The sequence below is a fragment of the Dendropsophus ebraccatus genome, chromosome 1 (assembly GCF_027789765.1).
Source record: "Dendropsophus ebraccatus isolate aDenEbr1 chromosome 1, aDenEbr1.pat, whole genome shotgun sequence".
NCBI lineage: Eukaryota > Metazoa > Chordata > Amphibia > Anura > Hylidae > Dendropsophus > Dendropsophus ebraccatus.
In genome coordinates this window covers 193,811,300-193,883,388 of record NC_091454.1, presented here as the reverse complement: position 1 = coordinate 193,883,388, position 72,089 = coordinate 193,811,300, and positions in this window count along the sequence as shown.

The window sequence follows — 72,089 nt, the reverse complement described above, 5'->3', positions numbered from 1 at the left end:
TAATCATTATAGATGGCCATCATTTGCAAATATCAGATGTCTGTTTGACAGCCGTTGGAAAAGACGGCCGGAAAATCTTGTAATGTGAACTTAGCCACAGTCTGAAAATATATGATCCTATAGCTAAAAAAGGGCAGTCTGATAGAATCAAATGTATTTACTAAAGCCTGCTAACCAAGTTGGATAATTTTCTGAACTCTGTTGAAGTCCAAGTCAATACATCTTGAATGAAGCAACATAGATCCATCATGGCTTCTTAAATTTTTTTTTTTTTTTGTTCGTATCAGTGCTGAACTATACTTTAATAGTCAATACTTTGGAAACCACTGACAGCAATTCTGACAAAGACTGATCTCGCTATTTTCTGGTGTATAACATATACTAAATGCCCTGAAGTCTCCATAGTGTATCAATTTTTATAAGATGTTGCCCCAACAGTCCACCATGCCCATTCCGATTGCATGTTTAACTTCTACGATGACCATATAATGAGATGGATCCTATTCTTTTTTCACTTGATGTGTTGAAAGTACCAAATGTATCTTTAGGTCCACAAACATGTTCTCTTTCTGTGCTTATGACATTGCCACAGCCTGAAGCTTTATATGATATTGCTGAAGGACTGCTACCAATTAACCTCATGTCATTCCTTGTCACCCAGTGTTCTAAAAGCTCATGTTGACATAGTGTATAACCTCAACAGCAGGGAAGACGGGAGCCCATTGCAAATGTCAAAACTCAAAGACTCTCTCAGGATGAGCTAGAATTCTTTAAATAATTCAATGAAAACTCTGATTATGTGGACAATAACACATGAAAGATACCTGGTGACAGAAGGATTGTCTACCATATCAAACCCAGAGATGTGACGGCCAGTTCCTAAAAAACATGAAGCCTCAATTGTGTTTGTGTCAACTGTAAAAATATAAAAAAATCGCCCTTATTTCCATGGCTGAGTAATATTTCTCCCTTTACTTTAACAGTAGCATATAGATGGCAATGGTAAGAATGGATAGATAAAAAAATCGTGACAATTCCCTTGAGATACACAAACAAAAGTAGAAAACCAAAGTCCACTGTTAATTGAGCATGATGGAAACCATAGTTCAGCCATGGGAAGTTTGTCATTGCGACATTCTGTATGCAAGAGAGTCTTTTGTGTAATGGACATGATTTTCCCCCATTAAGGTCACATGGACTGCAGTAATATTCTACGCTTACAGCAACAGCTCCTCTAAATTTCCTTCTTCCATTTTCTTTATAATATTTGGTGCCACTGCCACCCTCTGGGAAGCGTGCCTGTACAGAGTGCCTATCTAGTCACATCATCAAACATTCTTAAAGGGAAAGTAACCAAGAAATAAAAATGGGAACAGAATCATTGACTGTAGTTTACAGTGATAATAAGAGAACCCATAGGGTCAGTTCACACGTACAGACTCGCAGCGTAAATCTCGCTGCGAGTCTGTCAGGTCCTGGCAATTCACTGTCACTACATACTCGCAGCTGTGTGAATGACCGCTGCCTGTATTTAATTCTGCCGGCCCCTTAACCCCTTCTGCTACCACCCGGCTCCCGCTCTATATACATTACCTCTCCTCGCTGCACAGAACAGAACAATGTATTACTCACATCATTCTGTTCAGCCATTCTTCTAATATGCAGGAGAATAGGATTTGTGCAGCAACACCCCACCCGCCCTCCGGCTGTTGATTGACAATTGACAACCTGTATAAAGCATGGATAGATAACTGCTAATCAGCAGCTGTTGGGTGGAGTTTGCTGGTACACATGAATATCCAGGACTACTGAACTCACTCACATAATAGAGAGAGTCACCATGTCATTCAGGAGGATATATCTGAATCAGCTACACAGAATAATGTAAGTTATACATCATGCTGTTCAGCTTCTCTGTCAAGATAATGGTAATTCTGTAATTCCAAAGCATAGTGTAGCATGCTCCTAATGGATTCAGTCTCTTTAATAGACCTACTGTAGACTACTCCTGGCAACATTAGTTATTTTTCCAGAATAGATACTTTCCCAATCACCCAATGAATTGATTATAGGTTTGAGAAATAGGCAGGACAATTGGCACTTCTAGGTTATATTCACACACAATTTTTGGGCCTCATTTCACCAGTTTTGTTTACTAGTTTTTTTTGCAGCATTTTTTTTATTTAGCCAAATTAAGGATCAAAATGCAGTGTGAACATACCCAAATTACTAAAGGGAATGAGGCATTGGAATGCCTATTTACCAGTATCCGATTGATACCTCAGACATAGCTCTAAATCCTGATCTGAATGAGGTCTAAGTGATAACACTAGAGTAATATAAAAAGAAATATGAAGGATAAACATTTGCCTAGACAATGATTTCCACCATGACATGTAAAAACTGTGTGAGCTGCTCTTTCTCTCTCTACAGACAGTAAAGTGCCCCCTCCCCAGCACATCACGTTTCTCACTAAGGAGCATCTGACAGAATTTCTCAGTGTCACTTGGCAAACGTGTGAAAAAGTTTCCCTTTGTTTTCCTCCCAAAGAGAAGCTGTCAGCATTCTGGACTTGTCTGTTTTAGTAAATACTTGTATTCACCTTGTAATCAAATTTGATGTCTTTCATCTCTGTGTTGTGCCGCTCCTCTGTCATTTGTCTTGGTAATGTAGGAACAAATTGACAACTGATTGTTACCTTTCCCCTTGTCAATACTACAATATGGAGTGTGTCTCATACTGTAATACTCGTCTAAGCGAATCTAGAGAGAAATGGAAAATACAGGCTGCTGGAAAAATGTCCAACAAAACTGTGGACCTGATACAGTGTTGCCAAATTGTTATATCCATAGCACCAGGTAACTGCTGATTTTCCCCCCACAATTGGGAGTCCAGTTACGTGTACATTCTGTCACAATTTGCTCCACTCCTTTCTCCTAAGTAAATTCCAAAACAAGCTTTATAGGGCACTTTTAGGACCAAAGCAATGTCTACCTGTTCTTACTTCCGTTAGATGTCAGGAAACAGATTATTTGTTGGCTGCCCTCAGGTCGAAGAATATTTAGGACCAATATGTCAGGAATGTGCAGTGAACCTGGTGTGAACTGGGCCTGTTTTTACCTTTTGTCTGACACATCCGTTTTCCCTTCAGTCTCCTGGCAATGCAGGAGTTACACTGCTCGCTGATAGCCTTGATCGCTGCAGCTGAGCAGTGTTTTTTGATTGACAGATGCCTCTGCCTGTCCGGAACCTTGAGGATCAGAGCACCGGTCCAATGGGAACCTGGACTGGGCTCTTGATCCTCATAAATGAAAGCAGAGCCAGTTATTGCTTGCTGGCTATTAGTGTATACTAGTCCCAGCTCCCCTTTTCTCTATCCCAGCATTCTCTGTCCTACCGTCCCTTGCTGTTGTTCTGCCTGTTACCTGACCTCCTGTCTGACCACCGACTATCTGTTCTCTTTCTAAATTTGTACCACGCTGTCCATTGTTGCTGACTCGGCTTGTTTAGTTCTCTTTATTGTGTTTGTTTGTCTGTCTGCGTGTTGTGTTGCACATATACAGACAAGGTACCGACCCTGTGGTTGTCGCCGGCTATTTAGGGCCATCCGTGGCAAGTAGGCAGGGACAGTGGGTCCAACTGTCTTGTACTGTCTCCTGCCTCTCAGCGTTCTGACTCAATAGATGTATTTTCAGAGTGTGACTCTTCAGCTACACCTAGCAAGAGCCTGATAGTCTATCAATGTTACCCACAGCCCACTTTGCTGTACGTGCTGAACCTGATTTTTATGGTCACTCTGTTTTGCCATTTTCTTTCAATCCAAACCTTTGACTAAGCTCCTGCAATGTATTGTCTCTTCAGTAACCCTGGTTCCCCCATGAGAAGGTTCCACCTTGTGTCTTCCCCTTGCTTCCCTCACAGAGTGCCTGACACATAGCATCCTCCACTGATCCCTTCTCCTATCTTAAAGTCATTATCACCTTGTGTCCTTCTGTTACATTGTATCTCCCCACTGCCTCTCACAGTATTCCCACATCATGTCTTTCCTTGTTCCCATATCCAAGGGGCCAGGAGTTTAATATGGTGGCCTTAGCTGAAAGTAGCAAAGATGTTGCTTTCTTTTACTTTTGATGTATACTAAAAAGGTAGGTACAGTATATGGCTGGGTTCACACTATGTATATTTGAGGCTGTATTTGGTCCTCATGTCAGGTCCTCATAGCAACCAAAACCAGGAGTGGATTGAAAACACAGAAAGGATCTGTTCACACAATGTTGAAATTGAGTGGATGACCGCCATATAACAGTAAATAACGGCCATTATTTCAATACCACAGCCGTTGTTTTAAAATAACAGCAAATATTTGCCATTAAATGATGGCCATCCACTCAATTACAACATTATGTGAACATAGCCTTTCTGTGTTTTCAATCCACTCCTGGTTTTGGTTGCTATACAGCCTCACAAATACAGCCTCAAATATACATAGTGTGAACCCAGCCTATAGCTGCATAGTATATAAGATTAAAGAAAGACAAAGGTCCATCAAATCCAACCTATGGCCCACTACGTTGATAAAAGCTGATGCCAAATGCCCTAAGCAGGGGTGAAATCTCTTTATGACTCAATTTTTTTCCCAATCAGAATACATCTCTGGATTAACATCCTTTCCCCAAGAAGTCTAATTTCCATGACATGTAATATTTTATTTTTAAGAAAGGTAAATCCAGTCCAAACATGTTCTATGAATCGACCATCACAACATTGTGGGGCAAAGGGTTCCAAAGTTTCACTGCAGTGAAGAATCCCCTCTGTGATGATGATAAAACCTTCTTTCCTCTAGACGTAGAAGGTAACCCTTTGTCTTCAATATAGTCCTAGGTATAAAAAGTTCACTACAAAGATCTCTGTACTGTCTTTTCATATATTTGTACATAGTAATATGATCGCCCCAAAGCTTGATTTTTTTCTAAATTCAATACTTCAACACAAGATGAGCAAAGTGAATTTTGCAAACATTTTATTTGATGACAAAGCAAATTTTTGCTAAATTCATTAACAAAATTTGCAAAAAACTAAAAAAGTTTATTCACCTATCCACGCTGTTCACCTGTCCAAGGTTTATTCACCTGTCCAGTGCTCAGGCAATCACTGACTGAGGAAGAGCACCATGGCCAGTAATTGGCTGAGTGGGCTGTCAGTCTCAAGACAAAAGAGTCATAGCCGCTCAGCCAATCACTGTCCGCAATACTGTCCTTCCTCAGTTAGTTCTTGGCTAAATGGACTGTCTGCTCAGCCAATCACTAACTGAGAACAGAAAGTGCCACAGCCAGTGATTGGCTGAGCAGGGTGACAGTCTTGTGTCTCGAGAATGACAACCACCTCAGCCAATCACTGGCCACAGTGTTGTCCCTCATTCATTGATTGTCTCAGCACACGGCAGAAGACAGTGAGGTAGCGTGGACACGTATGTATAGACTCGTTAAGTTTGGTTTGCGAAGTTCGCAAATTGGAGTAAAAGTTTGCGAACACTGTGAAACTAAACTTTCAATGATTTACTATCAATCTCTACTCAACACTACTTTTAGTTCCCATGATTACAAAATGACTTAAAGGGGTATTCCCCCAAAATCATTTTTGCATTAAGTTATAGTCCACCCATAGCTTTATATCTTTCTAAAATCAACTTATTATGGCTTTTGCACTGTTTTGCTGCTATATACACTGTAGCTAGATTCACATGAAATGAAATGAACTAAACCAAGTCTTGTCCGACACCCTCCCTCCTCCTGGCCCCTACCCTCTGTGTCGGGGATCACGTGTCCTCCGCCTCAGAAAGGGAGAACGCGTTATACCCCGACAGCACATTTTTTCCTCCAGAACAGGTCCCTTCACAGCCCCTGTAAGCTGACCTTCCCTCCTGGCCCCAGTCAACACCGTCTCCCTCCCTTTGCATCTGTCAGGTCTGCATTGGTGACTCCCGGCAGCTCTTATCTGACCTCAGGAGTCTGTTATCTGTACCTTCTTCTGTGTATAGTACCTGAGCAGAGCGCAGGTCAGCAGCTCCCCGGCCTCTCAGTGTCCTCCTCCGCCCCTCCCTCTCTCCCATTAACCCTTGCTCTTCCAGCGGCTGCTGCAGCATCTGATGTAGCTGTGCACACTGCAGCCCACATCCCAGTGCTGGCAGATAGTAATGAGGTTCCCAGCAGCTGACACCTGTAGTCCCACTACCACCATCCAAAGGGGAGAGGTAGAGAGGTACTGGTAGAGTAACAGACATACCCTCTGTAGTGTGTTATTTCCCTTCTGTAAATCTGCCATAATTAGTACAAATGAGGACAAAACAGCAGCAGGGAGACTGTAAAGGACCCTGATGCCCCCCCCCCCCCCCCCGCTTTGTCAGGGATTCTCTCAACTGTTTTGTGTTTACTGTGCAACTTAGTAATGACAAACAATGGGCAAGAAATAAAGCTAAGGGGGCAGGTATGCGAACAGACCAATCAGGGAGATGCACTACATGATGGGAAATTTATTTATTTTTTTGGATGGCACCATCTTGGATATAGCCGGCTTTTCGAAAAACTTCTAACTCAAGAACGGCTGCATCTAGAATGATGGGGGATGGCTCAAAATACTCATGGGGACTTGGTGAGTAAGACTAGCTAGGTATGGGAGCATTTCATTTCTTAGCTCTTGGGGGGAATACCCCTTTAATTGTTCATGTTCAGTAGTTTACAATATTCCGGAAACTCATTTTTGCTCATCAAACAGCTACTGTAAGAATAAATACATTCCCAGGTGGTATGGAGGACATAAAAGAAAGAAGCTATGACAACCATAATCAACATTTTATTGTGGGATTTTGAAGACACAAATCACATTCGCAGGTTGTTTTCTACTCCATAGTAAATTAAAGGTCCTGGTAAATTGTCTCAAGAGATTCCTGTTAAAAATGTGAACAAACTCCAAATAGTTAATTCAGCAGACTGATTGGCAGCCAAATTGTATCGCCCATCATCATCACCAAAAACTAGTAAAGAAATATAACAGCAAGAGAACCTTGCTCTCAAAGTAACGGATGGCATGGAATAATGTAAAAAGTCATAGATTTTACTTCTAATACACTGCAGAGAGTAGTTCAGAGAGCAGCAGGGAGACCGAGCTCACGTTTTCCATTACAATTACAACATTCGTAACAAAATTCTTTGCAGAAGACTTTCTATTATAGACGAACATTTGACAGAATACAATTCAGCAAGGCAGTTTCACCCGGTGCCCTGAAACAGTGTTACAAGCAAAAAAAGGCATTTTTAGATCTCCGTAACCTTGTTTTCACCATCCAAACTGCTAGAGGGCCAGACGAGGTAATCCCCAATGGGATAGATCGGCCGTATATACATATTCCGTGCCTCTCACAACTCATAATTCATTTCTTCAGATGTAATAGAAGAGATCTATCAAAAACTGGGAGCGTTTGCTGACCCAGGAAAACAGCTTTTTCCTTTCTTTCTCATTTTTTTTCCCAGGACACGCTGAGCTAATGTTTGTAACTTTTAGTTGCTAGGTTTGTGGTTTACGGATCAAGGAAGCCGGAGTTCACAAGATGATTTTTTTTTTTAACAGCTTAAGAAAATAAATCAGAGCTGGTGTATATTATGCCGCAACCCAGGAATTTCATATTATATTATATAAGCCGAATGCCTATATAATATAATATAATATGATATATATTACTATTATTCCAATATGATCATTAGAAAATTATTATTAAGAACATTTACATTTTTTTTGCAGTCTTTGGCTATGTTCACCCAAATGTTAAACAACAGCCACTATGGCTGTTGTTTTGCGTATCAAATAATGGCCATTGTTTAACAAACTATGGTGGCTGCCGTTGCAATGACGGCTGCTCTTAAAGTTTAGTTAGAATTAATGGAGCTGTGTCACAGAGGGGAGGGAGTTTTGTCACACAGGGAGCAGGCGGGCACGCCTCTAGTGCTTCAGGCTGGGCTATTGCCCGGTAAATAGACTGGGGCCGTGCGTGGGAACCAGGCCAGGGTTTAAAATAAGAACCTTGGCACCAGCATTCCCACACTAGAACCAGTCTATTGATGTAAAAATCTACCTAATGGTACATTTGCTTTAAGTAAAAGAAAAGAAAAAATAATAAGAATTACAGTATTAAAAAAGGGTATTAATATTCCCCGAAAATAGAACCACTTGGCAGATGAGGGCATATGTGGATCCTAATGCTAAGGTGAACTGCTAGAGAATGAAAATAGGCATTAAAAGTGTACATTTTATGACAGCCCACTGCTGGATCAATAGTGGGTTCCTCTGTACATCCAAAAGTTTGGGTCTCCGTGGACACCAACATGCAATGAGACCACAATTGAATCCAAATGGGGGTTCCACACGCTGCAGTCCCATTGCATGTTGGTATCCATGGAGACCTGAATGTCTGGATGAAAAGAGGAAATCACAACTGATCCAGTAGCGGGCTTTTATGACGGGTGCACCTTACTTTTTACATTTCTGGACAAATGTATAAAAAACAGGAAGGGTGGGAACATAATAATGGAGTTATACTTACCCATCCTGGTGCCACCACAGCTGTAGCACTGTCGCTCACTGTCACCCTCAGGTTTCCTGTATATTCCAGGTTCCTGTTTCATACAACCCCGGCAAGAACTACCTGCTCAGCCAGTCAGTGAAATACAAAAGACTGGGGGGTGACCGTGAGTAGTGACGATATGGTTTCAGGGATGCACAGTGTCGGACTGGAGTATCCTAGGCCCACCAGAGGAAATGATCCTGGGGGCCCACCAATGAAGAACCAGTGAGAACATGTCAGTCAGTGTTTGTTCAGGTTCTAAAGCTGGGGGCCCACAGGTCCTCTGGTAGGCCAGTCCGACACTGCCAGGATGGGTAAATATCCATGATTATATTTCCCTCACCCTCTGCCCTCCCTGATTGTTTACATTTGCCTGGAGTTCTCTCTTGAGGGCACAATCTTTGTTCCTAGGCTTTTCAACATTCACCTAAATACTGAGTTTAGTTAAAATACTGCAAACAGATATTACAGTCTATGACAAAGTACTAAAACAAATGAATGTATAAAACGTACAGTATATATAAAAGAAAAAAATGCTTGAAATAATGGTGCTGAAAAACGACTTCTTTAATTTGAAGTAGATGAGAGGTTTATTTTTTGTACCCCACAACTCCTTATTGGCACTCTTTTGCTTATTTAGCACAGCATAGACAATTATAATAGAATGTAAGGATTTTGTCTATGCTTTGTGCTTACCTGTTTTAGCCTATGACAGACATTGAGTTTCATTAGTATTGATTCCGATTTCTCCATTGAATTTTTTTTAAAGGGTACCTATCCTTTGGAGCAGGTGGCAGGATACGCCGCAAAAATCCTGCCGGCAGGCTCTCCATTTGGGTGCGTAGGAGATGGATTTCTTCTGGCTTGGCATTTGCCTGCATTATAAATGTATGCAGCCAAAAGCTGAGCCGGAATAACTCTCCTGTGCACGCCTAAACGGACAGCCTGCTGGCAGGATTTTTGCTGCGTATCATGCCACCAGCTCCAAATGATGCAGCCTCTACCGTGTCCCCCACTGACTGCAGCTCTGCCACTTCCATAGCAAACTTGTTTCAACGGGTGAGTGGGCTGTCACTCCAGAGAGTGGACACAGCATCAGGACATCGGGCGATCGTGGAGAGGTAAGCATAACATGTTTATTAGGTTCAGGGAAGAAAAAGAGTGCTGCACCTCATACCTATGGCTGATACTAGTGCCCCTAGGCTAAATAAAAAACACATCAGAATTTTGTGTATGAATTGATCAAGCCATACTGCCCCATGTACCTCGTGCCGGTATCTGATACACATGGGTCCCTACACTGAGTCCACACCGTGCCAGTCAGTGGCCACCAACCCCGCAGGCATGCACAGTCAGGGAACGGGGGCCATGGGACAGCCCTGCGACCCCCATGTCACAGGACCAGACCCAAAAACACCACACCAGACCCCGGCCAGCACCGCCGGCGGAGAAGGTCGCCCCCAAACAGCACAAGTCTGGATGAGGTGTTGCACTCACCATAGCTGCGGCAAACAGAATGGGAAAAAAACAGGAGGGATTAAAACCATGTGCACTCAGGTGTCTCCTGCTAATTGCGGTCATGTGGGTCTCACCAGGAGGAGTGCAAAACACGGAGAAAAGAGAGAAACAAAATGCGGTTCAGGGAAGAAAAAGAGTGCTGCACCTCACACCTATGGCTATAACATGTTTATTATGTTAACCAACTGCAATATATTTAAAAAAAAAATTAACGCTGGATAACCCCTTTAAGATTTTCCCAGACAACCTCTTCACTCTTCATGTTCTTAACCACTTTGAGTTCTTTATAGGTGAAAAGGGTATGCTACTGTTCAAAAGAACGCTACCTTCATCTGCTGGGGCAATATGCAAATTAGCCTTTTAAGTGGACTGAGGAGTAATGCTAAAGTATGGCAACCTGGACCATTCTCCTCTGCACCTGTAGCCGCAACTGATCTGTAAGACTGAGCCATCCCTGTGCGGTGTGAAATCAGTAGCATGCCAGGAATGGTTTACTACGTGCAAGATTTTGCAAAAAATAAAGAGGGAAAAAAATGACGGAATAGTACAAGTAAAAAAAAAAAAAAGTTCGCCAATTTCACGACTAGGTCGTATATCCTGCTGTTACTCTATAGTTCCTTAGTCTTGAGTCACAAAATCTTGAGTCACAAAATGCTTTTATTTCTTAAAAAAAAATAAATCCTGAGAATGTGAATTTACAATTATCTATCAAAGGTTCTTGGTGTGATTTTTAAACCTTATAGCGTTATTAGTTACAAACAGGTCGGCCTTGAATGCTTCTCATCATCCTTGAATTAAAGGCTTGCTTTTATTACTAATGGCTACGTCTGCTCTGCGGCACGACTGTGACTATCCTTTTAGTTGGTGTTACATGTGGGTTTTGTGTAGACAATGCCGATTGTTGCTGTTGAAACACAGATTTGACTATTTAGACAACATATTCTCTCCTGGACATCTTCCCTCACGTCTCAGACTGAAACCTAACCTTACGCGGAATAAATTGTATTTAGAATAACGGAGCGGACTAATTACACAGCTTCTCTACAATAATTGTGAGTCATTCCTGTAATAATTACAAGGCATAACAGCAATAATTATGGGTGGTTTGCAATTATCTCCCCCCTGGAACAATGCTGTTACCTTCTTCCGTTCCCTGAGAGTAGAAAATGTCTTCCTCTGTTTTCTTTCATTGTTCACTTTGTTCTTTCTCGAATATTAACCCTTCAACTAAGATGAATGGTTATAAGCAAGAAAATATAATAAGATGCAGCTGTTGCGGTAATAGTGGGCAATAGTTAGCAAACGTACTGAAGGCGTCCTCAGGGGTGGCAAAAGCTTTACAGGCGCCCAAGGTGCCTGGGGGGAGTCTTTATTTAAGACTGGTGTATGAGTACGCCAGTCTTAATTAATGTTCCCCTTAGGGTAGAAACACACACCGGATCCGAAGCGGATTTCACACGGATTGTCATCCCGCTGCGAGTATGTAAGTGACAGCCCCCTTAACTGCCCTCTGACCGGTACATACATTACCTGCTCCACACTCCGGCTTGCTTTGGGGGTTCCCAGTGTCTGGACTAGAGATGAGCGAACCAGTTCGCCCGGTGTGGGATCAGGTTTGGATTTTTGGAAATCCGCTCCGATTTTTTTTCTTTTCTTGCTTTCTAAAATGGCAGCCACTATTCTAGAAAGCAGGAAGTTTTCCGGGTGGGAAAAGTGCTTTCCCATGATGCCAGCAACACATCCAATCAGCAGGGATCTTGTACTAGCCCACCCCCTGTGTGACGTCGGTATTGCTTAAAAAGGAGCGGTCACATGACCGCACCACACAGTGTGTAGAGGGAGAGAGAGAGAGAGAGAGAGAGGAAGCAAGCTGCTGCTGTTGTGTACTACAGACTACTGAGAAGATATTGTGGGAAAGGAAAGATTAGGAAAGCGGAGAGGAGAAACATCTAGTGATTGAGAGAGAAATATAGATAGGGCGAAAGATAGATAGATTAGGCATTGGAAAAGGGTGCACGGAACCAAAACGTGCAGTACAGATGTACAAGTCCTATACTTCTGATAGTGTGTATATCACATCTGTCTTATCCTGAGAGACTAAAATACCTGGTTCAGGTGTATAGCATTGTATCTTTGAAAAAGTGCATGTTGACTAGTGTTGCTCCTGCCTGGCATCCACAGTGGCTACTGCTGATCCAGCCTGCGCTCCATGTTGACTACTGTTGCTCCTGCCTGGCCTTCATGTTGGCTACTGCTGATCCTGCCTGCCCTCCATGTTGGCTACTGTTGCTCCTGCCTGGCCTCCATGTTGGCTACTGCTGATCCTGCCTGCCCTCCATGTTGGCTACTGCTGCTCCTGAATGGTCTCCATGTTGGCTACTGCTAATCCTGCCTGGCCTCCATGTTGACTACTGTTGCTCCTGCCTGGCCTCCATGTTGGCTACTGCTGATCCTGCCTGCCCTCCATGTTGGCTACTGCTGCTCCTGAATGGTCTCCATGTTGGCTACTGGTAATCCTGCCTGGCCTCCATGTTGACTACTGCTGCTCCTGTACTGGCCTCAAACGACTATTGCTGGACCTCCACTGGCCTCCAATGACTACTGCTGCTCCTTCACTGCATTTGTGACCTTTTTCCTGCATAGACCCTGTAATGGTGAATATTAAAGTCTAGAAAAAAAAATTACTTTGAGATATCAAAAAGATAATGATGTTACTGACACGTAGAGCCCACAATTCAACCAAATACACTACCCCCGTATCATATAGATGTTTTAAACTATGAAATCCGAAGAAATCAGAAATTCAGTCGGACCGAACTCTCTGAAAAAATCCGAAAGTCTGGTCGGACCGAACTTTTGAAAAGTTTGCTCATCTCTAGTCTGGACGTCCTGCTGAGCCAATCAGTGGCTCCGGCAGGGCAGCACATTGATTGGCTATGTATGTATGTATTCTCATCGAAAATGAACGTCGAAAATCCGTTCAGAATCTGGTGTGTGTTTTTCTACCCTTAGTGTACATTTCATTCCCCATTTGGGTGCTCTAGCTGGACTTTTTCTCTTGAATGCGATCCCGGAAAACCAGATTCACACCCAACATTCACAGTTACCCTTTCTGGACCGGGCTAATTTTCGTTTTTGCATTTTTGTTTTTCCCTCCTTGTGCTTAAAAGGCCATAGCACTTGCATTTTTACACCTACAGACCCACATGAGCCCTTATTTTTTGCGTCACTAATTGTACTTTGCAATGACAGGCTGAATTTTTGCAAAAAATATGCTGCGAAACTAGAAAAAAAATATATGGGCGGTGAAATTGAAAAAAAATAAATTATTTTTCTTTGGGGGTATTCGTTTTTATGCCGTGTGTCCTATGGAAAAACTGTATGATTAAAATAATATGTAACATGTATAAGTTTTATTTTATTTGATGGCTTGTAAAAAATTCTAACCATTGTTAACAAATATATGTTCCTTAACATTGCTCCATTCCCATGCTTATAGCCCTTTTATCCTTTGGTCCATGGGGCTGTGTGAGGTGTCATTTCGCGCCATGATGTGTACTTTCTATCGGTACCTTAATTGCGCGTATGCAACTTTTTGATAGATTTTTATTACAATTTTTCTGGATTTGATGCGACCAAAAATGCGCAATGTTGCACTTTGGGATTTTTTTGCGCTTACACCGTTTGCCGTGCGAGATCAGGAATGTGATAAATTAAAATTCAGGCAATTATGCATGCGGCGATACCAAACATGTTTGTTTATTTTTTTTTATTATTTATAACATAGGAAAAGGAGGGGGATACAAACTTTTATTAGGGGAGGGGGCTTTTTCTTAATAATAACACTTTTTTTTATTTTTTAAACATATACTAGAAGCCCCCTGGGGGACTTCTAGTATATGCTCACTGATCTCTCATAGAGAATGAGATCTATGCTCTCTAGGATATACAGCATAGATCGATGAGATCAGTGTTCTATTGCTTTTGGCTGCTGCAGCCAAAAGCAATAGAATGCCTAGCCGGGATCAGCGCCATTACAGCGCCGACCCTGGCTGGCACCAGACGCGGAGATCGCTCCAGGGATTGCTCCAGGGATGAGGCTGCAGTAAGTCTTCAGATGCAGCTGTGAACTTTGACAGCTGCATCTGAAGAATTAATTAGCGGGCACGGCGATTGAACCATGCCCACTAATAGCCGCAGTCCCAGGCTACATGCCGCACCCGGGACCATGGCGGTTCAAAGGGGGGTCGCTGTGCGGCCCTGCTCTGAACTCCCCCACCCGCGCGAGGACATACAGTTACGTCCTCATGAGGGAAGGGGTTAAAAACACGCTGTTTAAGGAAACATTTCCCTCTCCTAAGGTCAACCCTTCTCCATTTGCCTATTATAAGTTTGTATTATCTCCCAGAAACCTTTGTATTAGGTAGCAGGTGTGGATCTGATATGCTCCCTAACCAACTTGACTTTGGCCCATGCCAGGGAATGGAGTCTAAATATCCTCTATGTTTTCCTTCCTTTTTCTGCTCCACGATGTGGATGCTGGACTTTTGCTGCTAGAGGGCACCAGGTTGTTCCACAAGTGTGGTTTTGTGGATCAAATGGTATTGGTGCATAACAACAGGAGGTTAGAAAATATATACTAGCCCTGATGATAACATGAAAGCTAGCATGATTTCAAGCCTTATATTTTCATCTGTCACACATAGGAAATGCCATAAATGTCTAAAATATATGGGTTGCACCTCTAAGGCTCACAATAATCTCTAGTACTAGAGGCCTACGGCTCCCTCTGGCCTGTTTGTGGTCATTTGAGGCAGTCAGGTAGGTTAAAAAAAAAGCCAGACCGGCAGTTTTTCGCTGTTTGAGGCAGATTTAACAAGACTTGTACTCTTACGCCGAGCTAAAATAAAGCCTGGTCCCCATGCAGTCCACCTGATACAGTATATCATACAGTATAACACCTGTATATAACTGTATAAAGCTGAATTCACACTGCCCTTTTGCTGTCCATTTAAATGATTAGTTTAAAGGAAAAGACAGATGAAACAACGAATGCATTTGTGTGCATCCGTTTTTCTATTGACTTCCATTATAAAGAAAAAAATGGATCAAAACGCATCCGTTTTTTAGCATAAACAAAAACATGGCTGTCCACGTATCCATTAAATGTACAGCAAAATCCAGTCTTACAGGTATATAAGGTGATGTTTTTACTGTCATTCTATAGAATTTGCAAATCTTTTGTCTGTAATGGGAGAAGGATTCTCTGTGCTGAATAATATCCTAGGTAATAAAGTACTTCTCTGGGCAGAATAATCCACATAACTTCTCTTCATAAATATCTTGGTAAGGTGCCTTAATTAAATGCTCAGCGCTGGATTGTTTTCGTTTGCTGCCTAATAAAGGAAAGTTTAGCCGTCCGCATTTCATCATTACTTGTACTTTTTATTTCATTATTTAGTATTATCCTCCCTGAAGCAATAACATTAGCTATTAAAAAGTAACATAAACCACTTGTGATATTGTGCGCATGAAAACATCACAAAAATGGATGAATGAGGCATTCATTATAAATATTTATAGGATATATTATATTCGACTGCAATACATGAACAAACGGGGCTTTATTTGGTATCTAAGCTAAACGTCACATACTGTCTATGTTGCTGTGAACATCTTTTGGGACCCTTAGGATCCTCAGAATGAAGAAGTTGCAGCCTTAGATGCTGTGTATTCAGTATAAGGACTCACTTGCCTGTATAGTGACATTCCTACCCATCTCATTGTGTTGGATAAAGCTATACGCATCCAATATATAGAAGTATTGAGAAGGCACTACCACAATTTGCCACAGCATATATATCATAGATAGGGCTCTATCCCATGTAGAGGCAACAATCAAAAAATGAATAGAATGGCACTCACCAAGTAGTATTAAACAAATGTACCAGTTCAGCTTTTTTCTTTTCCTTTCTCTACCTGATCGCCACCGGCACAGAGTTCCCGGTGACATGGAACATTTCTTAAAGCGACGCCCTAGTTCCGAGATCGGTGCCAATTTCTTCATGGGCACTTTGGCCTGCTCTTTGGCACCCCCAGTGTACCGATATCCTCTCCCCTTGATGACGCACCTCCATCAGAATCAAGTCGGCCGCGTCCCAGATGGGAGGGCATATCGGTACACTGGGGGCGGGCCAAAGCACAAATGAAGAAACTGGCACCGATCGTGGCCGTGGGGCGTTGTTTTAAAACATGTTCCAGGCCACAAGAACCTCTGCAACGTCGCCTACCAGATAGTGGGGAAAAAAACACTCCCAGCTGGTTGGCTGGATTAAGGGGCTGTTCCTTTTAAGGGGTTGTCCAGGATAATTTCTTTGTTATATATATATATTTTTTTTTTTTAGAATTTTCTTCATGCTGCTGGGGCTGCGGAGGACATGACAGTGATGAATATTTACCTGTACTTACCTTACCTGGGCCACCTGCTTTGTGCCACTGTCAGCATTTCGACTACATTTGCTGATGTGCCGTTCAGCATAGAGTCTATTCTGGCAGGCCTTTTTGCTATGGGAACATCACGTCACATGATGTTTTCAAAACGTTGACAGTATCACAGTGCCGGCAGCCCAGGACCCAGCAACTGTGGTGGATGGGGGTAGGTAAGTATACATTAATGTCATGGCTAATAAAGAAATGATCCCGGACAGCCCTTTTATCTTTCTATCAGGCTAATCTCAGTATACATAGTTGTGTCTGTGCTTGATACTGCAGTACAATCCTATTACCATCAGGCCACCATTGTGTGCTCAGCTCTAGGCAGTGTTCATTTTTGACAATGTCATACCCTTCATTCTCAGGATCCTAGGGGTTCTTGAGGTCAGACGCCACAATTATAAACTACTGACACATGCAAGAGATGCCATCACCCTTAACATATTGGAACAATAGGCTAAATTGAATAAATTTGTGATCCATTGACATAAGCCATCATAGGAAAATGCTATTCAATTTTATATTTGCACCAGATGTGTTGGGAAAATGCTGCTGTCTATACACATGTATGTGGTCCTACCTTATCTGTTGTTCTTTCATATCAAACAGAACAAGTCAGCAGTGACAAGGATTCTGAAAATGAATGTTCCCAATGAGAGCCAATGAATAAAAGCTGGATATAAATCTAATCAGAATTTGGTGTGACCGCCCTTTGCCTTTAAACAGCAACAATTCTCAGTAAATTTCACAATGTCAGGATTTTGTAGGATTATAGTCAGGTGTATGATTAAACAATTATACCAAACAGGTAATAATCATCATCTTTTTCATATGTAGGTTAAAGGGGTAGTGCGGCGTTTAAAAATTATTCACTAAATAACACACATTACAAAGTTATACAACTTTGTAATGTGTGTTATGTAAGTGAATGGCCCCCTTCCCCGTGCCCCCCCACCCCCGGAAGTGTGGTGCAGTATACTCACCAGATTACTGTCGACCCCGGCCACCATCCTGGGTTGAACAATGTCATCTTCAGCCGTCTCTCATGCCGGTCCCCCTCTGCTGCTTCATCAGTTGCTCAGCCGTGATTGGCTGAGCATAACTGTGCTCAACCAATCAGCCAGCAAACCAAACAGCAGAAAGCAGCAGCTCAGAACTGGGGGAAGGACACTGAATAGATAATAACAAGTATGGAAAGAATTGTCTCACCATGGGCAGCAACATATGAAAAGTTATGTTTAAGTGGAATACCCCTTTAATAACTAACTTCAGGGTTAAGGGTATTTTTTTCTGGATCAACACAATATCAGTTGAACTTGATGCACTATTGCCTATAATTTTGTGAATAGTATTGTGCAGTATTTTTCCACATCTGCCTATATATTTCCACAATACTGTAATTAGTCCTACATGTTCTTTACCTACAGTGACATTAAATGGCTATAACTGAATGCACTCCATTTTTCTCATAATACTTTATTCCCAGCAGGCAGTGACTGCTGCTATACATACCTATGTTCTTGCAGTGTGCCAGTAGACAAATATACATATAAATAGAGTGTGTACATATACAGTGTTATGAATAGGTTAGTAATAAACAAATGTTGCCTTATAGCCTTGGGCGCTATAATGGATCACCACTCTCTATTTGTTGTATTCACTTAAAATTAAAATATCATTTACAGACCTCTTATGTGAAATGTATAAACATTGTTGTAGCAGAACACATTTTTTTGTGCCATTTTAATCTGATCATGGATTTTCTCATTGGCCACCAAGACATCACGTTGGCTTCCTGACCCTTCTAGTATTGTGTGCACTGGGGGGTAGGATCATCAGTAAGGATGGTCCGAACCTGCCGAGGTTCGGGTTCGTATGAACCTGGACTCTCAGCAATGATTCCCACTGTCTTAAACCTCCGTGGAGAGGGTGGATACAGCGGGAGGACCGCCTGGAAAACCGGGATACAGCCACAGCCATAGGCTGTATCCCAGTTTTACAGGTGGCCTTCCCGCTTTATCCACCCTCTCCATGGAGATTTAAGACAGCAGGAATCATTGCTGAGAGTCCAGGTTCGTACGAACCCGAACCTCGGCAGGTTTGGACCATCCCTAATCATCAGTCATCATCATGTTATCAGATGGAAGCATTACAAAGCAAGGTAAAACCTCTATTATAAAGCTGGGGGGAGATAACAAAGAATCCACAATTAACAATACAGTAGGGGATAAGGGAAACTCAGCTCTTCACTCCTTTCTGTTCAGTGACCTAAGAACATGACACAAAGCATAGCCACAACATACTTCTTTATACCATAAATCAATTGTCTACATGCATTAACATGATACAACATACATCACTAGGTTATCTTACCATTACAGTGTACTTCCAGTGGTGGGGGTCAGTTCTGCAGCACTGTCATTTTTCTAATACACTTTAATTATGAATTTGGTGCCTTAAAGGAGAAGTCTGGCAAAATTTTTTATTAAAGGATTGTATTGCCCCCCAAAAGTTATACAAATCACCAATATACACTTATTATGGGAAATGCTTATAAAGTGCTTTTTTTCCCCTGCACTTACTACTGCATCAAGGCTTCACTTCCTGGATAAAATGGTGATGTCACGACCCAACTCCCAGAGCTGTGCGGGCTGTGACTACTGAAGAGGATAATGGCAGGGGGATGCTCAGTGTCCCTCCAGTGCCCTGTGTCCCTAAGTGTCCCCCCAGCAGCCACAGCCCGCACAGCTCTGGGAGTCGGGTCGTGACATCACCATTTTATCCAGGAAGTGAAGCCTTGATGCATTAGTAAGTGCAGGGAAAAAAAACACTTTATAAGCATTTCCCATAATAAGTGTATATTGGGGATTTGTATAACTTTTGGGGGGCAATTCAATACTTTAATAAAAAATTTCACCGGACTTCTCCATTAACAGATCTCAAAGCACCTGTTCTCCTTGCTCTCACTCCACTGCATTTGAATATACTGTACCACATAAGACTGAGCTTCCCTACATTACTCTGGATCTGAAACAGAACAAACGCTCCTTCTCATATAATATAGCTAGATGTTAGAATTAATGCTCAAAAACCTATTCCGGTGCCAAAATCAAAAGATCCTAGAGAGGAGAAAATTTATTTGGTATGAATCAGATTTGATTCAGATTTCATAAAAAAAAAAATATAATCTGACCAATACTTTTCAAGATTTGTTTACATAGGAAGCGATTCCTGTAAAAGCTCCTGTACAGTAAGTAGCCTGGAGGTGAATTGTGATACTGTAGACATCACTGCTTACATTCATTACATTCTCTAGACTAGGTGGTCAGCAGCCGACACAGCGAATGTTTGTTGCCTCTCAATGTGCTTAAGAGGAGCAGGGACTTCTGTCATCGATAGGTGTCCCTGCTCCTGTACATACTTTGTGAAGGCAATCACAGAAAAATCTTCTGATTCTAAATCCAAAATCAGATTTACCAAATTAGACCCAAAATAAATCTGAGGAGTCAATGATATTACAATTTAGTAATTCATGCCAATTTAGTAATTCAGGCATTATTCAGCATCATTTGCAGAAAAATTGCATAATAACTTTGTGGGCCAATGAGTAATTTTGAGTAAAACAAATCTCACATTTAATATGGCTACCTGTCAGACAATTGTCATACAAAATATTTATAAGATTTGCTTTGAGTGATTGGGAAAACTGCATATAACTAGTGATGAGCGAGCATGCTCGCACGAGCTTTGTACTCATTCGAGTATTAGGGTATTCCATCATGCAGGACAGTTAAGTCACGTGGGAACTCTACATGTCGATAGCAGGGAATGGCTGGCCAGATCAGATGACCTGGGCATATAAGAATCAGGTCCAGTGATGCTCGCTTCAGACGCAGGCTGGATGAGCTTGGGGAGAGCGCTGCTGTCTTTCAGGGAGAGTGTTAGGCAGGGAATTAGTGTGCTGTTAGGCAGGAATCCGACTCAAAGAACCCAACAGTCCTTCTAAGGGCTTAAAATTTTTAAAACAGTTTTTTTTTCTACTCTTGGACACTGGCTTGGACTTGTAGTGCAGCTGTCAGTAGTCAATTTGTCCTGTTGCTGAAATTACCTTAGCTGGCTGGGATCTGTAGTTCAGCTATACCTATTTTCACTGTGCATTGTCTTTTGCACATGCTTCCTTGCACCTAGTTGGGTGTTTTTCTAACATGTGCCAGCACATGTGCTTTGCCCATCTTGGTCTGGGTCAGCAAAATTGTATTGAGGGGAACCACCCATCTGTTGCCTATAATTAAGCATATTGTTGCGATTAGCCAGCCCCAGAGGCGTTCATGCATGACGCTCCACTGTTTCCTGTCCATTTCCGTGTTGTTTCCAGGTTTTCACGCATCCTACCTTGTGCAGAGCTTTGGTCCCCTGCAAAAATGCTTGAGTTTCCCATTGACTTTAATGGGGTTCATTACTCGAAACGAGCACTTGAGCATCGGGAAATATTTGTCTCGAGTATCGAGCACCCGAGCATTTTAGTACTCGCTCATCTCTACATATAACACATTACAAAACGACTTTAATGCCTAGTAAGAGAGAAACTCAGGTCCATCACAGTCTCAGCCCTGCTATATCAGCACAAGTACAATGGACAGCCCATTCTTTACATAGCACATTAGAGTATAGCGCTGGTCTCACTAATTTAGTCAGTAGCGGTTAAAACAATTTTAAAGACATGAGTATTGATGTGGATAATGGAAGAGCACAGCACTATCTAATAGCTGACTGACCTGGTTTGGCTTTCATCAACAGCTGCTTCACCTTCAATTCAATGTGTAATTTTTCCATGGTCTGGATTAATACATTTAGGGCAATTTCATATTTCTTATTTTTAGACCATGACATAGTACATTTAGTAAGATATTTAAAATGCAGCTCTCGTGAGCTTTGTACCATGAAGGAACAGAGTCTGTGTTACTATTGGTGACCTTTGTGCTCATTATACAGCCATTAAATGTAATTTCCTCCCAGTTGTGCTTATTTACAGGGTCTTCTCTTCCCTTCATTATTAATGACTTAGGCCCTGTTCACATTATAGCTTGCTTTTATGTATAGCTTGTTCATCAAGACCTGACATACATGCCAAATGTGTCAATGGAGGTTGACTGTCAGGTAGAGTTATCTAGCCTGCATATGTTAGTATACCACAAATGTTAAGTGTGAAATAGAACAGTACTGCTACTATATTCCATACCTTTGGGTTCCTCAAAAGACATGTCTGCTTAATGGATATCATATAAGACCATGGAAGACAATGTCAAAGTGGCTCATTTGGTACATATATTCATACCCCTTGAAGTTCCAGTGACATTACAGTCCATTCATTGACCCAATTGCTGAAGCTTCCTAATGCAGGAATGTTGGGACCTCCTTCTTCTCCTCTGTTATGAGTGGTGGTACTGCTGACAGGTGGTACTGCGGAAGTTTGTCAAAATTTGTCATCAGTACCAGTACATCTGTAGGATGCTTTGGAAGAGGAAGGGATAACTTTCTGGATTTTCGAGAAAAGCCTCAATGAAGTAACTGTTCTTATAAAGATAATTACCATATGTGGACTGGTCGTTGGAGAGCAATGAAACACACAAAAATCATCGTAGGATGATGCACTGAGAATTGGCTGACAATATGGAATAGGGAATAGACAAACAATTTGGATTCATCTATACACTCACCTACTCCTAACCTTCTCTTACTTTAGCCTAAATTTAATGCTTAACCTTTAAACCTAGACCTAGCCAAAAGTTAAAGGAGTTGTCCAGCGAAAATCTTTTTCTTTCAATTCAACTGGTGTCAGAAAGTTATATAGATTTGTAATTTACTTTTGTTAAAAAATCTTAAGTCTTCCAGTACTTATTTGCTGCAGGACATGTTTTATTTTCAGTCCGACACAGTGCTCTCTACTGACATCTCTGGCCGAGACAGAAAGTCTGTCTCAGTTTTCTATGACTCACCATAGAAAACCTCTCCTGCTCTGGACAGTTCCTGTCTCAGCCAGAGATGTCAGCAGAGAGCACTGTGTCAGACTGAAAATAAACAACACGTCCTGCATGATATACAGCAGCTAATAGGTACTGGAAGACTTGAAATTTTTAATAGAAGCAAATTACAAATCTATATAACTTTCTGACACCAGTTGATTTGAAAGAAAAAGATTTTTGCTGGACAACCCCTTTAAGGTAATGTCAATTTACCATTTATTCTGAGCCTGGCTGAAAAAAAAAAAAAAAAATGAAAAGAGGGCTAAAAACTGTGAGCAGAAAATTACTAAATTTAGGCTTAACCCCTTAACGACCGCAGGCATATATTTACGCCCTGAGGTCGTTAAGGACGGTCCCGAGTGCCGCTTGTAGCCCGGGATCGCGGGTATTAGCGGCCACGGCTCGATTGCCGTGCTTGCTAATACAGTAATCGGATGCAGCTGTCAAAGTTGACAGCTGCATCCGATTTCCGTTTGCAGCGTCATCCCTGGTGTCTAGTGGGGAGATCGCTCCTCCGGGACATTGTCCCGGAGGAGCGATCCCCGTGTCTGTGCCAGCCGGGTGTCAGCGCCGTAATGGTGCTGATCCCGGCTCGGCACTCGTTTACTTCCGGCTCCCACAGCCGGAAGTAAACGAGTGCCTATCTCATAGATCTCTGCAGCATATCTATCAGTGAGAGATCAGTGCACTTATACTAGAAGTCCCCCATGGGAGCTTCTAGTATAAGTGTAAGGGTGCGTTCACACCTACCGCATCCGCAGCTTATTTTTCCGCGGAAATCCACAGGTCTGGTGGTGCAGATTTCAACCTGCGAGAAATCCGCGTATGTGTGCGTTTTGCGTTTTTTCTGCAGCAAGTTTATCGCAACTGAAATGTCCGTTTAGAATGAGAGACATTTTAAACTGACATTTCAGTTGCGATAAACTTGATGCAGAAAAAACGCAAAACGCACACATAAGCGGATTTCTCGCAGGTTGAAATCTGCACCATCAGACCTGTGAATTTCCGCGGAAAAATAAGCTGCGGATGCGGTAGGTGTGAACGCACCTTAAAAGTTAAAAAAAAAAAGTGTTGTCAATAAAAAGCCCCCTCCCCTAATAAAAGTCTGAATCACCCCCCTTTTCCCAGGTTATTAGTAAAAGTAAGTAAATAAATAAATAAACATGTTTGCTATCGCCACGTGCGTAATCGCCCGAAATATTAATTTATTACATTCCTGATCTCGCACGGTAAACGGCGTCAGCGCAAAAAATCCCAAAGTGCAAAATTGCGCATTTTTGGTCGCATCAAATCCAGAAAAATGTTAATAAAAAGCGATCAAAAAGTCGTATTTGCGCAATCAAGGTACCGATAGAAAGTAAACATCATGGCGCAAAAAATGACACCTCACACAGCCCCATAGACCAAAGGATAAAAGCACTATAAGCATGGGAATAGGGTGATTTTAAGGAACGTATATATGTAAACAATGGTTTTAATTTTTTACAGGCCATCAGATACAAGAAAAGTTATACATGTTAAATATCGTTTTAATCGTAACGACTTGTGGAACATATATAACAAGTCAGTTTTACCCCAGGGCGAACGGCGTACAAACACATATCCACTAAATACACAAAATGTGTTTTGTTTTGTTTTTTTAATTTTACCACACATTGAATTTTTTCCTGCTTTTGAAGTGTACTTTATGCAAAAATTCAGCCTGTCATTGCAAAGTACAATTAGTGGCGTAAAAAATAAGGGCTCATGTGGGTTTCTAGGTGAAAAAATGCAAGTGCTATGGCCTTTTATGCACAAGGAGGAAATAACAAAAACGCAAAAATCAAAATTGCCCCGGTCCTTAAGGGGTTAAAAAAGGTGTGTGAACATTGCCTCACCTTACCAAAACTAACATTATTTATGATCACTAAAATAGTGTCCCCTTGGAGGCATAACACCCAAATTGCTGAAACTCAAAACCTTCCGAAATTTCAGAACAAATTTGATTTTTGCCATTTCGATTCACTCATCTCTGCTCAGTGATCAAAATTTCCAACATGTCACTATAGAACACCCTATTAGGGTATAAACCCACACACCGTATACGCAGCAGATATGCAACAAATACGCAGTAGATTTGTTGGTACAGATTTGATGCTGTGTTCAGTTATTTAGATCTAATCTGCTGTGAGTTTGCTGCGAGTTTGCTGCGTATCGCAGCAGTAAATACGCTGCATATACGGTGTGTGGGTTTATACCCTTAAAGAAGTTATTCAGGGAGCATGAAATGTCTTATGTGTTCTATTCCCCGGAGCTCCACTTCCTCCTTCTGGCCGTCTAGAAGGTATAGCGAAAGGGGGTGGTTGCATGTTGCAAACATTGTGTGGCTATGTTCACACAATGTTTTTTCAGCTCCCTTTAAAATTACGTAAGTCATTTTGAGTCTAAAATAACAGACTTCATTTAGCAGCCTGGCCTCCCTTTCGTGCAATGACGGCTGCTGGTACATTATTCTAGTTTGGATTACTAATTGAACTTTGGATGCGGCTTAATTGAAAAGTCCATTGAATTTAATAGTAAAAACGGAGAAAGAAAAGAAAAAACTGTGTGACAAAAGAAAAACTGTGCCTGAACAGCTAATAAAAAACGTCCACTGTTTAAAAAAGACGTCCGGAAATAATAATCATGTTCAATATTTTTACGTCCACGGTAAAAACGTCCGTGATTCAATACACTGTGTTCATTGGAAGTCCATCTTACTACTGACTTCAATGCATTGCCATTGCTGTCAGTTGAACCGCAGCAAAAACTGACTTTTTTAAACATCAAAATTGGCGGCCTATGCTCTATTTTTGATGTTGTGTGAACATAGCCTTTGTGTGCAAATTCACAGCTACATACAATTTATAATAGCTACTAGAGAACTCATGCTCTGATTGTTCTACATTTGACTAACGGTGGCTGAAAAAGTTGGAGGCTGGGAAAACATGAATACAGCCTATGGCTTTATGATGTATCCATGTTTCCCCAGACTCCCCAGGGCTGCATCCAACTTCTTCAGTTACCTGTATTCAAATGTCGAATAATCGAACTCGAGCATGTTCCAGTTGCTCTAATGTGTAACAGCTACCCAATGTCACCGCAACATCAAGAAGCTATTGAGCACACACTCGAACCCCCCCCCGGGTATACTTCCGAGATGGCCAGAAGAAGGAAGAAGAGAACCAAGGAGCAAAACAGTGAGGCCTTTTCTGCTTCCCAGATAATCCCTTCCAAGTTCTGAAACTATAGGTATGCTTTAAGCATGTACCAATGCTTTGTATTTCAGTTTATTCATTCGGAAGAGTAAGAAGAGCCACAACAACTGCTAACTAGGCCATCCACTCCCTACTGACTTCTTAGTATGGCATCAAAAGCCAAGCAAGCTCAGGACACATGGGTCAAGGCCGACCAGGACTTCATGGTGCAGCAGATGTTACCACAGCTGTGATTTCCAACTTGATGCATCTGCCTTAGATGAAGCCCTTTTTGACCTTCTACAAAAGTTCTCCTAAAATGTGAAAGCAAATAAAAGATTTTAATTCTCTAAATATCTACCAACACAGAAAAAGCTGTAAAAAAATATATCTCAGAACTAATTTAGGAAGTTCTTTTATTTCATTAAATTTCTTTTCATGTATTGTGTAAAACAACTTTTACAGGATTTTGTGTTACTTCATTGAAAGTACCTGCAGAAAAAAACACTATCTAGACTTTACCTTAAGAAACACATAATAATATAAATTACACTGACAAACGCTCCAGGTAAATCATTCAATGATCCAGAAAGGCAATGCTGTTTTTGTTGCATAAATTATTTTCACTAAGTGTTTTCATTGAATAACGCAGCCATTATGGTTATCTGAGTTATTTGTTCGAATGTTCTTAGGAGTAAATCTAGGTTAGAACCATAGCAACTATTCAGATAGAACTTTTAAGTAATGGTTGGCTTTTTATTTCATGGGTTGCTTTACCTGTACATAGCTAATTAGAGTTCTATTCGGCCATAATATAGATCTATATGAAGGTTGTGGGAGCTCTATCGTATTAAAGCAGATTAGTCTTTCCCAAAGGCAATGTTAATACAACTAAACTTGTGCAAACTTTGAAGGAAAACTCCAGGCAATGTTTTAATAATTGATAAATGGAGCTACAGGGGTCTATAACACCATAGGAAACAACAAATACTGATGCATATTACTAAGCTGTAATTCTAAAATGTTGCCCCCATCTCTGACATCAGTGACTGATATGGAGTTATATCGGATTGTAGCATTATTGTTATATGTTATTGTAGCATTCTGAGTCATGTACATATAAAGGGAGGAAAGGGCAGGAACTCTAAAAAGCTTCAGCCGAGCCCTGAGGGATATCAGAGAAGAGATGCTACTTTGACCCCTTGTGCTATACATCCCTGTAACATGCAGCAGTGGTTGTTTTTGCCCATGATGTCAAGGACCTATACTATACAAAGCACCTTGCAGGAATCTGAGTGAAAAGTTTCATTATAGAAATTATAGAAAAAGTGACTATAGGTTTCAGCAAATCTAAGGGGTCTATTATAGCCGATTATCGCTCCGTGTAATAAATACAACGATCAGCCGATGACAACGATCATCGGCTGATCGTTGATATAGGTTTGAACATATAATTGTTGGGCGCTGTCCGCACATCACTACGTGTAACAGCTGTGTGCGGCCGGCGGCTGACGACTTACATTACCTATCCAGGCGGCAGGGCTCCTCTTGCTGTTGTCTTCTCCTCGGGTCCAGCTCTGCTCCAGCCTCTGCTCCAGCTTCAGTGGGGCCTGTCTGAGAGCCAACTTACTTATATATATATATATATATATATATATATATATATATAGACAATTTCTATACTTGGACCCTTCTGATAGTGTGTATATCAGTTCCGTCTTATCCTGAGAGACAAAAATACCTGGTGCAGGTGTATAGCACAAAAGTCTTAAAAAAAAACGCTACATACATAGACAATTTCTATACTTGTCCTATATATTACAAGTCATATACTGTATATATATATATATATACATATACACACACACACACACACAAGTCCCATATATAACAGAAAATACTGTTCTCATCTACCAAGTGTAGAAATCAGAATTTGAATATAAAGTCATGGCACAGCGGCAGCAGGAAACCTCACAAAGCGTTTCAGGCAGAGGGAAGGGCAGAGAGTCTGGCTCAAGGGGCAGAAGAGGAAGTTGCGCAGGAAGAGGGTCCAGTGGCAGGCCTGAGCTTCCTTTGTCACACTAGGGCCGTGTCCACATGTCTAATTCCACAGTCCTGGAGTGGCTGGCTCACACTTCGACGTCCACAAGGATGAGTAGTGAGACAGCCAGCCAGGTATCTGTGGGTACCTCGGACACGACCCTGACTTGGCATAGGCAAGCAGCAATTCCCCCACGTCCTCCATCTGACATCCTCAGCAACATCCCGCTAACTTTTGACCCGCCGCCTGCAAGGAAACTGTTGGGGTCTATGAGCAGCCAACTGCTCTTTGAAGAAGATGAGCACGTAGGGGAAGAGACAGGGGACACTCAAGTGCAGGGCATAGCTGTGTCGGAGGCGATATCAGAGCAGGCCCATGTTAGACCTGGCAGGAGAGCAGTAGGCAGTAGATGAGAGAGGGCTGGGCAGGAGCCTGATGAGGTGATAGCATCATTCTGGAATAGAATGATGCTACATCGGATGTTACATGGAATCCACGGCAGGATTTGGCTTATTCGACGGATTCGTGAACCGGGAATCCGTCCGTCAGCAGGCCCGCCACAACTAAAAAGCATACAGGCAGCAGTAGTCAACTAACAAGTCGGAAGCGTAGCCGGGACAAGCAGATGACCACTGGGGAAACCTCCTCCACTGCAGGTCCTAGCAGCCTGTCGGTACTAGACTCTACACCTCGTCTGTGAGGCAGTTTTTTTACAAGTGCCTGGAGAATACCTATGTGGTCATCTGTCACCTGTGTGACAGGCGCATTAAAAGAGGCAAGAGTTGCCATCCTGGCACCAGCGCCATGGCTGCCCATATGAAGCGCCACCACCTTTCCGCCTGGGAGAAATGGGGTGATAGTGGGTCAAAGCAGGCCAAAGCAGAGCCGTGGTCAACAGCAGCAGGAAGCAGCAGTAGTCAGTGGGGCCTTTCACAGAGTCAGACCTTCTCTGTGGAAGGGAGTGTGGCTTCACTCCCTTCTTCGGCTGGTGGCCCTTGTGTTGCTAGCAGTAGGCAGCTTGGCATCATGGAGTCCCTATACTAGAGGCATACATATGCACCCAGCAATCCCGCAGCAGTCAAGCTGAACGCCCACCTGGCCAAGTTGCTGGTGCTCCAGGCTCTGCCGTTTAAAGTTGTCGACTCAGCACCTTTCCATGAACTGATGTCGAGTTGCTGACTCGCTGAGCCATTCAGTGAGAGGACATGTACATTTAACCACAGACATCTGGAGCTGTAATTACTGGCAAGGGCAGTATATGACCATTACTGCTTAGTGGGTAAATGTAATATGGCCGGCGGACCCCCAGCAACTTGGCCAGGGAAGGGCGATGACACCACCCCGTTGTCACAGAGGGGTTCCTGTGTCGCGGTCCTCCTCCACCTAATCCAGAAAGGTCTAAAACCACCTCAACCACCAGTGTTCCTCCCTTATACCACTTGGGTGTAGCAAGGAGGTGTCACGCTGTGCTGCATCTAGCCAGCCTGGGTGAAAGGAGACACACAGGGGAAGAGCTGCACCGCCTGCTCAAGACGGAAATCCTCTCATGGCTGACTCCACGCCATCTTAAAGTTGGGACAGTGGTTAGTGACAATGAGAGCAACATTCTTTCCACGCTGCGTCAAGGAGGTATGAGGCACACCCTGTGTATGGCACATGTTTTAAACCTAATAGTTACACACTTTCTAAAGTCTTCATCCCATTTACAGACTGTGCTGTCAATGGCTCGAAAGCTGTGTAACCATTTCAGCCATTCACTGGCATCCATGTTGACTACTGCTGTGCCTGCCCTTGCCTCCTTGTTGGCTACTGCTGGGCCTTAACTGGCATCCAGGTTAACTACTGGTGTGCCTGCTCTTGCCTCCATGTTGGCTACTGCTGGGCCTTAACTGGCATCCAGATTGACTACTGGTGTGCCTGCCCTTGCCTCCTTGTTGGCTACTGCTGGGCCTTAACTGGCATCCAGGTTGACTACTGGTGTGCCTGCCCTTGCCTCCATGTTGACTACTGCTGGGCCTTAACTGGCATCCAGGTTGACTACTGGTGTGCCTGGCCTTGCCTCCTATTGGCTACAGAAGTGCCTTAACTGGCATCCAGGTTGACTACTGGTGTGCCTGCCCTTGCCTCCATGTTGGCTACTGCTGGGCCTTAACTGGCATCCAGATTGACTACTGGTGTGCCTGCCCTTGCCTCCTTGTTGGCTACTGCTGGGCCTTAACTGGCATCCAGGTTGACTACTGGTGTGCCTGCCCTTGCCTCCATGTTGACTACTGCTGGGCCTTAACTGGCATCCAGGTTGACTACTGGTGTGCCTGGCCTTGCCTCCTAATGGCTACAGAAGTGCCTTAACTGGCATCCAGGTTGAATACTGGTGTGCCTGCCCTTGCCTCCATGTTGGCTACTGCTGGGCCTTAACTGGCATATAGGTTAACTACTGGTGTGCCTGCCCTTGCCTCCTTGATGGCTACTGCTGGGCCTTCACTGGCATCCATGTTGACTACTGCTGGACCTTAACTGGCATCCATGTTGACTACTGCTGGGCCTTAACTGGCATCCATGTTGGCTACTTCTGACCCTTAACTGGCATCAATGTTGACTACTGCTGGGCCTTAACTGGCATCCATGTTGGCTACTGCTGGGCCTTAACTGGCATCCAGGTTGTCTACTGGTGTGCTTGGCCTTGCCTCCTATTGGCTACTGATGGGCCTTAACTGGCATCCAGGTTGACTACTGGTGTGCCTGCCCTTGCCTCCATGTTGGCTACTGCTGGGCCTTAACTGGCATCTAGGTTGACTACTGGTGTGCCTGCCCTTGCCTCCTTGATGGCTACTGCTGGGCCTTCACTGGCATCCATGTTGACTACTGCTGGACCTTAACTGGCATCCATGTTGACTACTGCTGGGCCTTAACTGGCATCCCTGTTGGCTACTTCTGGCCCTTAACTGGCATCAATGTTGACTACTGCTGGGCCTTAACTGACATCCATGTTGGCTACTGCTGGGCCTTAACTGGCATCCATGTTGACTACTGCTGTGCCTACCCTTGCCTCCATGTTGGCTACTGCTGGGCCTTAACTGGCATCCATGTTGACTACTGCTGTGCCTGCCCTTGCCTTCATGTTGGCTACTGCTTGGCCTTAACTGGCATCCATGTTGACTACTGTTGCTCCTGCCTGGCCTCCATGTTGGCTATTGCTGCTCCTGACTGGCCTCCATGTTTGATACTACTGATGCTGCCTGGCCTCCATGTTGGCTACTACTGATGCTGCCTGGCCTCCATGTTGGCTACTGCTGCTCCTCCCTGGCCTCCATGTTGGCTACTGCTGATCCTGCCTGGCCTGCATGTTGGCTACTGCTGCTCGTGCCTGGCCTCCATGTTGGCCACTGCTGCTCCTTCCTGGCCTCCATGTTGGCTACTTCTGCTCCTGCCTGGCCTCCATGTTGGCTACTGCTGCTCCTGCCTGGCCTCCATGTTGGCTACTGTTGCTCCTGCCTTCCCTCCATGTTGGCTACTGCTGCTCCTGCCTGGCCTCCATGTTGGCTACTGCTGCTCCTCCCTGGCCTCCATGTTGGCTACTGCTGCTCCTATCTGGCCTTTATGTTGGCTACTGCTAATCCTGCCTTGCCTCCATGTTGGTTACTGCTGATCGTGCCTGCCCTCCATGTTGGCTACTGCTGATCCTGCCTGGCCTTCATGTTGGCTACTGCTTCTCCTGCCTGGCCTCCATGTTGACTACTGCTGCTCCCTTACTGGCCTTATATGACCATTGCTGGACCTCCACTGGCCTTCAATGACTACTGCTGCTCCTTCACTGCATTTGTGACCTTTTTCCTGCATAGACCCTGTAATGGTGAATTTCCTGCATAGACCCTGTAATGGTGAGTTTCCTGCATAGACCCTCTAATGGTGAATATTAAAGTCTAAAAACAAATGAATTTGAGATATTGAAAAGATAATGATGTTACTGACATGTAGAGCCCTAAATTCAACCAAATACACTACCCCCCGTATTATATAGATGCTTTAAACTATGAAATCCGAAGAAATCCGAAATTCGGTCGAACCCAACTTTCCGAAAAAATCCGGAAGTCCGGTCGGAACGAACTTTTGAAAAGTTTGCTCATCTCTAGATACAGCCCAGGGAATTTGAAAAAGAAATGGAGGGCTTCTTTAATTAATTAAACCTAACCTGCCCTGCAAAATATTAACCAGAGAATAAGTCTGCTGAGATTTACTACACAGAACTACAGAATTGAAAACTTTACCGATGGTACCTGAGAGTATACTTTCACTTCTCTCCATATGTTGTTTTAAATTATGACTGACAGGTTGTCTGGAGGTCCAGGGCTTTCAATGTAAAATAAATAAATAAATGTCAAGAATGAAATCTCAGCAAGAGTGGCCATTAGCTTCTTCTAGAAACTTAAAAAAATAAATCAATAGTAAAAGGAAATATAAGAAACTTTGTAATATATTTTATTAATGTAAATTGCCTGCTGTGCTCCTCCACGCTCCCTTGTAAACTCATAAGAAACTCATAAAAGTGCTAAAGTCTGGATAAGTTCATTGCAGTTTTAGGCTCTGTTCACACTACGTAAAACTATGGCCGTTGTTGCTGGTGGCAACAACGGCCGTAGTTTTTGCAGGATGGAACACTACCTCTGCTTCAATGGGATCATGGCCGGAGTGTATACACATCGTATACGCTCTGGCCGGGATCCCGTGCGGCCCCGCAAATAACTGACATGTCTGTTTTCTGCGGCCTCAATTCAATGAATTGCAGCCGCAGGAAACCCTGTCAGTTAACACTATGAAGCGAGCGGCTCCGGCCGCTCGCTTCATAGTGTGATAGTGTGCAGGGGGAAGCTCTGATGCAGGCGCGTGCTGATGCGCCCGCATCAGAGCTCTGTGGCCGGACAGGTCATCCAGCCGGTACTTAAGTACCGGCCGGGATTATCCGGGCAGAGACCGTCTGTTCCATGACACGGCCGGGGTCACGGAACGGCCAGACTCTTCCGTAGTGTGAACATAGCCTTAGGCTACATCTGCTTATAAAGGCAATGAAGTGGGTTGAGGAGGAGAAGCTCTAGCATATACTGGCTTAAACTTAGAGGGGACTTGAAACTTGTATTGAGATTTCAGAACAGTGCAGTTCAGTATAACAAGACAACTTTGCAGTAAGAACTAAGCTTTCCATTTAGACTATTAAAAGCAGCTACCTGATGCCAGTTTTTTGACTATCTTTCCCATTAGATCAGTGTTTGAGTCTGAGGAGAAGCCTTAGGAAATGACTGGGGATTTAAGCCAAGCCAGAACACTCTTTATCTCTTCAGATGGAGAAGTTACCTATCTGTAGACAGCTGATTCAGGGTGTTTGGCACTCATAAGTACGGAGCACAGTGTCGACTTACTTTAGAGAGGCCTATTGTTATGGGACAATGTTTTGTCCCAGAATTTCCAGTGGATCTACTAGCCATCGTACTGCCCATCTACACACGTAGCCTTACTCTGTGGTCATTCCTCTTTATACAGTATAGTCATTCTATCGATATGTCGGTCATTGCTTTTAAGTTACGCCGATTTGAAGAGCAATACGTTTCAGCTGTATTATTTTGTTACATTACAGATAGTTTAATAATTCTGGTTGCACCAAGTACTGAGATTATAGAAATATATTTTTCCCCAAACGGATACATGTTATATATGTACTGATACTCAGAACGCTTAAAGAGTGTAATAGGCCCATCACAGGTATTTCTCTTCTCCTAACACTGTAATTTTCTTCCCTACTTGATGGTTTCACTTCTATTCCTCCAGAAAAAAAAGGAAAAAAAAACTGCCTTTGATGCTCTGTATATTAATGTTCATTTCAAGTTTCGGATATAATCTACCAAAAAACATCAATCTTTTTTGTGATCATTACAAACAGAACCTAAAATAATTATATCTCTGCAAATCAAAAGAAAGGTACAAAACTGCTTTGGAGCTATGTTTTGGTGACGGTAGTATGCCAGTGTGCCACTTAGGTGAAGTGTCGGCACTATTTTTCAATTTCAAGAGAGTTATCTGTTTTGCTGTGACCTGTCTGAGTGAAAGAGAGCAATTCTACATTCCGATTTTTTTTTTTTTTTCGGGAATATCACCCATTATGGTTTTTACTTGATCAAACAGCTATTTCACATCCTACATTATATTCAAGAGTCTGAGCTGTAAAGTAATATCCTATTATTGTCTGTGGGATTTTCATTTTTGTAGTTAAAAAAAAAACAAAACAAAAAAAAACAGCTAATGTCTGCAGTGGTCTCTCAGAGGCCAGAAGAAGATGGGAGACTGGAGGAACAGAAGCTCTGAGTAGATAACCTTTTTTTTTTTAGCCTTTTTTGCCCCTTACCCCAACAACACATGATTTTTTTTCTCCCAAAAGATGGAATATCCCTTTTATGGATTATGTGGCAAGAAGAAATATTCACCAATATTCAAAAAATTCCAAAAAGCATCTATCTGTCTTTTCACTCCTCAGTTGTGACCCACAATAAGTTGAGTAATTGTTTCCCCCATGCTGGGGAACAACGATACAGCAGGGCTTAGGGCTGCCCCTCCCTCCCATTCATGTCATCTTGCCACCAAGGACATGAATTCAAGGGGTTTGAACAGAATATTACCAAACTCTTCCGCTCAAGTGATTGCTGAAATGATGACACAAATAAAATAGCAAGGTTATAGAAGTATGGTATATAATGCTAGAGACAACCTCTTGTGTTCATGCGGTCAGGTCTCAGCCAGTAGTAAAAAAAAACTATATTGTGAGATACAGGTACTGTATACAAGAGGACAAAGAAACAAGAGCAGCATATACAAGAGGGCAAAGAAACAAGAGCAGCATATACAAAAGGGCAAAGAAACAGGAACAGCATATACAAGAGGGCAAAGAAACAAGAGCAGCATGTACAAGAGAACAAAGAAACAAGAAAAGCATATACAAGAGGGCAAAGAAACAAGAGCAGCATATACAAGAGGGCAAATAAACAAGAGCAGTATATACAAAAGGGCAAAGAAACAGGAACAGCATATACAAGAGGGCAAAGAAACAAGAGCAGCATGTACAAGAGAACAAAGAAACAAGAAAAGCATATACAAGAGGGCTAAGAAACAAGAGCAGCATAAACAAGAGGGCAAAGAAACAAAAACAGCATATACAAGAGGGCAAAAAAACAAGAGCAACACATAAAAGAGGGGAAAGAAACAAGAGCAGAATATACAAGAGGGCAAAGAAACAAGAACAGCATATACAAGAGGGCAAAGAAACAAGAGCAGCATATACAAAAGGGCAAAGAAACAAGAGCAGCATATACAAGATGGCAAAGAAACAAGAACAGCATATACAAGAGGGCAAAGAAACAAGAGCAGCATATACAAGAGGACAAAGAAACAAGAACAGCATATACAAGAGGGCAAAGAAACAAGAGCAGCATATACAAGAGGGCAAAGAAACAAGAGCAGCATTTACAAGAGGGCAAAGAAACAAGAATAGCATACACAAGAGGGCAAAGAAACAAGAACAGCATATACAAGAGGGCAAAGAAACAAGAGCAGCATATACAAGAGGACAAAGAAACAAGAACAGCATATACAAGAGGGCGAAAAAACAAGAGCAACACATAAAAGAGGGGAAAGAAACAAGAGCAGCATATACAAGAGGGCAAAGAAACAAGAGCAGCATAAACAAGAGGGCAAAGAAACAAGAGCAGCATATACAAGAGGGCAAAGAAACAAGAACAGCATATACAAGAGGGCAAAGAAACAAGAACAGCATATACAAGAGGGCAAAGAAACAAGAGCAGCATTTACAAGAAGGCAAAGAAACAAGAACAGCATATACAAGAGGGCGAAAAAACAAGAGCAACACATAAAAGAGGGGAAAGAAACAAGAGCAGCATATACAAGAGGGCAAAGAAACAAGAGCAGCATAAACAAGAGGGCAAAGAAACAAGAGCAGCATAAACAAGAGGGCAAAGAAACAAGAGCAGCATTTACAAGAGGGCAAAGAAACAAGAACAGCATATACAAGAGGGCAAAGAAACAAGAACAGCATATACAAGAGGGCAAAAAACAGGTGCAGCATATACAAGAGGGCAAAGAAACAAGAACAGCATATACAAAAGGGCAAAAAATAAGTGCAGCATATACAAGAGGGCAAAAAAACAAGAGCAACACATAAAAGAGGGGAAAGAAACAAGAGCAGCATATACAAGAGGGCAAAGAAACAAGAGCAGCATAAACAAGAGGGCAAAGCAACAAGAACAGCATATACAAGAGGGCAAAGAAACAAGAACAGCATATACAAGAGGGCAAAGAAACAAGAGCAGCATAAACAAGAGGGCAAAGAAACAAGAGCAGCATATACAAGAGGGCAAAGAAACAAGAGCAGCATATACAAGAGGGCAAAGAAACAAGAGCAGCATATACAAGAGGGCAAAGAAACAAGAGCAGCATATACAAGAGGGCAAAGAAACAGGTGCAGCATATGCAAGAGGGCAAAGAAACAAGAGCAGCCTATACAAGGGGGCAAAGGCACAAGAGCAGCAGGAATTATTGTACTGCATGGCACCCATTAATGACTTTGAAACTTTCTGTTGACCCTTGACATCTGTAGTAGTCTTACAGATACAGTACTAGATCCCATTTTCATCATCATTACATTTCTTCCATGCTTAACTCATTGTTTAGCTTCTAACCAGGTTACTGTAATTGACCAAGACAGAATGGCTTGTTCCATTTCGTAACTGGCTCAGTTTCTTGACACTTATAAGAGGGAAAAACATGGTGGGAAAAAAAGCACAAAAATACATTACATTATACATAAAGCAACCACATTGTATCATCTTTATACTAACCAAGACAGCCACTGCGCATATTGTGACAAATCTGCTCCGTAATTTATTATATCTATATCTAGTGGAGCAATAAACCTGGATACATGACTGTTTACACACACTTATTAGTTGTGCTTCTAGAGTTTCACTGCAGAAATTATTTTTTTTCCAGAGTAGTTAGGGCTGATGTAGTGATGCATAACATCCAGCAAATAGGAGCTTACTAACAGATGTTCCTAATACTGTACTTTGCATTTCACAATAGAAAAATGCTGCATTGATTTTGCTGTTGTTCTTATCGTTTAAATGGACATCTACATTGTTAAACAGGAAAAACTAGTAATAGGTGCAATAGCAATTCTCCCTGGCATAAGAAGTCAGCTTGGATAAGTAACTGGCATTTTATAATGAAGCTGGTGTACAACCTAGAGAGCCACTGTTACAGTACTTCCAAATAGAGTTATCATTATTTTGTTAAAGGAACAGTCCACGCAGTCCAGGGCGGTACCTGACACAGACTCAGAGACCATCAGAATTACAGTATGTGCCATACCCCTAGGCCCTGCATGCCAAAAATGTAAACTGTCACAAAAATGCTGTCAATTGTTTTGGTCTTTTTGGAGTCTGGGAATTAAAAAAAGAATAATCCCAGTATCCTTGTGGACTACTGAGAAATTACAGTCTCTGCAGATGTATGTGAGGAAGGATGCCCCATGACAAAGTCTCCAAGCATAGGTGGACAATGCAGAACACCCTAGGAGAACTAGTCTTAAGCATCCTCCTTATTGACCTGATTTTTACATTAACTCAACTTTACCAAAATGGCTCATATAGAACTCATAGGAGATACATTACCAGGGGACAATCTTTCCCATGTACCTGTACAAGATATGGCTTCATGGCTATCTCCGGTCGCCAGAATTGGTTGGGAAGAAGAAATCAGTCGACTTGGCCTCTTACTCAACTTGTATAATTCCCCCTTGACATTAAAGTGACTCTGCCCCCTCCTAACTGCTTGTACCTTCTTATAGCTGCTTTTAATCCAAAATATGCCCTGGGGTCCGTTCAGCAGGTGATGCAGTTACTGTCCTAAAAAAACAACTTTTAAACTTGCATCCGTGTGTCAAATTGGCGTGGCCTAGAGTGTGTGGGCCTTGGCTTGCAACGCCTCTCTATCCCTTCTCCTCGCCCTCGCCCTCCTCGTTCATCATTAGGAACGCCCAAGCAGGATTTTTCCTATTCATCACCTGTCTGAACACTGAACATGGGCCTTAACGATCCAGCACATGTGCAGTGTTCAGACGGGTGATGAATAGGTAAAATCCTGCCTGGGGCATTCCTAATGGTGAGCTATGGGTGGCTATTACTTTATGTTTTGCCTACCAATTTCAATGTTCTTTGAAATAAACTTTTTCTTTATCAGTTAAATGAGGCTACTAGGCTGAATTATTAGGATCAAGCATCGTGTGCACTGACATGGTTTTCTGTGGCCACTATTCACTGAATAGCGACAGCTGAAAACTAAAACGCCAGTTGTTTGCGGGTCCGTTAGGGATCCCGGACGGAGCATATACCATATGTATACCTAAAATAGTCGCACATGTGTCACAAACTCACTCCACACTAGAAGTGGTCTATTTCACCACCTATACTGTGGAGCGAGTTTGCTCCGTGGGTCGGGTGCAGTGCACCTGGTCCACGGAGTGTAAAGGGTTAAGTAGTGATGCAGCAGCATCACTACTAACCCCCTGGGACTGTACAGTAAGGAGGGGTGCTTAGCGCACCCCTCCTTGCAGTACAGGAGCAGGGAATCCCCTTAATTAAGCCGGGATTCCCTGCCTACAGGGTTTCCCACCCAAAAGCAGAAAGCAGTCTGCTTCTGGGCGGGAAATTTAAAATCCTGGCACATAAGTTACAGTCTGGCTCCCAGGGGCTTGAGCCCTTGGGAGCCAGACTGTAACTGCCATGCCCATGCTGGAGGTAACCCAGCTTTCCCAGCATCCTGAAAGGTTAACCCTTACAGGATGCTGGGAAAGTTGGGTGACCTCCAGCATGGGTGTTACAGTCTGGCTCCCAGGGTACTTAACCCCCTGGGGACCAGACTGTTCTGGCACTGCGCCTGCACCAGTAAGGAAGGGGGTTAAGTGCCCGGTTTATGCTAGGGGCTGGGGGTTACCTGCTGAGTCTTCTTCAGCAGTTGTCAGCAGTCCCCGAATGTCCCTGTAAGCTCCACCCCTGTTACGGTAAGCCACGCCCCTGAAATCACCGCGGCTATTTCAGGGGCGGAGCTTATTGTCGCGGGGCGGAGCTTACCAGGACATTCGGGGACTGCTGACAACTGCTGAAGAAGACTCAGCAGGTAACCCCCAGCCCCTAGCATCAACCCCCTGTTCCCCATGGAGATCGCACTGCATCTGCCCCAGCAAGGAAGGGGGCACTTAACCCCCTTCCTTGCTGGTGCAAGTGCAGTGCCAGAACAGTCTGGTCCCCAGGGGGTTAAGTCCCTGGGAGCCAGACTGTAACTCCCATGCCCATGCTGAAGGTCACCCAGCTTTCCCAGGATCCTGTAAGGATTAACCTTACAGGATGCTGGGAAAGCTGGGTGACCTCCAGCATAGGCATGGGAGTTACAGTCTGGCTCCCTGGGACTTATCCCCTTACTTGTTATTTGTTTTTGCTTGTGTCTTTTTTTTCCAGATACCGACATGCAGAGGATTACGTCAGATTCGTTTGGACTACGTCGATGACCGTCAGACTTTACTGTTCAATAAAATGGTCAACGAGGGGTGTGGGGGTGTTTTTATTTGAATAAAAAAAAAAATTCTAGGTGTGTTGTGTTTAGTAGTGGAAGCTGTCGGATAGACGGAATCCATTACTAAGTCGGGGCCTAGTGTTAGCCGGTATAAAATGGCTAACATTAACCCCCCCCATTATTACCCCAGTACCCAATGCCACCAGGGGTACTGGGAAGAGCCAGGTGCCAGTGGTCCTGGAGCGTCAAAATTGGCGCTCCTGGACTGGGGCGGCAGCAGGCTGGTAATATTTAGGCTGGGGAGGGCCTAAACCAATGGCTCTTCCCACCCTGATGTTACCAGGCTGCTGTTGCTTGGTTTTTATCTCGGCTGGTTATGAAAATAGGGGGATCCTATGCAGTTTTTTTTTTTTAAATAAATAATTAAAAAAAAGACGCATAGGGTCCCCCCTATTTTCATAACCAGACGGATTAATAACCAAGCAACAGCAGCCTGGTAACACCAGGGTGGGAAGAGCCATTGGTGTAGGCCCTCCCCAGCCTAAATATTACCAGCCTGCTGCCGCCTTAGTCCAGGAGCGCCAATTTTGACGCTCCAGGACCACTGGCACACGGCTCTTCACAGTACCCCTGGTGGCATTGGGTACTCGGGTAATAATGGGGGGTTTAGTGTTAGCCATTTTATACCGATTAACACTAAGCCCTGATTTAGTAATGGATTCCGTCTATCATTTCTCTACAGAAGTCTGTAGAGAAATGAAAGAAAACACAACACACCGAGAAAATGTTTTTATTCAAATAAAAACACCCCCACACTCCTCGTTGACCATTTTATTGAACAGGAAAGTCCGCCGGTCATCGACGTAGTCCAAACGAATCTAACGTAATCCTCTGCATGCCGGTATCTGGAAAAGAAAGGGAGAAGAAAATGCTCATTACCTAGGAGGCGAACCAGGGCCAATGAGACCATTTAGAGACAATTCTGAGCCAAACAAATCTGCACCACAGAAAATGGACCAGGCTTATCTATGACAGTAAATTGCACTTTAAATAGACCAGTCTACTCTTGCCAAAGCAGAAATAGACCACATCTAGAAAAATCCCCTGTTTATAAATCTCCCCCATTATTCTTATATTCAGGAGGTGACATAGTTTAGCCAGTCAATCACAGTTAGAGTTTTTTTTTTAAAGTCCTGCCTATTGCTAGTGCCTGTCCCTCCCCCCTGCATGTTTTTTGGCTGGAAAAAAGCGCCAGGGGCGTGGGAGGGTGAATCCAATTTTTACTGTGTTATCGTTCTAATATTCAAACGCAATCAAATAGCACAAATAGCATACTATTCCATCGAGTAGCTTTTAGTTCAAATACTATTAGCACATCACTAATATATTGTAAATCTTGTGTGGGTACTTACCCCTGTGAGGTAGAATAGCACTGGGCAAAAATTTAGCAACTTTTCAAAAGTCATACATCTACTATCCACCTACTACCACACCCACTACATGAAGACAAACAAGTAACAGGTCACACAGCACAACAATGGCAGAAAAACACAGTAAAATAATTTGATAAATAACCCAAACCATTATTTTGAAGCTCACACTGCACCCATTAAAAAAATATGTAAAAACCTTCATAAATATTAATATAGTCCCTAGACAAAAAATTAAAGTGACAGAAATACAAATAAACATAGAAGAAAAAGCCTACCTCATATATCTACTCTTCCTTTATATTATTTCCTTTCTTATTACCTTTGGATAAATATACTGTACATTTATCCCAGACAGGTTTACGTTTATCTCCAGAACTAGACACAGTATTACAGATGTGGCCTCGCCAGAGCTCTATACAGTGGGATCAAAATCTCTGTCTTCCTACTGGTTATACCTCTAGCTATACAGCTCTGCATACCATTAGCTTTCCCTACCACCTGGTTGCACTGGTGACTCATTTTAAGGCAGTCAGAAATCACTACCCCTAAATCCTTCTCCTCTGAAGTCTTTACCAACACAAAACTATAATATGAAAACTAGATATGATAATTAGATAGAAGATTCCTTCTCCCCAAGTGCATTATTAAATACTGTGTCTAAACCTTTCCATACTTCTACTCAACTTGTCTCTCACTCCACCTGATAAAGTGAATTCTTGCATTAGTCAAACAGTTCATTTCTCTCCAAACCATAATCTTTCCCATACAGAACATGACTTCTCCGGAGTTAGAGAGTTCTCCCTGCACAAGTCAACAACAGATCCCTGGTGAACAAAGTATTCTGCTGCACAAATTGCTTCTTCCCATGCTTTCCTATTGTCTTTGTTCCTCTTGAATGCCAAACACACAATACACTTGTCTCCATGAACACGGCAATAATTGCACAGCTATGACAGAAAGCACTCAGAAGAAGGAGTGATGAGCATCCATGATAATTACCACAGACAGGAGAACCTGCAAAATTAGTAATTAAAGGAGAATGGGAAAGGTGTTTCTATGTCATTCGTAAGATTGCCGGAAAAGTTCTCCTCAAACATTAACTTTGAGCTGTTTTTTCTTTTTACTTTGCCTGTTACACTGTGTGATGAAAGGCGCGTAGCCGCTCGCCGCTTGTGTGTGTAAAAACATATCGAGATATTGATTTCAATCATTCCATGACAGAGCACACAATGACTAATTCCTTCTGTGATATTCTACAAGGTTTCATTCTGACATCAAAGGAAGGCGTTTGTATCAACAGTTTAAAGAAGCTTCAAAGTACTGGATAGCAAGCGGTTGTATGTGTCTTCTGGTAGAGATTATGGCTGAAGATGACACTGAGCACAATACAGATCAAACTTTCTTAGTACGTAGGTATAAATGAGTATGACAAGTCTAGTGTCTATAAAGCCTACCATGCAGTGCCTGATTTCCAATTTTAAACATGGAAACTGGAGAAAAAGGAACGGCTGCACATCCCATCTATGGCTGATACTTATGCCGCTTGGCCTATATTAAAAATCAACACCAGAGTGTCTGTATATGATTTGATCAAGCCATAATAGCCCCGTGTACCAAGGTGCAGGTCCTCTGGTTCACACGGGTCCCTACGCTAACTCCACACCGTGTCGGTCAGTGACCACCACCCCCGCAAAGCGTGCATGTGCAGGGAAGGGGGGCCATGGAATGGCCCTGCAACCCCCATGTCACAGGACCAGACCCAAAAAGCCCCACCAGAACCCGGCCAGCACCACCGGCGGGGGGGCACTTTGGGTCTGGTCCTGTGACATAGGGGTTGCAGTGCCATTTCTTGGCCTCCCTTCCCTGCATGTGCATGCTTTGCGGGGGTGGCGGTCACTGACCGACACGGTGTGGAGTTAGCGTAGAGACCCGTGTGAACCAGGAGACCTGCACATTGGTACATGGGGCGATATGGCTTGATCAATTCATATTCCAACATCCTGAAGTTGGTTTTTTAAAATAGGCTTAGCAGCATTAGTATCAGCCATAGGTGTGATGTGCAGCCGCTCCTCTCTCTCCATGTCGGATTTTGATTTCCACTTTTATCACCATTTACTGCCTTAGGCCAAGTTCACACTATGTAAAAACAATAGCTGTTCTTTTTACATAGTGTGGACCTAGCCTAAGGGTACAAAAACACTGTGAACATGTCCGCAGGCCGCCCCGTTACCCCCCGGCCGCCAAAGCCTATACTTCCCCTGGTCCTAGCTCCGGCTGTCTTCACGTCCCGCTCAGCCAATCAGCCAAAAACACATGTGAACATGTCCGCAGGCCGCCCCGTTACCCCCCGGCCGCCAAAGCCTATACTTCCCCTGGTCCTAGCTGCGGCTGTCTTCACGTCCCGCTCAGCCAATCAGTGCGCTGGGGCGGGGCAGCGCACTGATTGGCCGAGCGGGACCTGCCGGGAACCCCCGAAGCAAGCCGGAGGGGGACCAGGTGATGTTTACACTCCGGCGGCCGGGGGGTCAACAGGGTGAGCTGTGGACATACTCACAGCGGGATAAGCATCCCGCTGCGAATTTGTCTGGCCAGGAGGGTACTGGGCAGGGATCCACAGCGGATCTCGCTGTGAACTCGTTGCCGATCCGCCCAGTGTGTTTGTACCCTTAGGGTGGATTCACACGTAACTGATCCGCAGCGGATTTCCGGCTGCAAATTTAAAGCGAAATCCCCTGCGGTTGCCTTAACTGTCTTTCTGAATTGGATTACATAGTCGCAAAGGGATTTTCATACCACTGCGAATATGTAATGCCGGCCACCTTAACCTGCAGCAGACTGGTGTATGCATTACACAATCTAGCTTGCTTCAGGGGGCTTCTGACGTCCAGCTCAGCCAGTCAGTATGCTGCTCCACCCTGGCTGAACAGGAGGTCAGGATGCCGGGAGCCCCCGAAGCAAGACAGAGCATGGACTGGTAACGGGTTAAGGGGGCTGTCTTTTACATACTGAAAATTTGCTGTGAGTATGTAATCCTATTCAGAAAGACAGTTAAGGGATCCTCAGGGGATTTTGCTGCAAACTTGCAGTCTGAAATCCACTACGGATCAGTTACGTGTGAATCCACCGTAAATAAGTTTCGGGACAAAGTGTAAGAATAGAACAATCCAGGTACTGGGGCCATTAGGGCCAATAGCAAGAAAAAAAACACAATGGTATGCTAAAGTGTAACTTGCCTGCAATTGCAATAGGGAAACAAATTTTTATTCACCCATTGCAACCACAGATATATAATACAGGAGATGGTGTATTCTCTCCAGTTTGACACAGTGCTCTCTGTTGCCACCTCTGTCCATGTCAGGAACTGTCCAGAGCAGTAGCAAATCTTCATAGAAAACCTTTTCTGCTTTAGCGCGGGTTCACACAATGTCCGCGGAATGCCATCAGCTGTCCTCCGCGCTTTTCCGCCGGCTTCATAGACACCATTCGATGGGCCGGCGTATTCCGCGATCCGCTGAAAGAAGTGACATGTGCGGGCGGACAGCTGACGGAATTCCGCGGACATTGTCCGCAAGAATTCCGTAGTGTGAACCCGCCCTTACACAGTTCCTGACATGGACAGAGGTGGCAGCAGAAAGCACCGTGTTACACTGGAAAGAATACACCACTTTCTGCAGGACATACAGCAGTGTGACACACACAAAAAACAACTTTATTGCATAAGATATAACATTATTTTACGGTATACTGGTACCGATAGTGGCACAGTATACTGGTACTCTTCATTACTCAATCAATCATAAAAGTATTTGAAAATACTCAATGTGAATAACAAGTTTTTTAGTGTTCACTCATCTCTATTTATAAGTTGTAGTTTTTAGGACACAGTATCACAGCAGGGATGTCCCTGGAAGCCATTTACCATACTGTATGAAATTGTTCCTCAATAGATCTGACCTTCTTTATCCACTTAGGAGAGTTGGTATTGGGTCACCACATACTTATGGCCTGGAGTCATTGCTCCATTAAGCAAGTGGGCAAGTGCTTATCTGTAGGATACTTCACAGCCATTAATTAGGTCATGGGACTCGAATGGAGACAGATGCGTCTTTTAAGGGACCTCACAACAAATCACCTGATTGGGAATTGGTTTCTGCTAAAACTGGCTCAACTATTTAGTATCAGCCTAAATAGATCGATGCTTAGTTGCTTACAGCTAGTAAGTATTGGTGCTTGTAAAACTTGCAGAAATTTGGCTTCAAACAAATAAAATTTTTTATATTTACTTCATTTTTTTTTAAAACATTTTTCCTTTGGAATACTTTTGTTTTCTTTTTGAGAAAACTGATGTAATCTATTCAACTCATTAAGTTTTGTGTCAGTGTGGAGAATCCGTTGGAATTTGAATTACATAGACATCTGCTATCCCGGATGTCTTTTAATACCGTAGTATTGGATATCAGTTGTTGCTGTTTTCCAAGTGCTGGAGCACACACTGATTATAGGATCCAGCTCTGAGACACTACTGGTTAACCCCTTTAGCACCAGGCTAATGTTGATCTTAAGGACCAGGGCTAATTTTTTAAATCTGACTTGTCTAACTTTACGTGGTTATAGATCCCTGTTGATTTAACTTATCCTAGCGTCACATATTGTACTATTGGTTAGTAGTAAATTTTGGCTAGTATCCATAGTAACATAGTAACAAATTAGCATTTTTCTAACTTTGAATTTCACCCGATCATTTTGTGGGTTAAATCATGGATTGTCAAGCATGTGGCAATACCAAATGTGTACTTTATTTTCACCTACATTTATTATTTGCATGGGGAATAAGGGGATTTATGGTTTATTTTCTTATTTTTTTGTTTTTTACATTGAAATTTTATTTTTCTAACTTAAATGTCTGATTGGCTGGCATAATATATGGTTGTGTCCATGATCTTAAACGGGTTAAATCAATGATTGATAGGAGAAACGAGGATTCAAATTAGCTCTCATGCTTGCAAAATCAGAGTATTTTCTAAAAAAAAAAAGAAAAGAGAGAGACACCCATCTGTAAAAAAGTATCTGGCCTTAAGACAAGTAGTAGAGATGAACAAAGGGAACCTATAGAACCTCAGTTCGGTCATAACATTGCTAAAAGTTCAGTTTGTCACTACTGTAACTAGAACCTTGGGCGGTTAGTTTTGGCTGAACTTGTTAAGGGTATGTTGACACCTACAGGATCCGCAGCTGATTTGACGCTGCGAGTTAGCAGCGAAATCCACTGCGGATCCACTACTGTGAATTTGAATGGGTCCCATACACGCAGCGGATCCGCTGCTTTCGGCCGGCGGCACAAGGGTTAAAGGGGCTGGTCCCATACACGCAGTGGATACGCTCCGTGTATGGGACCCATTTAAATTCACAGTACTGGATCCCCAGCAGATATCGCTGCTGTCAAATCCGCTGCGGATCCGGTAGGTGTGAACGTGCCCTTAAACAGAGTCAGGCACATGGCAGAAAGGAGAGGGAGGAAGGATCACATGACCTCCGGGTAGCCCATAATGATTTGCAAACAGCTCTCCCAGCTGACTGGAAGGCAGTATAGAGGAGTTCTTTCGGAGCCACTGTAAAATCCTATAGCTTCAGCCAGGGAAATATGAATTTAAATTTCATCACTGAATTTAACTGCGGTACCAGAGAAATCAGAAATATTCTACAAAGGCATTGGCCATTAATACAAAATGACCCTATACTAAAAACAGTTGTACCACGTAACATTAATATTACTTACCGCAAAACTAAGAACCTGCGCAGTTACTTGGCCCCGAGCCGTCTTCATATTAAAGGTCCTGCGGCTGAGATTGGTACTGTGGGGGGCACTTTCCGCTGTGGGATATCTCAGTGCATGTGTTGTGCTTGGATCCCTGAACAACCTGTCAGTAGTTTCTCTTCTCCTATCACCAACGAGGTATTCAGAATAAAAGACAGATGTAACTGCTCTTCTGACTACATGGTGTACCTGCTGAGCTGCCCGTGCCGCCTTCTCTATGTCGGCCGGACAGTTCAGACACTTTGTTGCAGAATGAACAAACATTGTGCTAATATTAAAAATGGTTTTGTTAAGCACAGCCTCTCCCGCCATTATCTGCTTAAACACCATAGCGACCTGTCTAGTTTAGTCCTCACAGTGATTGAACAGATTCCAATAAATACCCAGAACAGATATAGGTCCCTGATTAACAGGGGGACCTATTGGATTTTTCGCCTGTCATCTCTGGTACCGAATGGGTTAAACGAGTGCATTGATAGCTTCAAATAATTTGTCATCCTTTTTTGCTATGTATATGAATTCTGGCTTTGGGTCCATGTATATGTGTATGTCTTTATGCATGTATATGTGTGTATTTTTGTATATATGTGTGTATACTTATGGGTTTATATATACTCTGTATCCTCCTACTTGTGATGTCACTTCCTCTTGTTGGATTTAAATATGGCTACTTATTACTGTATTAACTAAGCATCTGATGAAGAGACCAGTCCGGTCTAGAAACGCGTAATGCTGAGCCTTTTATACATGTTTTCATTATTTTAATAAAGTAGTTTTTTTACATCATCTGTTGGGAGTAGCTGCGCCTATCCATCCTGCTGGAATTTGGAGAGGAGGTCTGCATCTTGTTACAGCCCTGGTGTGGGTTTGCAGGAAGGCTGCACACTGGTTTCCTTCTTGAGTATACGCATGGAGAGTTGTGCCTCGATCTTGCACAACTTAGCCAGGTGAGAGGGGAGCCGGTTTTACTCCGGTACTGGAATTCTGTCCATCCCATTGCAACTGGTCCTGCACATGGAGCACTGTCTTTATTCTCTTTTTCTATAGCTTCAGCTGTCATTTTAGAGTTTGCAGGTGTGTGGAGAGGATCTATGTAAGGGCTAATGATCAGTGACCAACACAAGAGTAACTCTGTTTTACAGGTTTTTAGGACTCTCAGACAGTGTTATACAAACATTTTTGGTCTACTGGTAGTTTGAGTTTGGACCAAACTAGTCAAATCCAAACTAGTCAAATCCAAACCAACCTTTTTGCCCTAAAACTTCAACTTTGTACCTGATCCCTTTTTTTAGGGGATTTTGGTATGGCCAATAAAAGATAGTTTACATCCTTCTGGAGGACATCAGCTTTGCATAAGGGTTAACAGCTTGTATAGTATTCCTTTTCCTTTGTATACATTTTTTGCCATATGCATCATTTATTGTTTTCCTCCCCTTTTATTCCTATAAATTATGTATTGTATAAATTATGTATTGTTAGTTTTTGCACGTATTGTCACGGCCGCAGCGGCGTCCCGCGTTCCGGGCCGCGACCGCCTCCTGCCCCATGCAGCAGCCGGTGTCCATAGTCAGGGACCCGGCGCTGCTATTACTTCGGCCCCGGGGGGCGCCTCACCTCTCCACGCTCCTGTCTCTCGCTGTGCCGGCCTGCGCGCGCGTCCCCGCCTCCTAGGGCGCGCGCGCGCCGGCTGTCTCAGATTTAAAGGGGCAGTGCGCTCCTAATTGGTAGTTGCACCCAATCACTCCCCTATAAATCCCAGCATGCCCTGTCCCCTGTGTTGGAGCCTCTACATGCTTCCCATAGCGTTTGGCCCAGCTCCCTGTTGTTCCTGATACCTGTCCGCTACCTGGTCCCTAGTCCTTGTTCCTGTTTCCTGCCCGCTACCCAGTCCCTACTCCTAGTCCCTGGTTCCTGCTTCCCGTCTCACTGCTGTTCCTGTGTTCAGCCTGTCACCTGCGGTACGCCTACACGCCACTGTCAGTACCTACTCCTGCCACGCCTCGCCTGCCGTCACCAGCAACCAAGCCAGGGATAGCGACCTGGGGGTCGTCTGCCGCAGCAAGTCCATCCCGCTTTGCGGCGGGCTCTGGTGAAAACCAGCGGCCCCTTAGACTCCGCTCCCTGGTGAGGTTTGTGCCATCGCTGGTGCCGGTCCAGTGGATCCACTACTCCAGGCGTTACAGTAGGCTCCAACCATGGATCCCGGCGAGGTGCCTGATCTCCGTGACGTCGCCAGAGTGGTCGCTCAACAGGCGCAACAAATCCAGAAACAGTCGCAGCAGATCCAGCAACTCACTGCCGCCTTACAGCGCACACCACCTCCTGACGCTGTTTCTACACTCCGACTTGCTCTCCCAAGCAAATACTCTGGTGACTCTAAGTTGTGCAGAGGATTCCTGACTCAGTGCACCATGCATATTGAACTTTTAAGTAGTCAGTTTTCCACCGAGCGCTCTAAAGTGGCTTTCATCATCAGCCTATTGGAGGGTAGAGCCCTGGCCTGGGCCACGCCACTGTGGGACCGTGATGATCCTGTTGCTGCCAATCTCCGGGCCTTCCTATTCGAGTTTCGCTCCGTCTTTGAGGAACCTGCCCGTGCTTCTTCAGCCGAGACTGCTCTCCTCAACCTCTCTCAAGGGAGCTCCTCTGTTGGTGACTACGCCATCCAGTTCCGTACCCTGGCGGCTGAATTGGACTGGAATGAAGCCACTCTAATAGCCACCTTCAAGAAGGGCCTATCCAGTCAAGTGAAAGACGTGCTTTCCGCCCGAGACCTACCTACCTCCCTGAACGAACTCATCCTACTGGCCGCCAGAGTTGATACTCGTTTTTCGGAGAGGGAGGAGGAGGTTCGGCATGAACATCTACTAAGCCGTTCCCGTCGCCATCCCCAGCTGGCGCCGGTTTTCCAGAATCCTGACTTTCCGATGTCCCAGCCCTCTCCTGAGATTCCTATGCAGGTGGAACGGGCTCACCTGATGCCTGATGAAAGAATCCGTCGTCTGGAGTTGAATCTCTGTCTCTATTGCGGTGGTTCAGGTCACTTTCGGCTGAGATGTCCCCTACGTCCTCTAACGTCCGGAAAATGCTCGCACCTAGGTCCGGTGGGACAGGTGTCCCTAGGTGTGAACGCTACCTTTCCAAGTCTGTCTATGCCAGTTTCCATCCGGACTCCCTCAGGACAAAATCACCAGACTACTGCCTTTCTCGATTCTGGGTCAGCAGGCAGTTTTATTATGGCTACATTGGTCCAAAGATGGCAGCTACCCGTGACCCGCCTAGCCAGGCCCCTGACTATCTCCTCGGTCACGGGCGAAATTCTTACCGACCGTGTGTACTACCAGACCGCACCTTTAGTCCTCCAGGTGGGTCCTTTACATCAGGAAAAGATATCCTTCTACGTCCTGCCCCATTCTTCCCCCACCGTTCTCCTGGGACTCCCTTGGCTGCAATTACATGCCCCTAAGCTGGACTGGAGAACCGGGGAGATTCTCAGTTGGGGTCAGGACTGTTCCAGCCAGTGTCTCAAGTCACCTCAGCACCTCACCAAGCACTCTATGTCCTCTTACCACCGGGAGAACTTACAGAAGGATCTCTTCCACAAACCCACATCCCCTTGCCACTTTATATCTCCTGATCGTCTAGTACCAGTCGTCACCTCTACTCTTCGGAAAGTACCCCCCGGAAAGACCCATGTTCACCCTGCGCTTCGAAGAGGTATTTTGAAGTGGGGACATTCCTCATTGGAGGCCGGGCACTCTGGAGTCCGTAAGACCGGCCAACGGATCTCCCGCCACTACTGGTGGTCCAGTCTGTTCCAAGATGTCAAAGACTTTGTGGCTTCCTGTGCCATCTGCAGGCAAGAAAGAGGGGGAGGCCAAAGGGGGGGGGGTACTGTCACGGCCGCAGCGGCGTCCCGCGTTCCGGGCCGCCGCCGCGACCGCCTCCTGCCCCATGCAGCAGCCGGTGTCCATAGTCAGGGACCCGGCTCTGCTATTACTTCGGCCCCGGGGGGCGCCTCACCTCTCCACGCTCCTGTCTCTCGCTGTGCCGGCCGGCGCGCGCGTCCCCGCCTCCTAGGGCGCGCGCGCTCCGGCTGTCTCAGATTTAAAGGGGCAGTGCGCTCCTTATTGGTAGTTGCACCCAATCACTCCCCTATAAATCCCAGCATGCCCTGTCCCCTGTGTTGGAGCCTCTACATGCTTCCCATAGCGTTTGGCCCAGCTCCCTGTTGTTCCTGATACCTGTCCGCTACCTGGTCCCTAGTCCTTGTTCCTGTTTCCTGCCCGCTACCCAGTCCCTACTCCTAGTCCCTGGTTCCTGCTTCCCGTCTCACTGCTGTTCCTGTGTTCAGCCTGTCACCTGCGGTACGCCTACACGCCACTGTCAGTACCTACTCCTGCCACGCCTCGCCTGCCGTCACCAGCAACCAAGCCAGGGGTAGCGACCTGGGGGTCGTCTGCCGCAGCAAGTCCATCCCGCTTTGCGGCGGGCTCTGGTGAAAACCAGCGGCCCCTTAGACTCCGCTCCCTGGTGAGGTTTGTGCCATCGCTGGTGCCGGTCCAGTGGATCCACTACTCCAGGTGTTACACGTATACATTTGTATTTTTCTATAAGCACCCAGCAATTTAGGTAAAGTTCCTAACCAAGTCTAATCGGTCCCTTTCTTGCATCTTGTCGCTATTTTTGCTGTTTTTGCATTCTGTCTAGCCATAGCAGACCATAGAATAAATTTGTTCTACAAAGGGATCATAATATCATAGGGACTTTCTGGTGTATTTATATTGGTTGTAATTGCTTCTTTTAGATGTTTTGATGTATCCCTTGTTTTGTGTGTGGGGGGTTTCTATTTTAATGGATTGATTCATGCTGCCCCATCTGAAGGCAGCATAAACTGCAACATTGAAAAGTAAAGAGTTAGACCTTAGTCACGTAGTAAAGATAATCAATTAGTTCCATAGTACACCTTTAATTGCTGACTTGCAATTACGTACGACACTGCAGACCCATTCATCTGAATGGCTCTGTTCAAATGTCCGTACGTGTAACAGGCCCGTGATCCTGGTATGGACCCGCAATTGAATGGGTCAGTGGATTGTGGAAATGTGATTGCAGCCATCAGTAATGCGGTCCATAATTGCGGACCAGCAATAACAGGTGCACCATAGAACGTCTGAATGAGGCCTTAGGGTGTCATTTTGCCCTGTCCAATGGATTTTATGTCATGAAGTTACAAAACACTTATTTTAACATCACATCAGAATATTTTTTGAACATGTTGATTTCTCATTAAAATCATTGGGGCATGAATTCCATGCAGTTTTGACTATTAAAACAAAAAAACTATTAAAACAAACGAACAAAAAACTTTAGTGTTTCTAAGTTCTTAAATTCCTTAAATCTAAGTTAAAGGTGTCGTCCAGTCCTTGAAAAAAATGTCCGTAATATTCCAGAAACCGCACCACTCCTGCCCTTAGTTTGGCTTAGTCTTTGTGGTTTTGCAGCACAGTCCCATTGAACTTAATGGAGCTGAACTATAATACCACATACAACCTGGGGGCAGGGGAGGTGCTGTTTTTGCAAGACAGCCTGGATAATCTTTTTAATTACTACAGCAAATAATCTTCTTCCTTTCCCGTTTTAGGTCATTTCTAGAGATGAGCGAGTACTAAAATGCTTGAATACTTGTTACTCGAGCAACACTTCTTGGTTATACTTCTGAACACCTCCTGAAATTGCTCCTGCAACATCTCCTGGCATTACTTCTATAACACCTCCTAGCATTATTTCAGCAACACTTCTTGGTTATACTTCTGGACACCTCCTGGCATTACTCCTTCAACACCTCCGGGTATTATTCCTACAACATCTCCTGGCTATTCTTTGAAACCCCTCCGGGTATTATTACTGCAACACCTCCAGGTATTATTCCTACAACACCTCCTGGCTATTCTTCTAAACCCCTCCGGGTATTATTCCTGAACACCTTCTGACATTAGTCCTGTAACACCTCCTGCCATTATGACTACAACATGTCCGTCCATTACTCCTACAAAACCTCCTGGCATGGCTTCAGCTATACACTAAAGACATAACACATATTATATGTTGGAATACCTGTTTATACTGACATATATCCGTCTTGGGTGAACCATGGTTTTCCATAAATCCTAATAAAACAGGAGGGGGTGACCCTGATCTAGACCCTTGTCTATTAGCTCAGAGTCATACATGTCATGTAGTATCAGTGGCAATTACAGGAGAGGACTAGATTTCTGACTATTACTAACTGTATACCAGCATCAATAGTCTGTTTAATACTAGTATATTGTATTGAATACGTTTTGTGTTAGCAGACCACAAGTGTATAGATTTTTTTTTTTTAGTCACACTAACAGACTACTAGTTCTGAAAAGGACTGTTGGGTGTTTTTGCCAGCTAATTGCCTACCTTGCTAACGACACTAAGCCCTACACCAGCTGTCCCTGCTCCAGCAACTTTTCCCTCAGCTAACAGACTGCAAATGAATCAAGCATCAGGTGACCTGAGTCTATATACACTCAGGTCACCTGATGCAGCCGGCCAATCACTGCTATGCTTGCAGTTATCCTGGCTGTGGTATAGCAGGATGTGCCAGCCCCTTCTCCACATGTTTATTGGCTAATTAAAGCCTCCAAACATGCAGGAAGACTATCATACGGTACTCTGTCGGGTATCGAGTAGCCAGATACTCAAGAAAATAGTGAGATCGAGTGAGTTTATCTCAAATCATGACCTTAATTCTTTTTCACGTTATTGATGTTGAATGATTAAAGCACAAACCAGTGAAAAGATTTTTCCTCTGTCCCATAAACAGGTGGGCATGGTTTGTGGTGTTAATCTTTAAGCTAAGGTATTACATTTGGAAAAGAGCTTTTTAGGAAAGTTCAAATAATAGCAGACTGTTCTCTGATTGTGTCTCACTATGGTGCGAATCGGCAGAGGAAAGGGAATGGCGGTTGGCAATGAGACATTTCACGTGACTTTTCACATTCCCCGTGGCCCCCCTTCTGTGAAATAGAAATAAGAAAGTGGTACTGCTCTAACCTCCTGATTCTTCTCCCTTCCCAATTAAAATAATGGGACTGTGTTTTCTTAATAACTGCATGCTGATCACGACAGGGAAGGCTATTAGCTCCCAATGCAGAACACATCTGCCTACCTAGAATAGCCAATTATATCAACCTGAGCGGTGAAACGGGGCTGGAGGATGCTGTGTCTACAATGACAAAGTAATGCAAATTCTTTTTCTGGAAAGAGTGTCATAAATGTACGTCTGCTGAAAGGGTTAATGAATGTTTTATATCTCTACAATCACATTCACTAGATTTAAGCACCCGCTTGTCCCACAAAAATGAAATGCGAGACGTGCGTTGAGACCTGAAGGTCTTACAGGTATTGCTTTTGTGGTCGGTTAGGTTTGTTTTATGGTCCTCTGGTCTCTACTGCTTTCTTTCCTATACTTTGGTCATTCTAGGATATATTTTGCACTCACATCCCTCCACCCTTCCTAAAATCTTGCTTTTGGTAATGCCATTATTGGTTCCCATTTCCCAGGCTTTAATAAACCTTTTAGATTGAGGATTTATTGGGGAATATTTTTATATTATATTGGGCTTTTACACTGGCTGATTATCGGCAACAAGTGTTTCTAGAAATCCTCATTTGGTTCATAATGGCCCATGTAAAGGTGACAGAGCTCAGACGATGAGTGGGATTGAGACTGTATAAACAAGAGAAGTGCGGCCGATAACAAATAATGCTAATGGTCACACAAATGATACAGTGGTCATTTGTGTGGCCTGGCCACGCGAGTTATTGAAAGGTACTGCAAATGAGCCCCAGTCAGTACTCGTTTGCCCCATATCTGCAGCCAATCTGCACAGTCCAATGTGCAATCACAAATGACCGCAGATCATCAAGATTCGTTTGCCAATGAATTAGCCTTGGTGCAGAACCATTGCACTTGATCAGGAAATCCACATGTGTAAATATATAGTACTCTTAAGGCTCTATTACTATTATGACCTATTCCTATTAGGCCCTGTTGTGATTATTGGTATTTATATTTCTCTGGGGCATTCTGGTCCCCTCTTATATTCCTTATCTCAATCTGAATTTTTTCATTGTTTTTATATTATCATCTATATTCCGATAAAGATAGTAATTTTTTTTCTTTCTTTTTAAGATTTATATTTTATATCATTTTAGGCTTTGTTATTATGGTTTTTGGCTTTTACATTTTATTATATCGATTATGAATTAGCATAGATTTGAGTGCATACTTAGTCTTCTAATATATTATGACTGAGTGACAGCACCAAGTCATGTGACATCTTTTATTAATATTCATTCAAGTCATTAGTTCCACCATTCTATGTCACTATCCCTTATTTAAAGCAAACCTGTTAGATGATTTATGCTGCCCTATATTATGTGATGGAAGCTGCTGAATTAGAAACAGTTCTTTTTCTCAACACTTTAAGTATATTTGAAATACTAGTATTTTCCAACTTCCATTGTAAATGAATAGCTCAACTACACAACAACTCTTCATATATACTGTACATAACAGTATTAACAGCACAAACTAAACAAATAATAGGGTGCCAGCCTTTGGAATCATGGTCCACAACCTTCATTAACTAAATGTATACATGTTTCATCCCTCAGCATGCCAACCAACCAATGCTAGAAGATCAAATGATAGTCTAATGTAGACAACATTCGTGATCCAAAAATGCACATCAAAGTCCATAAAAAAAGTGATTATTAAGCAAATTTTAAAAATAAGTCTTTATCATCTATAGGCTACTTTTACACACTGTCATTTGTTAGCCATTCAATGGATGTCCTTTTGGACGTACGTTATTTTGAGGCCAATTAATGTCTGTTAGTTTTTGAAATACTGGATGTTATCTGGCCTTAAAAATGGTGGACATCTAAAAAGATGGCAGTTGAATGGCTAAAAAATTACAGTGTGAACCTAGCCATAAAGTAGGGATCGGAACCACCATAGTCCCTATTAGAGACAAGCAAACTTACAGTAAGTTCAAACGAATCCCAACCTGATTGCTTGGATGTTGATTGCTTTAGTCTGCAGCCTGGAAAAATCCAGGATGAGTCATATTTCCCTATGTATTCATGTCCTTCTGGCAGCCCTAGGACTGCGTCCATCTTTGCTGGCAGTGTTAATCAATAAACGTGCAGTTGGGTTCAAGTTCAGCCAAACTTTCTGTAAATTTGCTCATCCTTTGTCCCTATTTGTTTTGCCACTGACTTCCTCAGGGGTCAATTTCCCTTTTAGATGCATTATACCCATACAAAAAAATGGATGCAAAAGTGGAAAAAAAAAAACATTTTTACTGCCCCGTGACCGTAATGAGTTGTTAGTCAAGAACCAATCTCTAAGATGTCAATATACCCTATTAACAAATAAGAAAAAGGGTTGTCCTAAGAAAGCACCTTAAAAGGGTCAAAAGAATAATTTATAACAATAAGACAGCATTATCATAGTTTAAAAAATGGAAAAATTACTTATGTACATTTATTTTAGTCTTCCATGAGTCACACACTTCAGCTTACTTGACCAAAGGTCAGAACAGGCATCAGATCCCATAGTACAGAAGGTACTATAACAATTTTTTCTGCCCATCTCTACTTCTTTGAAATAAACTTTTTTCATCATTTTTCATACTAGATAGAAGACTAATTATACTATTATTTTGCTCCAATCCACAAAATAACCTTATACCTCTATTTAATTACAGTGCCCACAGCCTGGAGCTGATGTCCAATCTACAATTATAATGCGGTTTGCACCAAGACCAAGCGATTTGTTTGGAAACTAGGTATAAGTGACCTGTAATTGCCGACAATACCTGTGTTTCCATGACGAAAATAATAAGAAACTTTTCTTTAAAAAAAAGCCTCGTTCCACTCCCATTCCATCCTTGGAGTCATTTGTTACCCAGCAATCAACCATGTCCTTCATTACCCAGTACATTATTATGCTGATTGCATTTCTCTGAAGTGTTTGTTTGCTACAGAGGAAAGATGATAAATGGAACAGTGATGGCAATGATTGTGAATAAATGGACTAGCAGGACAGGGATTTATGAGGAAAATTTTAATTGGTGTGTGTTTATGCAGACATTCTAGAATGCAATTTCAGGACATAGTCGTAGACTGGACTTTGATCATATGAAATGTGGCTTGGCATTGTGTCATAGTTTGAGCGCAGTTGTTATGCTAAGGTATTGTATCTAAGCAAGATTTAAAAAAAAATAGTTAATTTACTTAAAATATGTTTGTTAAAAAGTAATAATATAACAAATGTGCTCTCTTTATGCTTTTTTTTTTTTTTTACTTTTCATTCATTGGATGGCATGGTAAACTTTGCAGCCAAGTCCCATTCTTTCCTCTCTTCCCATGGTTCATCTGCAGTGTGGAATCTGAACAGTTTAGTGGATGATGACGGAGTGCTGGTTGTTGCTGTATTTGTATCACCTAAAATGTTACCACAATGGCAGCAGTGGGACCTCTTATTTGAGTGCACACTCTTGATAGATAAAGCAGTGAAAAAGGGAAGGGGTTGCATTAGTAGTGAAAGTCTCTGTTCCTTTCAGGGCACACCCTGTGCTGAGTATCTAGTGGATTGTAAATGAGGTGTGTAACAGTAGGAGTCGTGGATCCACTGAGCCACCGCTAGTGATGGCGAAAGCCGCACCAGGGAACAGAGTCTTAGGGGCCGCTGGTCTTCACCAGAGCCCGCCACAAAAGGGGTTGGACCTGCTGTGGCAGGTGACCCACAGGTCACTATCCATGACTTGGCTTGCTAGCGGTGGCATGTGAGGTGCCACTGGGGACGCATAGGCAGGACAACGGGCAGGAAAGCAGAAGGACTGATGGCTAGGAACCATGGGCGGGAGAGCTGGGACCACGGGCAGAAGAGCTCAGACCACAGTGCTTAGGGTAGCAATGCAGAAGCTTCAACAGGGGGTCAGGGCAGGAAAAGACATTTATAGGAGAGTACTTTTGTGCAACAACTAATGGAAAGCTTTAAACTTCACTGAGACGGAGAACTCATTTCCTAGGAGGCAGGGACATGTGCGCTGGCGACAGAGGGAGTGGGGAGTGCGCAGGAGCGTGGAGTGGAAAGGGGCCCTATGGAGCCAAAGGGGAGGTGTCACTGGGATCCGGTATGTGGGCTCTGGTGTATGTTTTATACGGAAAGCAGAGGGTGCAGCAGCTTATTCAATTTTTAAGCTCTTAGGAGTAGAAAGTCCAAGTCTTAAAGGGGTTATCCAGCGCTACAAAAACATGGCCGCTTTTCCCCCTACTGTTGTCTCCAGTTCAGGTGCAGTTTGCAATTAAGCTCCATTTACTTCAATGGAACTGAGTTTCAAAACCCCACCCAAACTGGAGACAACAGGTGGCCATGTTTTTATAGCGCTGGATAACCCCTTTAAGACCAGGAAGTGGACAGACACCGAAGGGACTAGAGCCGCAGAATGCGGGTATCAGTGCTGGGCCGGGGAAGTGGATGTTTTTTTTCTCAACGACCCCCTTCCCAGGCATTCTGACTGGCTTTCCCTTGAGGGTGCGTTCACATCTACCGTATCCGCAGCTGATTTTCATGCTGCGAGTTTGCAGCGAAATCAGCTGCGGATCCTGTACTGTGAATCTCAATGGGTCCCATACACCTGCATGGGACCCGGCCCCTTTAACCCCTGCGCCGCCGACCGCCCGCAGCTTACAGCCCTGGCCCCCTTAAACCCCTGCACCGCACGCCCTATCGCCGCCCGTGCGGGGGGCCGGGGCGGCGATCGGGCGTGCGAGGGGGCCAGGCCTGCGATCGGGCGTGAGGGGGGGGGGGGCGGGGGGGGCGATCGGGCGTGCGGGCAGTGCGGGGGTTTAAGGGGGCCGGGGCTGTAAGCTGCCGGCGGCGGCGCAGGGGTAAAAAGGGGCCGGGTCCCATGCAGGCAGCGGATTCGCTGCGTGTATGGGACCCATTGAGATTCACAGTACAGGATCCGCAGCTGATTTCGCTGCAAACTCGCAACATGAAAATCAGCTGCGGATCCGGTAGGTGTGAACGCACCCTTAAAGTAATAGATGCTTTATAGAAAATCGTGGGGCACTATTTTAGTTATTTGCATTTTGGTGTCATTGATATATTTTCAAAATATTACATTCTGAAAGTATATTCTATTTTTAGGCATTTTTCTCTATACATTTATTAATATAATTTTCATAACATCTGGGGGAAAAACACACTTGAATAAATATTTACTATTCAACCCTTATTAGTTTGTGTTGTATCTGAGATCCAGGAAAAGAATGCTATTCGGGCTGCGGTTTATTACCTGGGAGAGCTGCTAGTCTATTAGTAACCTTTCCCATTAGCTCAGAATGTCAGGAGATACAAAAAAGTAAAATAAACCCCCTCTCATTCTACTTTGTTCAATATTATAATCCTCCTGTGTCTTCCCTTTGTGTTGTTGTTCTTCGCCTTCTCACCTCTTTTCTGTGTCTCCTTCTCACTTCAATAAAAAAAACCCTTTGCTACCTCCCAGGTCTGCGCCTCCTCAGCCCCTTTAGATAAAATATTCTTGGGTCCCTGTAGCTCATCACCTCTTCTTTTTGACCTCTGTGACCTGCAATAAAGATTATTTACTTGTGTCTTTCAACTCTTCTGTGCTTCCATAGTCTTCATTAGTCTCCTGGGTTCAATCCCTGTCTGACAGGTTAACCCTTTAGGCTACATTAGCTCCTTAGAGGCTGCTGACCACAGCACCTAAAAAAGATGGGTTTCTTTTCTTCAGTGTGTTTTACCATTGAAACAAAGTGTTACCTGTAACAATCTGTACTTTAAAATGAATACAATATTGATCTCACAAGATAGAAACCATAAATGAAAAAAAGAAAAAAGTCAGAATAGCTATTTAGTGCTCAAATCATCTACCAGTACAGGAATAAAAGTCATAAAGTCATATGTACCCCTCAAGATAATATTGAAAACTATAGAACCCCCCCCCCCCCCCATACAGCTGCATTGACAACAAAAAATAATAAAAATAGGAGTCTTAAAATCTTACAACCATCCCCGTATCCATTGGGACAGTCACAATTTTGGGGTGCTGTCTCACCATCTTGGAATGGCAGCCACAGTGTCCCACAATCCCCTTTCGCCGGTGCTGCTGTGTGTTAATTAACATTGCTGCAGCGACATAAATTAATGTTTTCTGGATGACACAGAGAAGCCATGTCATCTGCAGCAGGTCCCCACTGTCAGTGATAGCTGGGGCCCATCCCAACTGTCAGCACTGGAGATGATCATCAGCCAAAGAGCTGATCATCGTGTGATTGTTGTTGTTCAAACTTATTTAAGAATCATCGACCCATGTTCACTGCTCACTGCTGATGCTTCTGGCCAGTTCTCTTCAGTGACAGGCGGCTCAGTCAATCACTGCCCACGGTGCTGTCTCTTCTTGGCCAGTGATTGGCTGAGCATCCTGTCACTGAATAGACCTGGCCAAAAGATTCAGAGGTGAGCAGGGAGCATGGGTGAAAGGCTGCAGAACAACAGGGAGAATAAATAAATATAAACTTTATTGTTTTTCATGTAAAAAGCAAGGACTGCACGGACATCACTAAAAATATATATACAGCCTTTGCTGAACAATAATCGAGCTGTGTGTAGGCTCAGTAAGCGAGCACTGATCTACTAGATCAGTGCTCGCTTACATTGCGGGGTCGGGACTTCTATGGGGAATCTGCAGTCAATCCTTCAGCAATCCCCTCAATTCTTAAAGGATCTTTTAGCAGTTTTATAGTGTGAATGATGAAAAAGGGGGGATAATGAAGATAGATATAAATTAAAGCTTTTTGTATTTGCCTATTAAAGCTAAAGATAATACTTGGTATACAGCAGCTCTCCTTGGGTATTACAGCAGCAATACAGCGAACAGGACTAAAATGTTATTTTCTTTGTTTGCAGTGATCATTAGGAAGGCAGCTAATTATAGGATGTTTTGTGATTTCATTAAAATTCATTGTGGATGTCTAAGCTAGTAGAGCACACAGGAAACTTTAGTTGGCCAAGAAACTCACAGCTTTTTAGAACATGACAAGTAGTATGAAAGTAAAAGGTTTTACATGTTAGTAATACAGTTAGCACTTACAAGTGCTTTGTTTACAAGTGTGTTTTTTTTTTATCAGATTCAAATACAATAGTGATGAGCGAATAGTGAGATACTCGAATATTCGATATTCGTACGAATGTCCCGTGAATATTCGAATATTCGATCGAATATTCCAATCCTATTTAAGTCTATAGGAACAAGTATTCGACTAGTGAAAAACATCAATTTGACCATTTGGAGGGTAAAACCGGAAGCTGGGGGATTTGAACGCTTATCGAATATTTATTGAATATTTACTATACAACAATGATTCGCCCAATATCTCATAATCTAACCCCTTTCTGTTTTCCACCTATAGATGTTATACAAGAGATTTCTGCCATTTAGCTATACATCACCAACACTGCACCTTATAAAGGGCATGTAATGGGGATTTAGCAGAACAAGAACTTCACAGAGTAGTCAGTTGCTAAGTGCAGAGAATGGGCAGAATTAATGGCTCACTTGTATTTTATGTAGATTTGGTGACGGGAAATCCAGGATCTGGATGGAAGACATGGACAGACAGTGTGAGCGACAGTGTGAGCAATAGAGCTAGGCCCCCCCAAACTGTCCCTACCTACAAGTGGTTGGCAACAACTGGGATTCTTTCCCTTCACTAGGAAAGTAAAACATAGAATGAGAAAAGACAGTAAAACACAATAAATAATAGGCAGATACAGGTCATACCGAAGATAGAAAAATGGTAAAAGAACAGCAGGCAAAAACAGATGTCAGAAAGACAGGCAAAGAGGATGGAATACCACATAATCCAATAAAATGGCAACTGAAGCTACAAGAGACTATCATAAGCAATGTCTTAGACCTCAAGTGGACTTGTAATGAAATGCCAGAGTTCAGGTCCGGAGAATGATTGGACCAGCCCTATAACATACAGACCACACCAGTGGCGGACATATCACTTGTGCAGCTGGTTCAGTTGTACAGGGGCCCAGGCAAACAAAGAACCTCTTCTGGCTCAGACTCTGAGCCTCAGCCTAGCGGGCCCCTCCCCTGCCCCTGGCCCCGCTGCATAGGTGTTATATATTGTCCATCCATTCATTCACCAGACGCCTGATCAGATGTTCTGCCACTCGTGGCCCACCCCACGCATTGCCCACCCCACATACTGCATTGGATATGTGAGCCATGGCCGGCCACAGCAGCACCACTCTTCTGCCCTGCCTCAGGATGGCGCACCGGTGATGTCATACATTGTCAAATGCGGCATCGGGCATTCTGGTGACCTGGGGGACCCCTGGGTGTCAGGTGGGGTATTGTGTGTGGGGATGGGGAGCAGCCAGCAATATGGTGGCATAGTTTGCTTTTGGAGGGGGCCCAGGCAATATTTTTGGCCAGGGGCCCTATGCAGCCTGTGTCCACCCCTGGAACACAAAGAACACAGACTGGTAAGGAAGGGAGATGAGTGGGGAAGGCACACAAGTGTGAGTGATCATAGTTTAGACTGGTAGGGAACATGCACACTGAACTATGACCAAAAGAGCAGTCTTGGTTGCACTTTACGGGCAGAGGACCGCACTGAACAGATGCAGACATAACATTAGGTCAGTAAGGAATAGCCTCATCCAATAGAAGTATCAAAACATTACATAGGCAGTAATGTGAGATCTTACTTGTAGGGTTGAATGAGTTGTAAAATACTTGAGTCCTCGTTACTGTATTTTTTAATGGTCAAGTCAAGTAACAAGCCCTATTAAAATCAGTTAAAGACTCAAGCATTTTTAGGGGTGGCTGCTACTGGAAAGCAGAGGCAGGTAATAAGAGGGGTAAACAACACGAACAAGAACAAGCCATGAGAGATTCATGTTGAAGGTACACATATAATACCCATAGTCTTATCTTGACTCTGCCCTAAAATTCAGCTTACATTAATATCAATTGATGTATATGATGTATTACCTCCTCAACTGCTTCAAGCATGCAAGCAATAAAAAGGCATTCCGCTCAAACATAACGTTTCATGTGTTGCTGCTCATAATGAAACTAACAATTCATTCCATAGTTGTTATTATCTATTCTGTCTCCTTCCCCCAGTCTTGAGCTGCTGATTTCTGCTGAAGACACAAAAAACTGTGTGTGAGCTTGTCTTTCTATCTCCCCCTCCCCCTTCCTCCCTTCTGAGGCAGCTGATGTAAGCAAGTCCCTGGCAGGCTGTATCTGCAACTCTGTAGCTTCTTTGTAATGCTGGGAGGGTCAATCTGAGGTCAAGTTGCTGATGAACTCACTGTGATTAATCTTCTGGGAATTACAAAGTTTCAGATAGGGACTTGTTCACATCAGACATTTTCGAAGGAAGGGGGGAGGTGGGGGAGACTGAGAGAAAAGTTCACTTACAGATTTTTCTGTCTTTGGGTGCGTGCACACTACGGAATCACCGCGTATAACCCGCAGCGTATTTCGTCGCTCGTCCCCAAACGCGGCGGCACGCTTTTCCGCCCGTGCCATAGACACTATTCTATGCACGGACGGATTACGCATTCCGACAAAAGAATTGACATGTCACTTCTTTCTGTGGAATGCGTAATCTGCCCATGCATATAATGGTGTCTATGGCACGGTCGGAAAAGCGCTCCGCCGCGTTCGGGGGCGAGCGACGGAATACGCCACGGGTTATACGTGGCAATTCCGTATTTTGCACGCACCCTTTAGCAGAAAGCAGCAGCTCAGAACTAGGGGAAGGGGCATGGCTTGGCCGCCGAGGAAGATGGGCACATGAGACTGCAGCTCCTGCTGTAACCGCTCGAAATCCTGTTCCATCCTGCCAGCAACTAACCTCAACACCCATCCCGGACCCCAGGGATAAATAAGCTACTATCAGGCAGGCAAAAGGTGCATAAAGGGCCAAATCCATCAAGAGCAGACCCATCCAGCACTTCTTTACCATGGACTCGGCATACAAAGATGGCGCCGACAGCATGTCATCGGTGAAGAACTCAGAAGCGGCATCTCCTCCAGCAATAGCTCTCTCACCAACATCCTCTACGGTAGCTGTCCTCAGCCCCTGTGAGTCCGGAGCAGGTACCACGCTTACCTTTGATATCCCGTCAAGGTGGAACACTCCGGCGTCTCCTCCCCTGAGAAACAACATGGCGGCCTGTGGTACAGATGGCGGAGAATTCAGCCTCTCTCCCATACAGCTCAACCTACAACCTGACTCCGGCTCCCGTTTCTCTGTGCTCTTGCCACACACATCAGGTGACCCATCACCGTCAACAAGTCCGGTCAAACAGAAGCAAAGACTGACAGAACCGACAAACAACTATACTGATGGTCTCAGCCAGCAGCACCAGCCTCATGAGGTGAGCAACAACCATGTTGGTGATGCATTTGCAGAATTCCAGACCAGTAATACTGTTCTGTCTGATACCCTTATGAAAGAGATGCTATGTGCTTATAAAGTCTCACTGAGAAAAGAACTAGATGACATGCTGAAAGCATACCACACTGAAATTAAAGATGTGGGTAATAGAGTGTCGCATGTAGAAAACAAAATGGCGTCCTATGCAAAAGCATACAACACTTTGGCAGATGCCCACAACGACTTAGACGACACTGTGACAGCCCTGCAAACTAAGGTCGCAGATGCTGAAGACAGAAACAGACGCAACAATGTTAAGTTTCGAGGTATTTCTGAGAACATCCCCACTGATGAACTTGTACCTTACATCCAAAAGTTCACGACCACTATGATTCCCAACTTGGAAAAATATGAGCTCAGTATTGATAGGGCCTACAGGGTCCCAAAGCCCAAATCCCTCCCGGACACTGTACCGCGAGATGTGCTCGCACGATTTACATTCTTCCAGACGAAGAAGAAGCTCATGAATATTACCAGATTGCAACAGCCGCTCCCTGAGCCCTACTCTAAGCTGAAGCTCTTCACCGACCTCTCTGTCCTCACTCTGCAGGCCCGTAGAGACCTGGGCCCGGTTACCCAAATTCTACGTCACCACTCAATTCCGTACAGATGGGGGTTCCCCAGTAAGATTTTGGTCCACCGTAAGGGCACACTGCATATCATCACGAAAACGTCAGAAGGTATGGAGCTTCTCAAGACCTGGGAAATTTCCCCACCTGATCCTCTGCCACAAAGACCTCCTAAGACAGCTCCGAAGAAGATGGATCCGGAATGGCACACTGTGCGCCGCAAAACACCAGACTGATTCGCTAGACTTGTGAGTTGGGGTGCAGTTACATTGTTTTAGTCTCATGATTTGAGAGAGTACTTTTCTTACCCCCACAGAGGCTAGCTTGAGTTGCCAATTGTTTTCACTATGTTCTGTTATCACCAAACATTCTATGCAATTTATGTTGTTCATTATTTTCTTTTTTACATCCTTTTGTGGTATCTATTTTTATGTAAGCTTAAAGGTACTTGTGATGATGGTCAAAGAGCAGAGTGTTTCTACGCTATCCTAAAGTCACTCCTACTATGGGGCTAAATCTATTTTCTATGAATGTTAGGGGCCTTAATTCCCCGTTTAAACATTCCCTTCTCTGGAAGGAAGTGTCTGCTTGTAAGGCAGACATAGTCTGTGTCCAGGAGACACACTCTGGGGGTTCGTCTCCACTCTCCCTAACAAACAAGCACTTTCCCACAATATTGCTGACCTCCTTTCCAAAGAGAAAAAGAGGGGTTATGGTGGCGTTTAGATCCACGCTTGCTCTGACCATTCATCATACTATTTTAGATCCCCAAAGCCGGTTTATAATTGTAGTATGTACAGTTAACAATATGCAATACACCATTGTAAATGCGTATGCCCCCAATGAGAAACAAGGCCGCTTCCTTAACAGATTAATGAAGTAGATTAATAAACATAAGAAGGGGGAAACTATACTATGTGGTGACTTAAACTCCATTTCTAATCCCCACTTAGACACTACTAACAAAAAGGATGGCCGTTCATTCTATCTGGACCCCTTTGCCCAAAACAATGCCTTATATGACATCTAGTGCCTACAACACGCTGAAGAACGTGATTATACCTGTTACTCACCTAGAAACCTATCCTACTCAAGGATTGATTACTTTCTGATTGGCAGGGGACTGATAGACCGTACTCTTGCCTCCTCACTCGGCACAATAAAATGGCCAGACCATGCTCCCATATTAATCTCCCTCTCCGAAACCTACCCCAAAACTAGCGATTTTGTCTGGAGGGCTAACTCATCAGTGATAGCGAATAAAGATTCTGCAGAGGCCCTGGAGAAAACTCTAAAAGAATATTTTCACATCAACAATACTCCTGATATAACCCCATTCACATTATGGACAGCGCACAAAGCAGTAATAAGAGGTGAATTTATTAAGCTGGGTAGCAGACTAAAAAAGCAAAGAGAAAAGGATATTCTTCTTACTTCCCAAAAAATAGAACAATTAGAATTAGAAAACAAAAGCTCTCCCTCCTTCGCAATATCTACCCAGCTTTATAAACAACGTCTCCATCTCCGTAATCTCCTCCTCTATAAATACGAACTTACATTACAAAAATCAAAAATGACATTCTATACCCAAGATAATAAGGCTGGCAGACTTTTAGCCAACAAACTAAAAAAACAAGCTCTAAAGAAAACAATCCCTCTCATTAAACACCCCTTTACTGCTGCCTCCATATTGTCACCACGTGGTATAGCCAATGCGTTCAAAGATTATTATCATGCATTATATAACTTGAACTCCGACCCTCTTACTACCCAACCCTCCCAGTCTCTCATAGATGACTTTCTGCATAAATTAACCCTTCCTAAACTAACACCCCAACACTTAGAATTGTTGAATAAAGATATCCAAACAGATGAAATACTTAAAGTTATTCACTCCTTACCCCTGCACAAGGCCCCTGGTCCCGATGGCCTTACCAATGCTTATTATAAAAAATTTGCTACTACGCTATTACCCCATCTCACCACAATTTATAACACCGCCATGACCACGGGCTCTTTCCCTCAGGAGATGCTATCCGCCCTGATAACAACAAACCCTAAACCAGGGAAACCCACTGATCAGACTTCTAACTATAGACCAATCTCGCTACTCAAAGGAGACGTTAAAATATATGCCAAAATTTTAGCTACTAGATTGTTACATATTCTCCCTACTCTGGTCAAGAGTGACCAAACAGGGTTTACCTACGGAAGACAAGCCCCTGACAACACTAGAAGACTCATAAATATACTCCAATACTGCGAATTAGATAATATCCCTGCTACTTTTTTAACACTGGATGCAGAAAAAGCATTTGACAGGGTGAACTGGCAATACGCATTCTCAGTATTACATAAATTTGGTTTTGAGGGAAAGATCCTCCCTGGTATTAAAGCCTTGTATTCTAATCCAGCTGCAAGTGTCTTTGCTAATGGGATGAGATCAAGCCAGTTCACCCTGTGAAATGGGACACGTCAGGGCTGCCCCCTTTCCCCTATATTTTTTGTTTTGACCATAGAACCCCTAGCTGAAACTATCAGAATGCACCCACAAATCTCAGGAATTAAAATAGGCTCTACGGAGCATAAAATAGCTCTAGTTGCGGACGATGTCCTTCTCATGTCCATTAACCCCCCTACATCATTGGCAGCAATATTTCAAATTATACACCAATTCAGCGCCATCTCATATTACAAAGTAAATAATCTTAAATCACAAATATTACCGGTTAATATACCTAACGACATACTCCAATCTATGAAACTGACGTACCCCCTGGACTGGCAACCTACCTCCATAACCTATTTAGGAATCCAATTGGCGTCCCCAACTAAACTATTATATGATTGTAATTCCCTTCCCTACTAAAAGAGCTACAAAAGGATATAGACCAATATAAAACCTATTATATTTCATGGCTAGGTCGTATAGCGGCATATAAAATGCTACTCCTCCCAAAATTAATGTACCTTTTCCGCACCATCCCTATCCCCCTCCCCCAGTCCTTTTTCTCCAGGGCCACTGCCCAACTCTCCCAATTCGTTTGGGACAAACTTAGACCACGCATAGCAAGGAGAATACTAGTGAGACATAGGAAAGGAGGAGGGGTCAACCTACCTGATTTGAAAGATTATTATTGGGCAGCATTACTAGATCCCTTATACTACTGGTGGAATAATAGGGAAGATAAACCATGGGTAGATATAGAGACAGCTATAGATGACATGCCTTCACTGAAATGTAGACTAATTTGTAAATGGAGTAATATCCCATGTACTCCCCCAAAATTGCTTACCACCCGGGCGTCAATGCAAGCTTGGGAATTGTTGCTATTGGAAAAATCAGATGTAACCAAATGCTTAACATCCAACCTACCTTTGGATGTTTTAGAATATGCTATACCACACCTACAGCTAAAATCATGGTATCAAAAAGGGATCACATCTGTTGCAAAACTATATGACCCTGACAATATTTTCCTTTTCTCCCACCTGGTTACAACATTCGACCTCACTAAAAAGGAATTTCATAAGTTTTTACAAATACGTAGCTTTTTCACAAAAAATCCTCTGGGAAATCTCACTATGAATAGATTAGCCCTCCGCTACCTCTTAACCCCTAGAGGTAAGATAAAAGGAATATCTGTATTTTATAATATCCTACAAAACAAGAGGCAGTTCCTAAAACCACCTGTTTTCTTAAAATGGGAAACTGAACTCCAAATATCTATTTCTCCCTCACAGTGGGAATCTGCTTTGAACACTATCTATAGTTCATTCAGAAGCATTAACCACCAGGAAGCAATGATTAAGTCACTCTACAGATGGTATTTCTATCCAGCTAGATTGCACACTATTTACCCGACTGTATCCCCTAACTGTTGGAGAGATTGTGGCCACATAGGAACTCTAGCCCATGTACTCTGGTTTTGTCCTAAAATAGCCCCATTGTGGAATGCTTCATTCTACATCATTAGAGAAGTCACGGGTGTGACACTCCCTAAAGACCCCCAAACGGCTCTTTTGCTTATTGATATACAGGAACTCCACCCCACTATTCGTACAGTAATAGCACATATCCTCATGTCTACGAAACTGACATTGGAAAAGTCCCAATACACCTCACATTAATGAAGTGATAGCCTTAGTGAACTCATCGGTCTCCTATGAGAAATTATATGCTACTCTGACCCATACCTACCAGAAATTCTTCCATCGTTGGTCTTGCTGGATTGATAGCAGACACTTTCTTCAGTGAACATAATAGTACCTTTGCTTTGGTTGTTAAATATGTACCACGCTAAAGAGGCACTTAGAGTACTTCTATACTCTGACACCTACACTCATTATTTACTCCATACTCCACTAATACCACGGATGTATTGTACTGTTTTGTTGTATATGTAAATTTTCTTCATTTCTTTTTCTTAATGTCCTTCCATGACTGTATACCTGTTAGGAACCGGACAGCAGGACAAGACAGACAGTGAGCCCTAATCTCAGCCCCGCCCACTGTCCTCTACCTATTTGCCACAATCCGCCCTAAAATGGCGGCGAGCAACTGGGCGGCAGTCCCTGCGCTGGCTAGGTGGGACACAAGGACAAGACAGACAGACAAAACACAATAACGAATGGTCAACAGTCCGGGTCACAACAAACGGGCAGCAAAAGTACAAAATCAATATCCGAAGGCAAAGTCAATATACAGGCAGTATGGTCAGGGGCAGGCAGCAAACAAGAATGGTCAGAAAGGCAAAGCAGGGTCAGAATCAGAGCAAGAATAGAAACACAGAACCAGGCAGAGACAAGCTCAATATCCGGCCAAGATATCCCAGACTGAGGTAGTTATATAGGAGGCCAGGGTTCTGATCCAGAACATAATTGGACCATCCCCCTGATCTCCAAGCACAGACAGCTGAGAACAAAACAGATCCACTGGCAGGAAGACCTGTCAGTCACAGCAGAACCAAAACACAGATTAACCCTGACATGGCCAGACAGAACTCAGCAGGTGAAGTCGGGTGTGTCTCCCAAAGAGAGCAAATAAACCAGTGTTCAGACACAGCAAAACAAAACACAGAAACAGAATGCAAGAAAATCAGCACCTTCTCGGCCGCACAGCATGAGCAGAGGGACGCATGACGCTCCACAAAGATACAGTCCTGACAGTACCCCCCCTTTTATGAGGGGCCTCAGGACCCTCACCAGACGAACCAGACCTGGGAGGAAACGGACCTCTTACAATACATGTCTCAACATCGCTAGAGATCTCATCGTCCGTCTCCCATTCATCAGAATCAGACTCCAAGTGATGGACAACTGGTCTCCTGACAGATCTCCCATAACCGCTCAAATCGGTACCAGACACAGAGCCAATTTCAGCATTACATGAAGACACAGATATGGCACAATCACCAGGATATACAGAGCCAATTTCCACCTTACACAAATCAGCAGACTTGGTATCCTCGGCGGGACACACACTAACTACACCCACCTGGGCGCCCAGATGACCCTCCTGGTAGTCACCTGGACGCTGATGATCTGGCCTTGAAGGACGCTTGGCACAAAAGCTGATGAAGTGTCCACTTTCACCGCAATAAAAACATAGTCCGTTCAGTCTTCTGTGTTCTTTTCGGGCCAGGGATCTTTTAATTTTGCCCAGTGCTGAAGGTTCCTCTATGGTGACCAGAGGACGAGACATAGAAGGCAAAGGTTTAGAGGGGACAGAAGGAACATCAATGACACAGGGGTGGTCATGGCTTAGTCTTAGCGTGCGATCAATGGTAATCGCCAGGGAAATGGCCTCTTCAAGGGAGCTAGGGGTGGGGTGACTGACCCAAGCATCTCTGAATGTCACATATGTGTTCAGGTCCCCTGAAAACTTGTCAGGCTCCTTGAGCGTGACCACTGGGATGGCAGGAGTGGTAGCTGGTAGCTGCTGGGCCAATAGCTGGACTTGCTTGGCCAGCTCAGAAACTAGGGTAGCAAGACCCTCAAAGCGGGCAGATAATTCCTGTGCTGAGTCCATTACTGGCCTCAGGTAAGGAGTAAAAAATTTTTGGGCCGGATATTCTGTTAGGAACCGGACAGCAGGACAAGACAGACAGTGAGCCCTAATCTCAGCCCCGCCCACTGTCCTCTACCTATTTGCCACAATCCGCCCTAAAATGGCGGCGAGCAACTGGGCGGCAGTCCCTGCGCTGGCTAGGTGGGACACAAGGACAAGACAGACAGACAAAACACAATAACGAATGGTCAACAGTCCGGGTCACAACAAACGGGCAGCAAAAGTACAAAATCAATATCCGAAGGCAAAGTCAATATACAGGCAGTATGGTCAGGGGCAGGCAGCAAACAAGAATGGTCAGAAAGGCAAAGCAGGGTCAGAATCAGAGCAAGAATAGAAACACAGAACCAGGCAGAGACAAGCTCAATATCCGGCCAAGATATCCCAGACTGAGGTAGTTATATAGGAGGCCAGGGTTCTGATCCAGAACATAATTGGACCATCCCCCTGATCTCCAAGCACAGACAGCTGAGAACAAAACAGATCCACTGGCAGGAAGACCTGTCAGTCACAGCAGAACCAAAACACAGATTAACCCTGACATGGCCAGACAGAACTCAGCAGGTGAAGTCGGGTGTGTCTCCCAAAGAGAGCAAATAAACCAGTGTTCAGACACAGCAAAACAAAACACAGAAACAGAATGCAAGAAAATCAGCACCTTCTCGGCCGCACAGCATGAGCAGAGGGACGCATGACGCTCCACAAAGATACAGTCCTGACAATACCAGACTTGTATGCGTTCACTACAAGTTCATATGTCTTGTTGTCGGAATTCCACTCTACTGGTTGGAGGAATTCCTTGTTTGTTTATGTGAAACTTACAAAATTACAATAAAAATCTATTGATTAAAAAAAAGAAAGAACTGGGGGAAGGAACAGGAATAGACAATATCAAGTATAAATTTAATTGTTAGTCTCACCATGGGCTGTAACATATGAACGTATTCAAGTGGAATGCCCCTTTAATGTTGTCCTAGTCACGTTGCATTTAGGGTGTCTGTTCAATAAACAGGGTCGGGGTATATGTTCCATGATCTGATGGATATTTTTGATTATATGTAATGGTTTGT